We start from the raw sequence: 54,790 nt of genomic DNA, 5'->3' as shown, positions 1-54,790 counted from the left end.
GACATGGTTTTGGTGAACGTTCGATATAATTTTTTATTTTTTTTTGTGAAATCTCACATCGGCTGAAGAGGGAAACGAAACATTTATTATAATACAAAGGTATGGAAACCTTTCTCCAATATGTTTTTAAAATGCGAGACTGACGACAATACATAACGAGTTAAAATTGACCATATGTACAAGCGGTGGAGTTCGTATGTTATGAAATTACGAAGAAAAAAACAGAATTTTTTTTTAAAATTTTTTAATTTAAATGAATATAATTATTAATTTATAAAATTAAAAAATAGGTGTAGGGCAGGTGGGAGTGTAGGAGGGAGGGGGGTGTCCTTAGAAATGTACTGAACCAGGTACTTGCAGTAGTAGTTGGATTGAGACCAAAACCGCGTCGGGGGGGGGGGGGGGGGGGGGGGGNTGGGGGTGGGTCCCACGTGGCTACCGTGTGGACTTTTGGGGAGGAGAGAGATTGTTCCACGTCGGTCCTACTCACACGTGTCATCATCATCCTTTTATTTCATCACCCAAAGTCTGCGTACGATTCACGGACCCACATGTGGGACCCACTCCCGTTAACCCTTTCCCGCCCTCCGAACCGCCGAACCACTTAGCCTCGCATCGTAGTATTTTCGTATTATAAATTCATAATCATTCTCTAAATTAATTGACTTAAATTTTTATGATTTAATTAATTATTTATTATTTAAAAAAATTATAATTGGATCAAATCCTCTAAAATATTTATAAATTAATTAGACATAAAAATTAACAAAAAAAGAAAATTTTATTATTACTCTCTTTTTCTTCTTCTGTTCTATTTTCTCGGGTTGATTAGATAAAACGTCAAATCACTTAACAGTCTCTCTCATTTGTCAAACAAAACAGAATAAAGTCAACAATTTCTCTCTCTTCACTATATATATATATATATTTATTTATTTCTTTTTGTTGGGTTAAAAAATATATATATATTTTTTTTTTAATTTTATAATGATAACAATTCTTCGTTTCTATGATTAAATAAAATCAAATTATTACGCAATACAAATTTGCAAATTATTTATAATATCTATTTAATAAAATAGTTGTAAATGAATTATCCTATATTTTAAATCACGAGAGGCGCGAATGAGACTATGTTTACATAGAATAATCATACTCGAGTGTTTAACGTAATTTTGATTTTATTTAATAAATCTATTATTTTCGAGATATGAACAAATGAGGAGTTAGAAACATAAATGTTATGAAATAAAATTCAGTTATACCCCACATTATGGGAACTCGAACGACAAGGTAGTTCGAGAGAGACAATATATTATGATTGTCTCGTAAGTATGTTCGACACTTTATTGTTTTTATAAATATCAAATATTTAATTTATTTTTATTAAATACAATATTTTTATATTCAACAATTTTATGTAATATAAATGAACAATAACTTATAAAATTTTAAGACATAAAACATTAGTCTTATTTATTAAAAAATTGGACGTGACAAGAATTTTATTTTATTTATTTATAATAAAAATAAAATATGAATAGAGTATTTATTTATTAAATTTGAAATAAAATTTATAATTAAAATATTAAAAAAAAATTTGCGAGAATTTTTAGAGAATAAATAATTGAAATTATGGATTTAAATGAAATTATAAGAAATAAATGTATATTTTAAACTTAATAAATTAGAGTTAATGAGATTTAATGGAATTTACTTTTTAATATAAAATGAATAGAAAAAAGAAAAGAATTTCACCTTGGGTAAATTTTGATTTCTTTTGCCTTTTACTTCCACCGGCTGGATATTAGCTGTCAGTTACTAAAAATATTATAAAAAAGTAATATATTCAATTTTCAAAATATATTTATTTTTTTTTTCTTTCCTTTATTTAAACACTTTCAGAAAGCCTTCACTCCCCTCCTCCATTTCCCACTAGACTTTCGAACTCCTTTCTTTCTTCCCTCTCTGATAGCAACTCATCCATGGTGGATTTCTTCATCGCTGATTGCTCGATTTCAGCCAGTTTTTGCACTGTTATCGTCTTCTCAATCTTCGGGTTCCGTTCGTACAGAGATTAAATTGTTCCAACACGCGATTACCTCTTCACTCTCCGGAGATTAACGAGAAAAAACGCGCCTCTGTTCTTCGATTGGATTCTGCGCTGTGGAGCTCTCTCTTGTTGATCGAACATCTTCCGTAGTTCATTCCGTCTCCGGTGGACGGATTATTGGGATTTTTGGTTAATACTTCGTCGGGATGATTGCGAGCTCTCTTTGCAATGCTTCCGCTAAGTTCCCGGTGTGTGTTTCGTTGATTTCTCATTCTTTTTACTGTTATTGTTCTTCCTTTTTTTTCCGGCTGCTTCTTGAACTGTGATGGATTACTGTGTTTTGTCATCTCGTTCATGAGTAGTCAATACTTACACCAACTTTTGTTTTTATCTTCTTTTTATCGGTTTCCATGCTAAACTGTGTAAGATTGTACTATTGATTAGTGGATTTTTGTTAATTGTGTTATTAGTTACAGTGTTTATCTTAATCTGGTTATGGTATTTGGTTTTCTGCCTTTGATTGGTGTGTTCAAGATATTAAAAGGGGTAGGATAATTCTGTACGCAAATTACATATTCTCTTAGTTTAATCCCTGCGCGGTGTGGATTTGTTTATCTGTATTTGTTTTAAAATAGAAAAAAAAAAAATTGTTCATCTGGGCCCACCCTGTCTCATTTATAACATCTGTTTGGTTTAAAATACTCATTCTGGATTCCCATTACCCAACCCATTACTTCTACCTTTCTCAAAAAGTAAAAAACTTACAGGTGTTCTCCTGTTTCTTATTCCAGTGTCTCGTAGTTGCAACTTTGTGTGTGTGTGTTCATCTCCTGAGTTGCCTTTTGCGATGTTAGGTTCACTGTATTACCCTTTCTACTGACCGAAACAGCCAAATTTTGATATAAAGACACAGCTCTTAACTGTTTTTTGGTCAAGATGGTCAGTGTGAGAAGGAACATCCAGATCGTTTTAATTTGGGCATGAATTGATGAGAGATGTTTGTATTTGTTTATTTTGTGCATGTATATTGCTATCATCGTTATTAACCTATTAATCTCAATATAGTAGCCCTCTGACCCTACTCTTTTCATATTTTTATTCTTAATTGTGCTGATTGTTTTCGGTAATATATATTGGTGTTCGTCATTGGACTATGGAACTTCTGTCTACTTGTATTCCTTTTGTCCTCTAGTAGTTTGTATTATTATATAGTGGTTGTTAATATAGTAGATCAAATAGATCAATATTATATTATTAATAATTTAATCATCTAATGTGGTATGCTTATCTGCATGCTATCTGAAGTTCTGTACCAAAGTAATGATGTTTTGTCTGATCTATGAGGATGCTATTATTTCAAGGCATTTAATTAAAGATTATGAAGTTCGTGGGGTCGTTATTTCTTGGTCGTAGAATTCATTTGGTTTTAAAAGTCAAACAATTTGTGTTCATGTGTATTCACATGAACACAGGCATTTAAAAATATGCCTGTCTTGAACCCGTGGGAGATCTGTATACTTTCAGATTTTCTTAGTTGACTTTCGTTGTTGTATGAGTTTTTTTTATCGATCGAATTTCTTATTACTATATCTTTGCGAGTTCTTCCTCTAAATAAAGTTACTCTATTACATGAAATATAGGATTTTGACGCTTGCATTGGATGTTTGTTGCCTATCTGCTGTGCATCTTGATTGATTGAATTTGATCTCTGTCCAGGCAGAAGTGGTGGAGGTAGAAACAATGATGGAACAGAAAAGGAACCTATGCTCTGTTGATGAGAGCAGCCTCACTTCTCTTACATCCAAGCGTCGCAAGGCAGATTTTTCTATCTCCTCTAAGGTTTCTGTTATTGGTCCAACTTCACATTGCAGCATATTGAAGATTAAGATCTCTATCATATTAATAACTAATCATGCTTAGTAATATATAAAGTTTAAGTTTTGGGTCGTCCATTAGACAAGATTTGGTGGCCTTCTTATCTCATTTTGGGTGGTCCAATTGTATTTCTTTACTTTCCACTTGATTAATCCTCATTTCGTCCTGTTTTGTTCTTTACCAAGTACTAATATTCTCTTTCTATAGGAAAAGAAAGACAAACTGGGCGAACGAATTATGGCCTTGCAACAACTTGTTTCACCATTCGGAAAGGTCTGTTTGGAACAAATCAAATAACCATAAAAATTGACCTTTTATATTGAAACTTCAGGGTTCATATGACCTGGGCCAAATTTGATTTTGGCTCTTGAATTCCATAACCTATGTTTTGCGATTTTGCTATTAGTATTAAAATCATTGCCCTGTTTGAATTCAAGTTATAAAATTCCACTGCAGACAGATACGGCATCTGTTCTTCTTGAGGCCATGGAATATATTCAATTCCTTCACGAGCAAGTCAAGGTATGCTCTTCCCTAAAGATTGTGGTTCCTTTTGAATTCTGATTTCGGTACCGAATACGAGTGGCTATCATGCCATGCATATAGCTTTTCTGTGACCTGTATTATACTTCTTTCCCCCATGAATCCTTCTAATTGGTGGTTCAGGGAATATATTTCCTTTTCACATCCATATTTTTCCTGACCTTTAGTGCTCTGAGCATCAATTAGTGGTTATAAATTCATTTGATATTTATGGTGTAATTTGATTCCAGAATGGGCTATATCTCTCTCTCACTGATTTTGTTTTGGATTATTCTTCTATCCCTCTTTTAGTTTCTAGGTATTTAGTCATTGTGTTCCTTTCTTCCGTCATTTCCTCTCTCTCATCAGCGATGGAACATAATCTACAGGATCGAATTAGTTTTGGTTCTCTCGTCTTATAGCCTATGGTTGAGAACATAAGAGGATTCGTTGTATATTCCCTTATATTATTTTGGTGTGCTTTCAGGTATTGAGTGCTCCATATCTCCAAAGCACACCCACTGTTCAGTTGCAGGTGAGCCTATGCTGGACCTTTTGTTTCATGATCTGACAAAAGGCTTTCCATAAAAACACTCGTCTGAGACGGGGAAAAAAAAAAAAAAAAGACTAATGTTAACAAAGTGTGTTCCTTTAAACCTCGATATTTGTCTTGCAACTAGAAAATTTTAATCTTCAAACTTCTGGGGAGGATGAAATTTAGTGACTTTGAACGTTTTTACTGCTTCATCTATTTAATTCAATGCAAAACCTGTCTGAATATTATTGCAACGTTTATACTCGTTTTTGTTAGGAGATGGAGTTGCCATACAACCACGGGCTGAGGAACAAAGGTTTATGTCTTGTACCCATCTCTTGTACTGCAGGAGTTGCACGTAGCAACGGTGCAGATATTTGGGCTCCTGTGAAGACAACCTCCCCCAAATTTGAGAAGACCATCTCACCATTCAATTGACCACAAACCAATGCTCCGCATCCAAATGAATCTGGAGTTGCTACATACGGTTGGTAAAAAAGGTAACTACTTATCTTCATATCTAATTTATAACAATTTTCCCTCTGAAGTAGCTGAATTGTATCAAATAATTTAGCTGCTGCTTGGAAACTGTAATGAATTTGTTACGAACCAATAGCCGAATCTTCGGATTCCAAGCTCTGAATCGCCACACCATTCTAGTTATCACTGGTGAGGGGCATAGTTTATATCGCAGAAGTGTATTTGGTTGTATTAAATGGTGGAAATATGTATATTGTAAACGAGTTGTCTGATGATCCTAAATCAGAAATTCATGGTAGAGTAGCAATCTGTTACCTGCCTAGAACTAGATAGGCACCAATCATTGAAAGCCCGCTACCATGCTCACAAATTCTTGGTACTTCAGGAAAATGTTCTTCTTCACCTTGTGATGAATGTCTTGAATTTGTGAAAGTTGGAAGTCCTTGGGAACATATTCAAGGAGTCTCATGCCAATGACTTGAATTTGTGCGTTAAGGGAAGATTTGTTCTGATAATACTTTGATCAAAGGTTTAATGATATGTAACTCAAAATTTTGTGGATTGTGGAAAATTATGAATTTAATTGGTGGGTTTGATGAATTTGCTTAACAAGTCAAATTGTAAGGACTAATTAATTAAACATAGCATTAAATTTAGGTTGAAATGCACCTAACTTCGAACAATCATCCTTCTTCTTGCATCCACGAATTTCATTTACTTTCAATAATCTTCAATTCCGACTCTGATTCCGATGGCCAGCTTTGGAGATTTTGGGTAATTTTTCTTTTTGGGTTTTCTAGTTTCTTCTACACGTCATTTCTTCTCTTACACAATTTCGTCATCGTAAACTTTCTGCCAGTTCTTGGCAATCTGGAATGGCCCCCCATGCCATCCACATCCAGCCCACTGCCAACAAGCTCCAAGAGCTTTGCTTGCACGACTACACAATTCGATTCAGCTCCGATGAACCTATTGCCTGTCAGATGGCTACTTGTGAGATATAGTTTTTTTTTATGCAAAAGGAGTTATCTATCTATCGGCTAAGAGTTCCAGGAGTGGCTGCAATTGAACTCTCAAGGACTCCTGGAACCCACATTGCAGCCTTCAACAAGCCACATGCAATTATACCTTTTACAGATGTTTTCGAAACTCATTCATTCTCGATGACATGCTAAAATAAAAGTACTTCGACACAAGTTTTCTCTTCTAGAGGGACAATGACAGGACATTCAATCGATCGGGGAGGAAAAGAAGGGGCGCCCAATCAGCCTGGGAGGAGAGTCTCGTTTGTGCCAAAGGCGAGAATGAGTTCATCTTTTGTTGCTGAAAAGAATAATCAAAGAAAAATGCAAAATTGGGGTTTCTTAATTCTTCTAGTGTTTCATTTATCTTAGAATTTTTCACTGCAGAGAAGTTTTACATGGGGGTTTCTCTCATTTTGTTTGTGGGGGTTTTTTTAAGCTACTTGGAAGAGCATGCAACTGTAGGATGATAGGAAAGCAATTTTGAGGTTTTTGAGCTTTTTTTTCTTCTCATTTTCGATGGTTTTTTCCCGTTGTTGACAACCTAGAGTTGAGAAGGATTGTTGGGAGGGGGTCCCACGTTGGCTAATTAAAGGGATGATCATGTAGTCATTTGGCCGGCTATTAAAAGAAAAAGCTTGCATATGGTGTTTTTCTAGTTAGTAATAGAAGCAATCATCCCTACCGTCGTAAAATAAGAGTACCTGGCTCTGCCCATTCACAAAGACTCAATTCTACAGCCAAACATCTCATGCCAGCAAATGTAGTCACCATCATTGATACTCAAAGATATGTGTCTAACATTTGCTCAAAGTGTAGATAAAGCAGTCCCTGAAACTAAGAACACTATGCTATTAAAAGCAATCTATTTACCTAAGGTTAGTTGAGTCTAATTCTAGGCTAGGTGATTCCTCTTTATCAATGGCCGAACTTTAATCTCTCCATTGACATGAGACCCTTTGGGCAAACCAAAAGTAAAGTCATGAGAGTTTATGCTTAAAGTGGACAATATTATTGTGAAAGTTCGTGATTCCTAACAGGATCTTTTTTCTTTTATTGTTTGCTAGTTTTTTTTTCCTTCTTCTAGTAATTCTTTCCTTCACTTCTTTTCATCCAACTTCCCGTTTTCGCTCCATTTTGGTCGAACCTTTCATCGACATTTAAGACCGGAAAAAACCACATAACCAATCTAAAATGAAACAACTCTTGCATTCATTATTATAACATGGCAAAGAAAAGGACAATACCCCAACCAAGAATACCATACAAGGACTAGCTGCTGCATTTACTGATATGAACCAAGTTCATATCATTTACTCTTGGATCTCATTTAATTAACATCTCAACAACCTATAAATATGTTCACAAATAAATTCAGAATCCTGTTTTGCTTCATCAATTCAAGATAAGTTCGCAATTGTTGCATGTTTCATGGAAAGACTTTCTCCAGAGAGAGTATTCAGAGAATTGGAACAAAATAGCCTCAAAAGTTTACGTTGGACTACTACAAACTACAAACTCAAGCTACTCTAAAAAGAAGTTTTGTTTCAACAACGTCATATTAAGGAATCTCATAATCTTGATGGAAAAAGACAATCTCCAAAGAAAATCAGGCACTTTAGGAAGCATCCTCAAAATCTTACATCAGTTTTCCACGTACCTTGCACACTAGGATTTTTGGTCACATGTCTTGTCTTCAGTTTTATGACCTTTCGCCCCAGTGCATTCCTTAGCCTCGTTGCATGTAAATGTATTTCTTCCGCATCCAAATTCCTTACACATACCACCCGTTGATTATTGTTCTCTGTGAAGGCAATGAAATATGGGAAATTCCATGTTCAAACACTATTAAATTATAACTGCAAGAAGCTGAGAGAGGGAGAGAGAATTACTGTAGAAGGCCTTCAAGTGTGGATGCTGCCCACGAATGAGTTCACGAACTACTTTTAGCTGAGGGTTTTTCTTCTTAAAATCTGGCAATTGCGAGTCCATAAATGCCCTGAAAGTTCAATGATAAGATACAAATCATTCAGGACATGTGAAACAGTATTTGATTCACTGTAAAAGCTAGATAATAATTATAACAACAATAAAATAAAACTACAGAAGCATCGAGCTTATTCCTAGAAAACTAGGATGATCTGATATTCTAGGTTTAAGGTAGGTAAATGTAACGGCTCAAGCCCACCGCTAGCAAATATTGTTCTCTTTGGACTTTTACTTCAGGACTTCCCCTCAAGATTTTTAAATTGCGTCTACTAGGTTGATGTTTCCACACTATAAAGAATGTTTCGTTCCCCTCTCCAACCGACGTGGGATCTCACAATAATAAATAAAACTAATAAAGGAATTCAGCCTTAGGTAAAAGAAAAAATGGGTGGTGAAAGGAGTAAGGGTCTTATGCACTCTCCATGAACCCTAGTCCTAAAAAACCCACCTTTTCTTTGCACAGTCCATTTCAAAAAATCCAAGCAATTTCCTTAACTTTTTACCCAACTCAAACCAGTAAGCTAAAAGAAAGCAAGATGAGTATAAAATAATTATGCTTGAACATGGAAATATAAAGTATTTTGAGGTCAAAATTTAAACCTCCGTCAGTTAAGAACTGAAATCTGAGTAGTAATGAAATAATCAAGTAGATAATGGTTCAGCAATCCAACAAACCTGATACCCCTACTGCTTCCACCCCAATCACAATAGCTGACAATCAGCTTCTGAAGCTGCCATACACCTCGTAAAGCCATCTTTATATCTGCAAAAGGGATTAAAAAAATCAAGTCCCAAATAGCAATCAAAGAAATGAAAAAGAAATATACGAATACGAACTTAACTCACACAACCAAGAGCTCAAATCTAAACGAATAAATCAATAATCATCAAATGATTTACAGAATCCATGAATAAGGAAACATAAGGTTATCCAAAAAGAAAGATACTAGAAGCTTAAGAAGAAAAACGAATATCAAAATTTGACGATCTCTACTACCCTCCACCGAAAAGAGCAACAATGGAAGAATCAGCTCATGAGAATCTAAAAAGAAGCTGTAATATCCAAATTGTACATTGTACTGAAGCTCTCTAGCTTCAATAAGAACGAACGACATACCTGAGACGGAGGATCGGTGCGGCTACCAACGAAGAGACCCAAAGAGCGACAAAGAGCGGGAGAGCAAATGATGGAGGGAGGCTCGAGCGATTGAGGTTTGGTTCCTGTAGTTTTCTTTTTTTTAATTAAATTACAAATTTTATCGAAATAAAAATAAATTTTAAAAAAGGTTTTTTTTTTTTTTTTTTTTTTTAATTATTATGAATAATTTAATAAATTTATATGTTTAATAACCTTAATTCGAAAAGCTACCAAGTAAATTGCTGGCTGGAGTTGCAGGAAGTCCTCACGGCGGCCCAATTCTGCGAGAACTGAGAGAGAGAACCGAGGATTCACCGGCCGTATCTCTGAACTCTGAATCTTCTTCTCTTTTATGGTCGGCAGCTGCTGAACGAGAATCTGCTCTTTCAACTTCTTCTTCTTTCGCTATGGAGTTAGAATCATACTACGAAATTTCCCGCACCGCCGACTACATTCACACTCGGAACTTTACCAGAGTCGCATTGCAGGTATTACTACGAATCCACAAGTATTGCAGGTTTGAAATGATTTCAACTTTTTTATCTGCTCCTTATTAACCAACTACGGAGAGTTTCGGTCTTGTGTTCTTCGAAATATTGTGGTTTGAGTTTGATTCAAGTCGAGTTTTTGCTCCCGTTCGGATGCTGTGAATGTATAAATGTTATATGTGTCATGGATTTTCTCGTGTCTGGTTATTTTGATCTTCAAATGCTCATAACTCCATTTTTATATTATTATTTCCTACTTAATTGTTGATTTCTTTTATTTATGAAATTTTAGTTTCCTGATGAGCTCTTGAAGGATTCAACTAGAGTGGTCAGTGCTTTAAGGAAAAGACTCTGTGCGCTTAATGATACAAACCAAAGCGATGGCGAAAATAAGGTTAGGTTGTTCATAATGGCTGATACGACTTACGGTAGCTGTTGCGTTGATGAGGTTGGGGCAGCCCACGCTAATGCTGATTGTGTCATTCACTATGGACATACATGTCTGAGCCCGTGAGTACCGATCTACTATGGATATGTTATGCTTTCTTCGCAAGGTTTTTATTAACTTCTCACCTTGCAGTCCCCTTAGAAATCAGCATCCTAAGTTATTGACTTGTTTTTGCTAATTTGCGCAAGTGTTTGCGCTGTTGTTGATTTTGCACTTTAGAGTGAGAAACTAAATAACTAAAAAACTTGTTATCCTTGAGAAGTGGATTTTGGAGGTGTTTTCTGTCATATTAAATAATTCATAGGTGCATTTGAATTAATTCTTTGAACTATCAGTGTAATGTTTCAAATGTCTGAAATATCATTGACATGGTATAAAAATATTAGATATTCACTGCCATACTATAATCCTTGGAGGTTGTATTATGAAATAAAGTATTTTATATTATCAATCATCACATAAGAGGCATCTACATGGTTATGTTAATCTTTTGGATGATTGGTGTTCCCCGTTCCTCATGATTGAGCAAATAGGGTGGTGCTTATTTGTCTGATCATAAGTGCACCTTCAGTAAAAATGGAGAAGTGATTGGGTGCTGGTCGTGATTTTAAGCCATATGGTCTACTAAGGCGTTTGTATGCTTAGCTTTCCTTATGATAAGGAGTTGTGGATTACAGATTATTGCTTGCATTGTTTCTTATTTATTCCTCCGTGTTCGATGTTCTTGGTTGATTTCTTAGTTTAACTTTAATTTGAATATTAACATTTAGTTTCCTACTAAATGATTGGTAGATCAACAGATAGATAGTAAAGTTGTAGCCTACCGTGCGTGCTATTATTTGTATGATCCAATTTTTCAGACTGCATATAGCTTATGAGATCCATCACTTACAGTTATTGCTGGTTTACTATTAGCAGTGTTACAATACACTTTTGGTATCTTTCAGGACAACAACTCTTCCAGCATTTTTTGTTTTCGGAAAGGATCCAATTGATGTCTCCACTTGTGCCAAAACATTATCTCACTACAGTTCGTCCAATGGAAAGCCTGTTTTGGTGCGCATTTGTGTTCTTAAATCACTGTACTTATTTTTTATCTTTTTTCGGGATAACTATATGAAATCCATTAAGAAGAATGAGGGAACGATTTAAAAAAACCATACTATACAAAAACATAAGCTTTGGTTTCTTAGGCTTCCTTGTGGGTCTCAGTCACTAGGCATTTTTGGTCTTGTTCTTTTGGATTAGAGCCCCTTTTTGTAGTTAGTGTTCTACTCTAATTCTTTTGGGTTTTTTTTTTGTATATTTTTGTATTTTTTCATTTTTTTCAATGAAAGTTAGGTTTCTTACCAAAAAAAAAAAAAAAAAAAAAAAAAGAAACTAGCTTGAGAATCAAAGTAAAGGTTATAAAATGGGCTAAACTCCTCCACATCAATAAGAACACTCTCGTGTCTTTCTAACTAAAAATACCACAAAATAGCTAAGAACCTAACTTGCTGAAGAAATCTCCCTTTGTTGTGAAAAGAGGGTCGGGAGGGGCCGATGGAGACTACAATATCAAAAACTTCATCTTTTCGGAAACTCCTAATTTCAAAGAGGTTACAAACATGAAATCTAGTCCCATTAAAATGACATTTGGATGGCTGATGAGTCTTTGATTTGAATTTCATTGGAAAAGACACCATCAGTGTAATTTGAAACACCTTTTGTGTGCCTCAAAAAGAAAACCATGCCCTTTCTTTGCACTCCGCGCTTTAGCCCGAAAAGACTATTCTGTTAACTTTTTCTGTAACAATTAGGTTTGTTTTGGGTAATTCAAAGTTGCTTCCATGTGGTTCTTGGCTATAGGATTATCAATTAATGGCTTAATGCAAAGGGAAATAGAGTTTGAACTCTACATGCTTGCTTATTTGAGGTCTTCTTCTCGTTAGGACCATTCTTGTGACATCCGAGTAAAGGAGGGGTACATGAATGAACCAAGACCACATCTGAATGAGAGCGATCCTGAAGATAGGATGAGATAACTAAGAAATGCTTAAAGGAAATGAAAGTTATTACTTATACCAACAAGGCTAAAGTTATTACAGAAAAAAGATGAGCAAGAAAATTTACTATGTCAATCATTTGAATTTTGAAGAAGAAATATAGTGATTTTGAAAACGCCACTGTAAGAATTTACTAGATGGTCTATCTGCAAATTGTAGATAATTGAACCTGATATATATTCCATATTAGGTCCAGCACTGGCCTCAAACTTATGGAAATCAAACTACTAGATAGATCCTGTTCATCCACTGTTTGTGTGTGTATATTTCTGTCAGTAGATTTCTATATCAAATATCAGATGCACACATACAGGAATTTTTAAAATGTAGGAATCTCAGACATGAAAATATGTAGCTATTCACCCTTTCCCCCCAATAAATGTACTATTTTTTTTTTTTTCCGAGAAACAAAGCTATTTATTTCTTAATCAAATCATAATTCAGTCGGACTATTTACTTCGACTGAGATTGCATTTCTTTTTCTTTAGTGCTTTTTTTTTTTTTCTTTTTTTCTTTTCACTTTGAAGCTTATACTCTAAACTCTAATAACGCTGCACTGGAGTTTGACAGCTTATCTAACTCCTTGAACAGGTTCTTTTTGGGTTGGAATATGCGCATTCAATGGATGATATTAGACAAGCACTATTAGATTCATTTCAGACAAGCGGTCTGACGTCAGAATTGGAAGTACATTTTGCAGATGTTAAATGTTCAAGTTTGGATCCGTCCTCCCATAATGAAAATGTTGCCAGAGGTGGGGAACAAGTTACCAATGCTGAAAGTGAGAGTTCTGAGAACATTGCTGGAACCAGACATCACATTGGAAGCTTGTTTTGGGATTTACATAGAGAGCGAAGAATGGAGGACTGCTCAATTTTCTGGATTGGTTCTGAAAATTCAGCCTTCGCAAATGTGGTTCTGACATTCAATGGCTGTGAGATAGGTGCGTAAATTGTAATGTTCTACATTGAATTTATTTTATTAGCTACAACGTTAAATGTTCTTGTGTTTCCATTTCTTATGACAACATCTCAATTCGATTATCCATTTTGAGCAATTTCGATTGTTATAATAAGCTAACCCATAATTTTAAGCTCACATCTTGTCTTAACTTCATCGTTATTAATTTTAGTCAGATACGATGCAAAAGAAAGTTGCTTGGTTACTGATGTATCTCAGCAAAGAAGGATCCTCAAGCGCAGGTAATATTCGCCGTAAACTCATTCATTATCCACGTTTGTTCCCTTTAAACTGATTTTTGTCAATATATTTGTAAGATAGCATGCCTTCTTTTGTTGAGATTACATTCTCCAGTCATACAATGCGTTCGTTTTTTTTCTTTTTATTTTTGGGATAATGAAACTGGACACTGTCATCGTGTTTTGTTTTATTTACTTCATCTTATTATGTGACACTCAGATATTACTTGGTGGAGAAGGCAAAGGATGCTGGCATTGTTGGAATTTTGGTTGGTACTCTTGGTTTAGGTATGTATTGACAAAAACTGACGGAAATCATCTGCAAACAAAAACTGGACATGCTCATCTTCTTAATCTGTTTACAGCATATTGGATCTTTCTTTGTTGATACCCGAGGAGTATTGTTGTATCGTATTAATTTGTGAATTTTAAAAGGCGTTTTAATTTGGTGATGATTTATGTAGCTGGTTACCTCCATATCATTCATCAGATGAAAGAGCTGATCACTGGAGCAGGGAAGAAGGCTTATACTCTTGTTATGGGGAGGCCCAATCCTGCAAAACTTGCCAACTTCCCAGAGGTATTTTTGTCAGACTCATGCGACTTAATTTGCTTTACTGGTAGTCTGATTCCTTAGCATTTCTTTGCAGTGTGGTGTTTTCATATATGTTTCTTGTGCCCAAACTGCACTTATGGATAGCAAGGAGTATCTTGCTCCAGTCATTACTCCATTTGAAGCCACACTAGCTTTCACCAGGTATTTCTAATCTCTGTCTTCTTTCATCTTTAATTTCTCGAGATCATGTAACGTGAGCTGTCTTAGTTCTGTTAACTCCGTGCCAAAATCGATTCATGTCGTCATGAAGTCAAGTTGGAACCGTACTTCTTTTTATGATCTTATGGCAAGCTGTTCAATCATGCATAGAAATATTGTCAAGTTGTTGAAGAATTCGCCCCGGGCTACGTAAAGTAAAATGATGGCCACCCGCATTCTGAAATGGGTCACAATTACTATACCAATTGGTTTGAAAAACCTATGTCTTAGTTAGGAAATAGCCTTGCAGGGAAGTATCCTCGCTGACACTCCATTTAAAAACCACGACTCGAAAATCCTATTGTTGAATATGCCATTTCATTTTCCAATATGCTGGTGAATCTATGTGAACTTCTAAAATTGAACTGAGGGATGTCTATGATTATATCAATAGAACGATCAATTGGAGATACCATCATTTTCTTCAGATGGAGAATAAATAGTGAATATTTTAGATCTTTTCTTTAAATTTCATTGGGATCTTAATTGAAGGATGAATATTTGAATTGTTCAGAGGAAGTCAATGGACAGGCGCCTACATTATGGAATTTCAGGATTTGATTAATTTCCCAATACCTAACGAAGGAAACCGATCAGATGAAGCGAGATATTCATTCTTGCAAGGCAGATATGTGGAAGATTATGATTCCCAAGGTACTGACCCTTCACGTCCTTATGTTTTCATGCTGCAAGAGAATAGTTGTACAACGTTTCCTTTAAAATCTTCTCTCATTCTTACTTTCAAATTTGCTTTCAAAAATCTTTCTGCCAACATTTTCTAAAATTTTCTTTTTAAACGGGATCAGATGTTTGAGCATACGCGCCATAAGCCTTCCTCAGTTACAATGTCCATAACTTCACTGTATTAACTTCCAGCATGACAGTTTTGATTCTGAGATTGTTCTGAATCTGTTTTCTTAACAGAAAATGTTGAGGAAGAAAATGAAGCTTGCGCTCTAGTAAGTGCAACAGAGAAAGCTCTCCAGATACGCGATAACCGAAACTCGCTAATTGAAGGAACTGCAAGGTCTGGAGCGGAATTTTTTGCAGCTCGTTCCTTTCAAGGTTTAGATATTCAAAATGGTAGTTCCCAGCCGGAGCCATATCTAATCGGGAGGAGCGGCAGGGCATCCGGGTATCAAGACGAGAAAAATAGTCAAAATAGTTAAGAAGAGAAGGTTTGAAGATTGAAGCAAGTTTGTAAGGGTCAGTAGGAGAGATTCCAACAAGCTTGGGAAAAGAGGTTGGTTGTCAATCTTACAAAGAGATTTTGTTTGGAAGAGTTTCTATTTTTTGTTAGTGTTTCTGAAAGATTATGAGAAATGAATGTTACATTAATATTATTGTGCACAATGAAATTTCTATTTAGAAGGAAGAACATTCTTGTTTTTTTTTTTTTTTTTTTTTTTTTTTTTTTCTATTTCGGTTTAAAGTCTATTTTGATCCAAATAATATCATATTTATTCTATTTTAGTCTCAATTTAGGTTCGAATCTCATTTAACTCTTAAGTTTATTTCATTCTTGATCCTACAAAATACTTTCGGATAAGAATGTTGAACTTTTTCAACTAACAAGGTTTGAATAAGATTGGTCTTAGGGTCTCTTTAACTTTTATATCTAAACTCATTTCATTGAAGATGTTATCTCCGAGTCTTTTTTTTTTTTCAAGGGTTGGGTTATATAAAGTGGAAATAATCACAACATTATACTAAAATGATAATGGTACGTTATTATATTAACTAAGAAATAAAAAAATAAAAAAAACTTTATTTACTTCTACTTTTGTGTGATTGAAACAACATAAGTGTATGAGAAAACAAGAAAAGAAAAAACAATTCATTATTGATGATGAAGTTTGTTTTATATATAAGCTCTAGTGACCCGGGCCACTAGGACTCGGTCCAGAAGATAACATCCCAAGCCAACAAGAGACAGATTCCTTTGCTTTCTGATAAACCATCGAATATGGATCAACGTCATGAACATCGTAATTTGAAACTCTTGAGAGCAAACGTGCTGCATCAACCATACTAATTTGGCTCAAAACAAGGCCAAACACAACCGAAAGAACAAAAAGGGTGGCAACCTTTTGAAACATCAATGTAGGATGAATGTTGATTTGGGTTTGGGTAGGGATGTGTGATTTGATTTGCATTTATGTGATAAGATTTAGAGGGGTTTTTATAGTGAAAGAGAGGGGCTTTGATTTAGACCAAGGAATAGGAAACGTTGAAATTTTAAGAGTTTTGATACGAAATGGGATGGAGCATGGACTTCCATTAAAACCTAAACTTTGAATTGAATACTTACTAATTCCGGCCATCAAATTTGGAAATTGATCAACCTTTTTTAATTTCTTCCTTTTATTTTTTGCTTTTTTATTCCATTTTTAAAATGGGTTTTATAGTCCAATTAAAAAAATAATAATAATAATTCTTGATATCATTCTTTTATAATAAATTTTTTAGTTCAACCATATTTAGGGTGGAATTTTTAACTCTGAGTGAGATTATAATGTAACTAGTTGAATGGTAGATTTTTTTTTCAGTAAATTTTTAAATAGTGAGATATTAAAATAAAGAAATACATGATATTATAAGTTTAATTGAAAAAAATTAAAATGAATATCATTTGGAAAAGTTAAAATAATGGCTTACTTTTTGTGTTTGGTTGAAAAGAAAAATATATGTAGGAATGTTGAAAATAAGAGTGGAAAGTGGAAGAAAATGTAGTTCATATGGTCGTTTTATTTTTATGAACATGTTTTTTTTTCTTCTATAATTAAATTAATATTATTTGATTAAATAAAGTCAATCTCTTTGACTCCTCATTTGTTTTCCAACAAAGCATTTCTTTAATTATTTCATCTTTATATTTTTTTTTGAAAAAAAGTATGATGATGTCATATTTGAATGTTGAATTAGATAATAGAACAATGACATGATTTGTATGTGAACTTGTGTGAAAACGTCTTCTAAATTAATTGGAAATCAACCGCTCTCTATACTATATCTAATCAAGTATTTCATGAAAGAGCTAAAATTGAAGATAAATATTATTTTGTACGTGAGAAATTACAAAATTTGATGTTCGCAAGATATGTTAAGACTTGAGAACAATTAGGAGATATTTTCACGAACAAACTGGATATGATGATTTAAGATTTTGGAAAAAAAAAATGTTGTTGAAGTGAGGGTAATTAAATAAGAAGTTTAACCACATTCAAAAACTCATCCGAAAATGAAACACGTACAAGCCTGTCTCAGAAAAATGGATTTCCAAGAACTCTAAATTTATATTAAGCACATTTACTCCTTTTTGTTGTATTCTCCAAAAATGGGCTGAATGAGCTAGAAACCCCAAAAAAGACTTGTTTGCATCCACGAAAATTGAGGGTGCACATTCTATCAATTTCTTTTCCTTTTGGAGTGTGATTGATTCCGAGTTGAACTCAGAAACTATCTACCTTTGCATTCTGCCACTGATTTTTCTTTGAACAATTTTTTGCTAAGCGCATGAAGCATTGCTCTTGAATACTGCCGAGAAGCCATTTTCCAATCCATCCCTGTGGTTAACATTGCCTTGAACTCATTGTAACTGATTCGGCCATCCTATCAAGCAAGCAACACAATAATCCAATAAAATGAGTATCGAGTAAGTTTGAGATGAATTTTCGTATAAATCTTGTTACTCATTAGCAAAATGAAATAAAAAAAGAGTCATATTTAGAGATAGATACCTTATCTATGTCAGCATCAGAAATGATATCTTGGATCACCTTCTCATTGTCGTCCATCAAGGCTTCTTTGAGTTCATCATATTCAATGTATCCATTTTGGTCCTTGTCAAAGAATCTGAACGCTTGAGTCAGAAGCTCATCCGTGCTCATCTTTCTGAGGTGAATGGACATTGTTGCAAACTCCTCACAACTTAATGTTCCATTTCCATCCATATCCGCCTTGTTCACAGAAAAAGAAAGCTCGTTAGAGTGGTAGAATATTTTTGATATCAAACATTGGTTATATAATACATCATATTTTACTGACAGTTCACCGCTTTTCAAATATAAGAAAGGGTTAGAAGAAATGGTTCCATCTTAATTGAATTTCTCGAACCAAAAGATCCATGAATAAAGATACTCATTATTTAACAAATGGGATATTTATAGAGAAAATCTAAGTCATAACGCATGAAAATGACTTGTTCAAATGTTAACATACTCTGAAAATATCTTAGGCTTACAGAACAATTTTTGGACTTTTGAGGACATAGTTGCTTTCGATTTGGTTAGACTACGAAAAAAATCTAAGATATTTGGACAAGAAAAAGTCTAGAAAATTGTGTATGTGTGTGTGTGTGTGTTTTTTTGTTACTCTCCAACAATCTTTTGAGGTTTATATTGGGAAGAAACTTACAGCTTCCATCAACATCTGCACATCAGGGTCGGAAAGAGAATGTCCAATCATATGCAGACCATTCTTCAACTCCTCAAAAGTTAAATCTCCATTTTTATCTGTGTCCATCATATGGAACATTCGTCTGATCCCATCCATTTGCTCATCTGACAAGTGATCGGCCACAACCTGGATACAGTCAAGGATATTCATCAACTAACAAAGCTATTGAAGAGACAATTTAACTTAAATAATGTATGTTCGATACTTACTCTAAGTACTTTCTTCTTGAACTTATTCATCAAAGTGAATTGCTTAATCCCTATGCCGACATTTTCACCCAGGGGGATATTACGAGCCTGGTTTTTGTTTTGTATCCAAGGATGCTCTTCATGTAATAAAACAAGATGATCAGATAATTTGATTCATTATTTAAGCTATTAACTCTTTGTTTTTAAGTTCTGCATGAGTTCCATGTTTATGGAAAGAAACAGGAACACATTTATAGAAAGTAGATAACAAAACAAATAAACTTATAGGAGAAAATAGTGGTTAAACCCAAGCCACACCAGAAATATTTGGACATAATTTTAGTATTCGTTTGACAATATGTCTGTGCTATCACGTCCTGCATTTCATATACCTTCTACTGAAATTTCTTAAAACCTAGAGATACTTTGCTCGGGATTTGGGGAAAACAAAGCAAACAAAGATATTACTGAAATGAATTAGGAATAAGAGTCCATACCAAGAACTTCTTCAACAGTCATCCGACTGTAAGGATTTGGATCGAGCATCCCCATCACAAGTTCTTTTGCTTCCTGAGAAACCTTTGGCCAAGGGTCCCTCTCAAAATCTATATTACCCCGAACAATAGCATGAGCAATGCCTTCCTCAGATTCTGCACAAGTTATAATCCCCAATACAGCATTAGCATGCCTGAAATAATTTATTATCCAACTTTCAAAGATTTAGACAATAAACAACCTACAAGATGCCACTCAAGGAGAGACTCACCTGCCCAGAAAGGAGGAACTCCACAAAGCAAGATATAAAGAATCACCCCAGCGCTCCATACATCAATTTCCGGCCCATAGCTGCGTCTTAGGACCTCCGGTGCCATGTAATACGGACTTCCAACAATTTCACTGAATCTCTGATCTACCAAACGAGATCGAGGAAGTTGAGAAACAAGTTCTTCGTTAAATAAAGAGCATCAGGCCTTCAAGGTTAATAAAGATATGAGAAGAAACTTGGTTCCTGCAGTCAGAATTATGGCCAAGTTCTAGAGAAAACTGTAAGCATACCAGGTTCGAAAAATATGGAAAGACCAAAATCAATTGCCTTCAGTCGGGAGTTTTCACTTTCATCTGCGAACAAGAAATTCTCAGGTTTCAAGTCCCTGTGGATAACTCCATTTTCATGGCATACCTGAGACAGAAAAGGAAAATGCTCCAAGTAAATGATACCATCAATTCTTCGCGTATATGGTGTTCAAAAGAACATTGATCTTCAGTTACAACCACACGAAGAGCTACAATTACTCCATGAAATGGAGCTGTATAAAGCATGAAGAATAATATATACATTGCAAAATCCTATTTCCAAAGCCAGAGTTTCCCAACACCATTCCAGTAAATCCAATTAGGCCATCGTGTTGCTCTGCTACCAAATACAGAAGCTATTCTTAAATTAAATTGATAAATCGACGACAGACATGAGGCAGATATACGTTTTCACAAATGTAAATAGCACATAAACGTCACCATTTTAAAGAAATCAGCAACAATTGAATTTGAGTCTATTTCCCCAAAATATAATAATATTCGGAAATTTTCCGTAGAATCGAGGTAGAAGAATTTGGGAGAGAGTGAAGTTCATATACCTTGCAAATCTCGATAATGGTCTTGGTCACGTCCGCAGCCGCGCGCTCAGTGTAATGCCCTTTGGAGACGATCCTATCGAAGAGTTCACCGCCCTCGCAAAGCTCCATTACAAAATAAACCGCTTCGTTATCCTCAAAGGCCTCCTTAAAGGTAACAATATTGGGATGCTTGGGCAAACTTCGCATAATCGCGACCTCTCTCCGCACATCCTCGACATTGATCTCAGATCTCAACTTGCTCTTAGAAATGGTCTTACAGGCGAAAGTCTCGCCAGTCTCGATCTGAAAGCACTGGTGCGTGATCCCAAACTCCCCCCGCCCAAGCTCCTTCCCGAAGCGATATTTCTCAAAAATGTTGTCGCCGGTGGATTCATCGGAGAGAATGGAAGCCGCAAGTCGAACAGAGGACTTTCGAACAGATTCGATTACGGCATGATCGGGAAGAGGCCTGACGTCTCTGCTCCTCTTGGCGAAGGATCCGGCTCTGGACTGCACGGAAACGCAGCTTCCCATGGGAGGAGAAGAACTTTTAGTGGCCGGAAAAGCTCATGCACTTCCCATGGGAGGGAGGAAGGGAGGGAGGGAGATGGAAATGGAGGGGGGCTTATACGGAGAAATTTGGGAGCGGAAATCACAGAGGCAAGAGAGAGGAAGGAGGAGGCGGACAGCAAATTTCGTTAATGCCGATTCCTCGAGTTTGTTGAAGACCTCCCGCCATTTTCTTACGACTTCTTCAAAATTCCGTTAATCTTCTCCCCCTCTCTCTCCCATCACAATTTTTCTTTTTTTCTTTTTATTTTTTCTTTTCTCAAACTTTTTAATTATTTGATACATTAATATAAATATAAATATAAATTTTCCCTTCCACTAAAATTTTAAAAATTTAATTTTATATCTAACAAATATTTTTAGCTGTCTAGTCTCGAATTCAGAAGTAATCCTTGTAATAATCTAAACCGTTTTGTCCTATCGAATAACTTTAGAGCTGAATGCTTTTAAAGAATTTAGTCCAGGGTTATCGTTCTTCCTCCATTCAGTGTAACGTCCTAGATCCCCCGCTAGCCGATATTGTCTTCTTTGGGCTTTTCCTTTTCAGCTTCCGCTCAAGGCTTTAAAACGCTTCTACTAGGGGAAGGTTTCCACACCCTTATACAGGGTGATTTGTTCTCCTGCCCAAAGAGGACAATATTTGCTAGCGGTGGATCTGGAACGTTACAAATGGTATCAAAGCCAAACACCGGACGATGTGTTTGCCTTCTCGCTGTTCCCCGAAAGGGGGTAGACACAAGGCAGTGTGCCAGTAAGGACGCTGGCCCCAAAGAAGGGGGGGGGGGGGGGGNGGGGGGGGGGGGGGAGGGGATTTGGGGCGGTCCCACGTCGATTGGAGGAAGGAAAAAGTGCCAATGAGGACGCTGGGCCTCGAATGGGAGTGGATTGTGGTGTCCCACATTAGTTGGGGAGGAGAACAAACACCCTTTATAAGGGTATGGAAACTTTCTCGTAGTAGACGCATTTTAAAGCCTTGGGTGAAAGCTTGAAAATGAAAGCCCAAAGAGGACAATATCTGCTAACGGTGGATCTGAGTCATTACACTGAGATTGTTTCGTTCTCTTCTTTATTAGAGAGGGGCCCATTACGAACCTTACTACCTATAAAAAGTATCTATCTCTGCTCAACCCAAATAAGCACAATATCAATTTGTAGTAGAAGTTGGTCATTTTTTAAGATCTTCCATATTGAGTAATTGACTCCATTGTTAAGGTTGAGATATGCATCACGTATAATCATTACCTGTGCTAGCATGACTCGTGTTAAAATAAAAGCAAGTTGGTCATCGATCACGACCAGTTGAAAAGTTTGTATGAGAGCGATCGGCAATGGGCGAAACGAGATAGATGTGTTCGGCTGCAGGTGGTTTGCCCTAATTTTTCTGTAGGCAACAAAATATTTGGTTTCCTCATTAAAAGGGTTGACGTGACATTCACAATTTGACAGCCCACCACCCGCTGCCCTTTCTAAATTATACTAAAAAATTAACACCCTTTTTGTTCCTTGATTTACATGCATTATTTTTTCTTCCTCAATTTTCTTCTATTTTTTCCCATTATCCCTCAATTATTGGACTAATAATCACAACTACTATGTTATAAAAAAAAAAAAAAAAAAAAAAAGACTTTTTTCTAAAATTATTAAAAAAATATATTGGGAATGGAAATAATTTTTTTCAAACTTCAAAAAAAAATTTAAATAATAATTTATGATATCCGAGGTTGGTTGAGAAGGAGAAAAAAAAACACATGGTGTGGAAACCTTCTAGATGGGCGTTTTAAAGTCTTGAGGGGGAAGCCCAAAAGAGAAAGTCAAAGAGGACAATATCTACTAACAGTGGTACTGTGGCATTACAAATGGTGTTAGAGCGAGACACCGGACGATGTGTTAACCTTCTTGCTGTTCCCCGAAGGGGGATAAACATGAGACGGTGTGCCAGTAAGGACGCTGACCCCAAAGGAGATGGATTTGGTGGTGGTCACACGACGTTCAGAGAAAGGAACAAGTGTTAAGACTATTTTATTCCCAACTATTAATAATGGTATTTTTGAAAATTTATGAATTATTATTTTTAGACAAAAATATAAAATTTATGATTTTTTTTTTAATTTAAGGAATATAAAAATGAATAGTCGTATTATTTCTAAATATCTCAAAAAGAAAAAAAATGCTTGGGTGGAGGGGGGCATATTGGGTATCTTACAAAATTTAATTCAATATACTTAAAAATTAAATATCTTTTTGCAATCAAAAGGTGACCTTTTTGCCCCCTGGCCCACCACTAGCACACACAAAATCCGCCCAAAATGTACGAATTTAGCATTTTAATATAAGCCGGTGAGATTTTTATATATTTATATTATATATTTTAACAAGTTGGGCCCCACCACCTATGCCAACTCATCATATCCACGTTCCCGTTATTTTTTTTATTTCCCAATAATCATGATTTAAAGTACTAATCACTTGAGTTAGAAATAAAATAGTAATTATTTAAAATTAAATTAGGAGTTAAAGAGCACATTAAATGTAAAAATAAATAATTTTAAAATTTTTTATTAGTAATTTAATGAAAAGAAAAAGAAAATAGAAAGTGGGACCAAGCGGTAATTTTAAAGTTATAAAGGGCGTGTTTGTAATTTTACTAAAACTCAAATAATTTTGATTAAAATGAAAATTAATAATTTGTCATTGTCAATAAGATTTGTCAGAAGATATATTTCCATGGAAGCCTATGAAATGACGAGAAAGGGCCTGAGAGAAATGGGCAAGCTCATCATCCCCCACATTTTTCGATTGGGATCAGGATATTCTTCCGGTACCGCCCAAAGGGCCAATTGAGCTGAAGAAACGAATAAAAAACAAGCTTTAATTCCACTTCACTGTGTAGCTGCCGGTTGTTTTGGATTAGGGTTTTTCTTTTCTGGGATCTTCACCGGCGACGACGAATGGTCTGTTCTAAGTTCAGAACGGGGGAGAGTGTCCCCTGTGATTTCTGTAACCAGCAGGTTGCGATTCTGTACTGTAGAGCTGATTCTGCGAAGCTCTGTTTGTTCTGTGACAACCATGTTCACTCCGCTAATTTGCTCTCTCGGAAGCACGTTCGGTCTCAGATCTGTGATAACTGTAGGTGTGAGCCGGTTTCTATTCGGTGTTCGACGGATAATCTCGTGCTCTGTCAGGAGTGCGATTGGGATGCCCATGGGAGTTGTTCCGTCTCCGCAGCTCACGATCGAACTCCGATTGAAGGGTTCTCTGGCTGCCCTTCGGCGCTCGAGCTTGTTTCGTTATGGGGCTTCGATCTTGGTGATAAGAAGCTGGAGGAATCCGAGATTTTGGTGCAAAATTGGGGGTCTTCTCAGGATTTGGTTATGCAGATTGATTCTTGGGCTTGTAGGGCGAGTGCGACTGCTTTTAATGACCTCATTGTTCCGAATGAAAACCCCTTTCTCTTCGCGAATATCAACTGTACGGATGCTGCTTCGACGCTGAAGAAGCAGAGTCCGAGCTGTGGGAAGCACAAGCAAGTGATATACAAGCAGTTGGTTGAGCTACTTAAGAGGGATTTTCAAGGCGGTGATGATGGTGGTAACACTGCCGATGGTGATGCAGGTGGGGAAGATAATGGATTAGAGAATCTTGTTCCTGAAACAACGAATGGGGATTGTTATTGGCAAGGGGATTTGGAAGCTCGTCGAATTGAAAAAGGGGATGATGGGGTTTTTGCTGATGTTACTGCTGCTCCTCAGCCATCACTGCAGCAACAAACTTCTTTTACATCTCTGCTAACGATGCCGCCGCATATGGGCTTGAAAGATAGCGAGCGCATTGTTGATGACACTAGTGGATGGGATAGTAACCCAAATCGTCAAAGCATTCAAGTAATTTTTCAATTTGCTTTTGTCGCTTTTCTCTGTTCTGGCAACTGTTTCGTTTTTCAGCTTTTCTAGCATGCGCTTGTTTTGTAGTTTGATAGCTATAGCATAGCATTCTGTACGAAGGATGTTCTTCTTTGAGCTGTCCTTGACATACCCTCTAATTTTTTTCCTCCATTTCTTTGTCTGAAGCCTAAAGGAATGAATAAAGTTTTTTCCCAATTCCTAGGAATTGAGTTCGTACATTCTTAGGACGCTGCTTTGGCAGTCAACTGGTTTAACCTTTCAAAAGTAGTACAGTCTTTTTCTAAGGATATGAATGGCTATTAAGCTGAGATCTCACAGTGGTTGTAGAGGTGAACAAACTATTCTGGAAACCTTTCACCAGTAGACACATTTTAGAACATTGAGTAGAAGGCTAGGAGGGAAAGACCAAAGATGATATCAGAGTCAGGCATCGAACGGTGTGCCAGAGAGAACGTTGAGCCCCCAGGGGGGTGGATTGTGAGATCTCACATTGGTTGGAGAGGGAAACGAAGAATTCCTTATAAGAGTGCGGAAACCTCTCCCTAGTAGACGAGTTTTAAAACTTTGAAGGGAAAGCCTAAAGAGAACAATATTTACATGTGGTGTGGTGGACTTGAGGGGTGGACTTGAGGGATTACAATTAGATAGGCAAACTGTGTTCTTTCTTCTAGAGCCTCTATTTGATTTTTGCTGTAAATTGAATTGTTGCAATCATTCTCGGTTGCCAATGCTGGTTGTTCTCAATCGATTCCCCCTCCCTTTTTTCCTTCACACAAATTTTGGTGTATTATACCTGTTCTTTATCTGGGACTGTACTTGCTTGAAGTTAATTGAAATGATTCCTAGTGATCCTGCTTTCTTTTCGTTTGGAACCCGGTTTCTATACTCGTTCGTCGTAGCTATTGCTTTATGTCTCTGGCTTATCATTTGGGGAAAAACCGTAGCTATTGCTTTATGTCTTTGGCTTATCATTTCGTGAAGTTTTTCCTTATTATCTTCTGCTTGGCAGGTGCCTTGATATTATCAATGTCAAAACATGTAATGCCTGTCGTTGTTTCTGGTATCAACCCTTCGGTACCTTTCTTATTTTCCTTCTTTTCTATGCGTACTTTTTCCAGATTTGGGACTTTCATTTAGGACAATTACGGGGACACAAAGATTCGAACTCATTTGATGACGCCTACGGCACGAGCAACATCGGATTTACAATTAAAAATTTTGGTGATTTTTTGAAAGAAACATCCCCAACAAGCACGAAGTTGTTAGGAGAAACCTATCAGATCAATGGCTCTGGCATGCACGATGACTTGCCATCATTGAATGTAAGTCCTGCTCTGTATTTCACTTTTAGTGTGTTTCGAGTTACTCGTTGCCCTGAAGAAAATGTTGTTTCTTGATTACTGCGTCCATCTAAATGATTTTCTACTTAACCAGGAGGTTTGTTATATCCCATTCTTTCTCGTCTCTTAGAAGACTCACAATTATATTTCAGAGGTTTCATGAACAACGAGATCCATCTATGTGAAATTAAATATACTTGTCAAAGCGTGCAGAGTATGTGGAATCATCTAAACCAAACCATTTGTTGTAAATGCATTTGCTCTGGTTGTAGATGTATGATCGTATCCGATGTTTTGAGTTCTTGTCAGCTTGTTTGTCTAGTTTAGTAATCTTTGTTTGAGCGATGGTTGTGTACATGTAACTGTCCAAACCCACCGCTAGCAGATATTGTCCTCTTTAGGCTTTCCCCTTTTGGGCTTCCTTAAGGTTTTTATAACGTATCTGCTAAGGAGAGGTTTCCACACCCTTATAAAGAATGCTTCGTTCTCCTCCCCAACCGAACCGATGTGGGATCTCACAATCTACCCCCTTCGAGGCCCAGCATCCTCGCTGGCACTTGTTCCTTTCTCCAACCAATGTGGGATCCTCTGAAACACTCCTTCGAGGCCCAGCGTCCTTGCTGGCACATCGTCTTGTGTCCACCCTCCTTTGGGGCTTAACCTTCTCACTGGCACATCGCCTGATGTTTGAGGGAAAGTCCGAAAGGAAAAGTTCAAAGAAGACAATATTTGTTAACGATGAGCTTGAGTTGTTAGAAGATCCGTTCGGGAAATAGCTTGTATTTTATTTAATTTATAGGTTTTCCCAAAGCCCATGACAATCGGTCTAGACGTTGGCATGGATCAAATCTAACCCAGATACCCTCTGCCTACTTAATTGCTACATTTTCATGTGCTTCTTTCTTGTGTAGTCCTCTGCTCTTTTCCATTGGGAATTGACATATTTTCTCAAAATTGCAGAGTCATGTCAATAACTCAACGCTAAGCCATCGTGCAGCGACATGTGAGAGCAACAATCTGCCTAATGGTACTACCTGCAGCAAGCTGAAAGGCAGTTCAAAAAATGCGCAGCCAATCGAACAACAACCTATTATCGTAAGAGATGGTATATTGTCGACATCGACAACCAAGGCTGACTTGGAGCTTCTTGCACAGAATAGAGGCAACGCAATGCAGCGTTACAAGGAGAAACGGAAAACTCGAAGGTGCATACTTCATTCTCTCTTGTAAACTGTAGTTTTCTTTTGCATTTCTATCCCGGACCCTTGAGTGTAGCTTGGAACAGGTACGATAAATACATTCGTTATGAGTCAAGGAAGGCAAGAGCCGATACGAGAAAGCGAGTCAAGGGCCGGTTTGTGAAGGCTACCGGAGGCCATGCTTGTTGAAGATCAGCTCAACTCAGCTTCCATGGTTGAAAGTAGCTGTGTGTAAATACTTCGCCATAACCTTCCACTTATATTTGTACTAGGTGCAAACGCACGTGATTTCATCAGCTTTTCTTTTTTAGAAATAGTTAAAGAACTAATGTTATGCATTATATGAATAACGTCGATATCGTGGCGACTCTGATATCAGCCTAGCGCTCGGTACATCTATTATATCGAGTTGAAGAACCAATTCAAAATATAGAAAGTTGAGGGACTAAACTTGTAATTTAATTGTAAAAGTAGATATTTTTTTATCTTATGTTTCTAACTTTCTATACTCGGGTCAGGTTTGGCTTTGGCTTGCAGAGTAGTATAGTCTCGAGGCGTTTAACCTAGAGTTATTGAATCTATGTTTTCGAATTTTTAATAAAGACGTGTTTACGTAAATTTTATATAATTAAGCTCGTTTTAGGCTTAATTTCAACTTACCTCAATTGTTTACTCTACTTTTCAAATATAAAAAAAGTTGTTCATACTAATTGGTCCTACAAAGATTCCTTACGGGACTTGATAAATAGCAAATTAGCAAAGGGAAATTATGGCTTCTTTTAAGAAGTTTACCTAATGGACGAAATTTCCATTAAATTTGAAAATTCCAACATTATTTTTCCCTATTAAATCACAATTTTGTTTCTTAATTTCAAATTTATTATGACTAAAAAATTTATTAAAAAATAAAGTTTAACCGCAATACATAGTGGGTTAAAGCCTACAATATCTACTAGGGGTGGACTTGGGCGGATACAAATGGTAACAAAGTTAGAGCAATATGCCACTGAGGACGTTGGGTCTCTAAAGGGGTGGAACACAAATGGTATCAAAGTCAGAGCGATGTGCCACTGAGGACGTTAGGTCTCTAAAGGGGTGGATTGTGAGATTTCAAATCGGTTAGGAAGGGGAACAAAAGCACGATGGGACTGAGGGAATCTTAAACTTCTAAACTTAAAAAATATTAAATTGACCCGTAAACTTTCCATTATTTTATGTCTAATAAAACTCTAAAAGTTTCGATTTTTCACGTAGCATATTCATAAATTTAAATGAATGTGAGAACTAAATGAAGGGGCTGTCTCTTAAAAGTAGTTTCTTTGAACACTCTACTGGCTCTAAAAAGCACCATAAAACGAGCTATCTTCATCAATGGCGATGGGTACCATTTTAAGAGACTTAGAGGGAAAAAACATAGAAATTAAAGAGACGTATTTGAGCTTCCAAGAAGTAAGGGTCCCCCACTTCTTTATTCCCCATATTACAATTTTCTTTTCCTTTCCTTTCTTTTCCTTCATTTTCCAACTTTGTTTCCTTTCACCATACCAAAAATCTCTTGCTTCTTCATAGGGGTACGCAACCAAGTTCCCTTTCCCGTCCTCTTCGTCTCTCGACAAAATCCGCTCTACCCAACTCATAAAACATTCCAAAACGCTCGACCGTTTCGTACCGTTTGACCGTTTTGTACCGTTTGAGTCTACTATAGTAGATTACTCTTCATTACACCAAATTCATCATCTTTCCTTTTCTTTTCCCCTCGTGTCTTTATTCGATATCGACACAATTACATCAATAAAAGATTCGAGAAAACCGTTCTATGAATCTCCCACAATATAACCAACCGTTATATACCGTTTGAGTCTACTATAGTATGTGACGACCGTTACCGATTCATTAATCTAATCCCAAAATCTTTCGTTTTGTTTTCTTTCGACGTCTTCATTTCGATATCGTCACAATTACGTCAGTCAGTCAATAAAACAGTCGAATCGGGTCGAAAAAGAACAGGCGGAAGGGGGGGATCATATATTTCACTGTGGGGGAAATATGATTACACTGTATGTTTTTTTTTGTTTTTTCTGTTTTAATTATACTGTGTATGGGAAGGGGGAAGAACAGGGGATTGAGTAGAGGTTGCCCAGAAGCCTATAGAGCTTCATGGGAAAAGGACAGCAGCTACTTCAAGCTATACGCTTGTTTTTAAGTGTTCTTGTAAAAGCTGCTGGTTTCTTCATCGTCTTCTTCTTCATAATCATCATCGTCGTCATCATCATCAGAATTGCCCAGAGTAATATCAGTAACTCCACTTGATCCAGATGAAGAAGAAGAGGTAGGAGAGGGATTCAATTCAGTGTTGTTGGTTGCTCTCAGAAAGTTACGAAGCACAGGCCTGCTACCAACGTTGTTGTTCTCATCATTCTCCCTTGTTATGTCTCTTTTCTTGAAGAAAATTCGACATAACACCAGGTTGGGGTTCTGCAGCGACAAACCAGACAAACAGACAAGAATCAGCTCAGCTGAGCTCAATTGAACAGTCCAACATAAAAGAAGAGTTAAAAGAAGAAGTAGGAGATGCTCACGAAGGGGGGAAGTTGGGCATTCATGGCGGATGGAGGAAAATCAACCAGGCGATACTCATGCATAATCCAATCAGTCTTCATGCCATATGGAAACTTCCCAACGTAGAACACCAGGGATTTCTTCCACCCCACGAGCTGATCCTGCTTGGAAGAGACAACAGCACGGTCGTTTCCAACGGGCTTCCAGTACCCAGAGGCAGTGATTCTGATGAAGCTTCCCCCATTGGGGAATTTGGGGAATTTGGTGCTGAAAAAGTACCTCTCCCGCTGCCAATTTCCTGACCCAGAAAAAAACACAGAAACCCCATCAGTAAAAAATCAACCCCAAATGAAAAGAGCAGAAACAAAAGGAGATGGAATTAGGGGGAATGGTGGAAGTGAAATGGAACCTGGGAGGACCCATGGGTCGAATCGGCCGCCATCGATGTCGGAGATGACGGGGGCAGGAAGGGGGAGTGAGAAGGCTCTTCTCATGAGGTATTGGAGGAGGAGTTCCTCGTCGGTGGGGTGGAAGCGGAAGCCAGGGGGGAAGCGGAGGACGCCATTCTTGAGGTAGGCGATTCTGTTGGCGGCCATTGTTGGGAATTGAATTGGAGATTGGATGGGTGGAGTGAGTTGAATAGGAGCGGCGAGGGTGAGGTTTTATAGTGATGGCTTTGTAGGCGGAGGGGAGGAGTGGTGGGCTAATACGTTTTTAGCGTGAATTAGACTCAATCTCTCTCTCTCTCTCCCTCCCTCAATTTCATCCCCCTTCATGTTTAACACACAGCCCCTCAACGGAACTCAATGTGCTGGTTTTACGGTGGATTGTAATTTTAAACAATGCCTTTTCTTTTTCTTTTCCTTTTTTTTTTTTTTATTTTTTTTTTAAATATTTTTAAATACGGATGATTATCTACCTCTAATTAACACGAGTTTGGTAGAAAAATTCACGAGAGAGGTCACCTAATAAAGAATTGCTCCAAACAAAGCAGGTTCAATTTTAAAGCTCGAAAAAAAAAAATGTACCTAGACTATATTTGAACTCGAGTAGTTTTGAGGATAAGATGACTGAGAAAAAGTTTAGTTTGGCCGGGATAGTTTTTACTCTTAAAGCAGTGCAAGAGGAACATGTACTTGTTTTGTGGAGGATAGTTTTCACTCTAAGAAACCTCAGTGTAGTGGTTTTCTTGCAGGAGAATGTCGGAGAACGCCCAAGTCATTAGATTTCCGAATTTTGATATGAATCTTATACAACGATTTTATTGGTATAATTAATAACGTCAACTTCTGTTAAGTTTTTCTTAGTCATTGTATTTTTAAGATCGCTCTCATTAGATGGGGTCGGATTCAATACCCATTATTTATTTTTTTAAAAATAAATAAATAATACGAGTATATCCAAAAAAGGCAAAGTAAAAAGTTTTTTTCTATAGATGGAAGGTAATCTCCCCTCATATACGTCATCTAATAAAATAAAATAAAAATAATAAAAAGTGTAATATATATATTAATTATAATTTTTATTTATGATGTCATGCTAACATAATGAAAATTAATTTATTTGTCATTTCTAATTAAAATTTAACCGTCTTATAACGTTTCTTCTTAATTAAAAAACAACTTTATTTATGAAAAAGGGTTTCATAAAAGGAAATTGTTAGATAAAGTATTCGCTTTTCATTTTTTTTTCCCCTTAAAAAAATGAATTGCTGTCAATTTGGCGTGTGAAAATGGAGAAAAGGGTAATTTGGTAATTGACGGAGATAAGGACGGGTCGGGTAAGGGAGAAACCAAGTATCCAAGAGGGATTTTCAAATGGGAAAGTACGAAAGTACCCACGTCATTACTGCTACCTTTGTTTGAGTGTGGGAGACAAGGGAGATCGCTACAAGTGCCCTAACTATTAAAATAATGGATTTTTATTTCATATAATAAATTAATTTAGATTATATGATATTATCCAAATTTCATCCTGGATTGATTTTTAAAAAATTATTACCATTATTAATTTTTTTTTAATTATTTCAAAAAATACCTTTTCCGCTCGATGATTGGTTGAAAACGAGCATAAATGGTTTGAACCTTCGAATCTTGAAGCTGTATTGAACGTCCCAAATAAAAGGATAAACACGTGGTCCGTTAGCTATAAAAAATAGAAGTTTACGTGAAGATAAGTGGACGTTGAAGGATTTCTGTGGCATTCATAATTGTACTGATTAGAAAGAAAATTTATAACGGCTCATGACGTAATTGGAATGCTTCCACATGGACGCTCGTCGAAAGATTTTGGTGACGTTCATAATGTATTGATTAGAAAGAAAATTTGTAACGGCCTCAGCATCTAGAACATGACGTAGTTGGATAGCTACCACATGCACGCTCGTTGAAAGATTTTGGTGACATTTATAATTGTACTTAATAGAAAGAAAATTTGTAACGGCCTTAACGTCTAGAACATGACGTAATTGGACAGCTACCACATGCACGCTCGTTGAAAGATTTTAGTGACATTCATAATTGTCCTGATTAGGGAGAAAATTTATAACGGCCCCAACTTCTAAAATGTGACATAATTGAACAGTTACCACGTGCATGCTCGTTGAAAGATTTCATAATACTCATTAGGGAGAAAATTTGTAACGGCCCCAACTTCTATGACGTAATCGAACAGCTACCACGTGCACCGCTAAATAATACAAAGCCAACATTTAAAGTTGAAAATTTATCAAAAGGGTTTCCTATTTAGTTTGGAATCCCTAGAAATCTTAAAAGCATAAAGGTTAACGGCAAATACGTGCAGTTCTAAGATTTGTATGATCTTTCCAAAAAACCTCATCATTCGTTCGTAACGCTTTTGTCCTGTATCGACAAGATCTTGTAATGATTAAATAAAAGCCTTAACGTCATGAAAAAAGTGACGACATCCTAAATAAATGGAATCGTGTATTTAATCAGCTATACCTACATCGACATATGTCACAGTAAACTAAATTATAAAAATAGAAAAACTCCGACATTAGAATATATGTTACCTCGTACCTTAATATATAAATAGAGAGGTCAAAATACATTTTCCGTTAGATGAGTGGTCGAAAATGAGCATAAATTGATGAACCTTCAAATCTTAAAGTTGTATTGAACATCCAAAATAAAAGGATAAAAAATGATACTAGATCCGTTAGTTGCAAAAAAGTAGAGGTTTACATGTAGATAAGTGGGCGTTGACGGATTTCAGTAACATTCATAACTGTATTGATTAGAGAGAAAATTTGAAACGGCCTCAACGTCTAGAATGTGACGTAATTGGACAGCCACCGCATGCACGCTCATTGAAGGATTTTAGTGACATTCATAATTATACTGATCAGGGAGAAAATTTGTAATGGCCACAACTTCTAAAAATGTGACGTAAGACAGCTACCACGTGCACCGCTAAAAAATTCAAAGTCAACATTTAAAGTTGAAAATTTACCAAAAGCGTTTTCGTTTAAAATAGGAAACTTTAGTTTGAGATCCCTAGAAAACGTGCATTCTTAAGATTTTTATGGTCTTTCCAATAAACGTCATCATCCGTTCATAACGCTTTTGTCCTATATCGACAAGATCTTGTAATGATTAAATAAAAGACTTAACGTCATGAAAAAAGTGACGACATCCTAAATTAATGGAACCGTGTATTTAATCAACTATATCTACATCGACACGTTACATTAAACTAAATTATAAAAATAGAAAAACTTAGACATTAAAATGTACGTTAACTCGTACCTTAATATATAATTAGGAAGGTCAAAATATCCAAAATTATTTCTCATATAGGTTATTATTATTATTATTGTTATTGAAATTATTTTTATTCATTTTGTTTTTCTTTTTTTTTTTTCTAAAACTTGCTTAAAAACATTAAAAAGATTAAAATGAAAATGAAAAAGAGGAAAAATGGGGAGGTGAGTCCATATGTCCTATCTTTCTTATCTCCATTTCTATTTCAATATTTATCCCTACGAAAAGAAATTACATTTATTTTTGGGAAGATCAAAGTGAAAAATATATATAAAATGAAGCAAGATCGAGGGTGGAAACGGGGAATATGATTTTCCTTTCCACTCACTCTACTATTTTCTCCGTTATCTGTTTAAACGAAAAGTTTACTGTCTCACTCGGAGCATTATTCTATGGGGGAGGACGTTAGGAATTTTTATTAAAATAATGAGCTTGGTCAGCGACAAAGGGAATAATATTGGAGGGGAAGGGACAAAAGGGTCATTATATATGACAATCAATTTCAAGATTTCCACTTATCTTATGGTCTCCATATTTTGGATCAAGGAGTAGAATTTTGGATATGTACGTCTTTTGGGAATCTTTACCCTCCCAAGTTACCATTTTGCCCTTAAAAGCCTGCCCGTGTTATCATTATAATTATAAATATGATGGGAATGAAATGGACTATTTTTGAAAAGGATTGGGCTTTGGAAAAATATACCACAAAATTGACACTCTTAAAGTAAAATAATTAAAATATATATGTATTATCCTTTTTTGTAGCCTCACAAATTGACATACAAATACGTCAAATCCTCTTCGTATTATCAAAACGTTGACTTTTGTTTTTTCAATATATTTAGGTTGAAGGTATAAGTGACCTTTCCTACGAGTCAAAGATTTTGAACCAACAGTGCTATGTTTTTTTTTTATATAAAAAAAAAACAAATATTGGGAGAAAGAAAATCATTTTTACCTTCAAGTTTATCCATTTTTACCCTAAACTTAGTGTTGCAATTTACACCTTAAACTTGATAAAGTATTGCAAGTTCATGGGTGGCTAGGTCTTGATTGAAGAACGATAATGTTCGAGGTCATGATGAAGATTTGTAAAAAAGACCAGACTTGATTTTGTTTTCGAATTTTCCCTCCTCTTAATCAAACTTTTTTTTTCTTTCCAAAACCACACAGAGGGAATTCAAACCTCGAACCTTTTGATCAGTATGAGCTACGCAATTGTGAAAATAATGCAAACATGATTCATAAATAATAATGAATAATTAGCATGAGAGAGAGAGAGAGAGAGAGAGAGAGAAGTGAACGAATATTATAAATCCACACCCACTTGATCACTTTGAACATATTCATATTGAGACGTAAAAGAAAAGTTGTGGTCTCCTAAGAATCTGTCTCTCTTCGCTATATTTTGTTCTCAAAAAGGTTCAAAGGTCAAAGGAGATTGCGTGTTACGTTGAAGATAGCAAATAATTGTTTCAAGTTATGCATACAATCTCCCACTCTCTCTCTCTCACTCTCTCTCATCGTCTCACAGCCACCATTATGTTTCTACCTCTTTTGCTTCATTACCATTTAATCTATTGTTTTCACTTCATTAATTGGAGGACTTTTCGTCTAATTTTTGATGATTTGATCAAACAAGTAATCACTTTTAATGGATTGGTGAGATATGGTCGAAAGTCGTGGATTAGCTCAAATGGGAACTTGGGTTCAACGACTGCTAATCCACGCATCTAATGGGGCCGGAGACGACTCCAGCCACCACTAATATGCTGCTCTTGAGTATTATGGGCGGCGGAAGCAATGGTGGCTTACTGAGAACAAGAGACCTAAGATCTAAGGCAAGGGATTTTGGATTAGAATATGTAGTTGTTCTTGATTTTGTCTGATGGGTCATGAAGAAGATCCAACGGATGTTGAGAGAGAAAAGGATGAAAATAAAATTGAATGGAAAAAAGGATATGGTACAATGGCTAAATATAGATCATGCTTTATTTACATACATTGATAAACTTGGATTATATTATCAATGCTGAATGCCATAGCTATCAACTTCATGCTTACTGACATTGATAAACTTGGATTATATTATCAATGTGAGAACTCAGATTTATCTTTTGCGAGCGTACCTGCTTTAGCTGTTCATCAGAAGGCAAGCCCTCATCTTCAATTGCTGTTGGGAGAAGTCGGGTGTCGCTCGGACCTTCATGTTTGTTCACTGCTCTTTCTTCCTGGACGGAAGAAGAGACGATACCATAAACGGCCTCTGTGATTTCTTGTACTAAGTCAACGATTACTCCCTCCACCCTCAGCAAACGTTGCACGTACACAACTTCTGCTATATTACTGAACAGCAGGAGTGTGCTAAATACTTCGATGGAACAACATTTATATGAGATTGGAAAACATGAAAGAAAAGAATATGGAACTTACTTTAATTGGCCGTAGGTTATTAGTGAGAGTCCTGAATTTCTGATTCTATTGACTGCTGCAGGATTTCTCAAAATCGACGAAACTTCTGCAACGATACCGTGCAAACAACCTGTCATACACACGTTAATGGCTTCCTCCAACGAGTTCCTCCTAACATCAGGGTAAATTTTGGATCCTCCGTTGGTCAGGAAGAATACCTGGTCAGGTTACATAGATATAAAGAGATATCTAAGCACCGGCTACTTGACGTTAAGGCAAAGATCTTCTTAGAAGCTACTTGGGTGAACCAGCATTTTGTTATTATTGGTAAAAAACACATTTGAAGTATATTTACCATTGCAATTAAAAGGAGCCCAGTTGCTAAACATCAATTCAGGAGAATTTGAAGGAATAAATGCAAATGAAACATATGGTGAGGAATGATCTTACAGAGTAGGTGCTCTGAAGTTTCTTAACTAACTGAGCAGCATCTGGTATAAAACTTGAAAATATAATAGGTCTATCCTTGGCATTCTCTTTCACCACCTGTTCAAGATTTTCTTTTGATAAGCATAATCACTCACACAATCTCAGTTCGCATGTTTGGCAGAAACAAGTACCTTTAAGATTTGTTGGAGAACATGAGCAAGTTGCTCCTCTTTGTAAACCACCAGATCATCGAACTTCAATTCTATATTGAAACCAATCGAATGATCAATTTTCGCAAAAGCTTCTCGCAGTGTGCATAACGGCGCATCACTTTCAACTTTCCACTCAAATATTCCCCCATCTATGGTCCTTCTAAATAGAGGCTTGCCCATCTGAATGCCCATCAACACAACAAAATTGCATGATTTAGCTATTCATCTTTTTCATTCCCCAAATACCCTAACGGTTTAGGAAGAAGAGATGGAATCTCTTACCTTCCCAGGATCAGCTTGTGGCCCATATGAAAGAAATTCTTCCAACGTGAGCTCTGTAACTCTTTTCTCCACAATAGCACCCTGAAACCAATAGTCATTTACAGTTCAATAAATTACGGAGAGAAGCCAAAAAAGAAAACATACCAAAATCCATAGCGAAGGTACAAGTTCCAATGATTTGGGTCAAAAAGGAAGGGCCTAACCTTTTCCTCAGTAAGAATCAAACAGTCATGGAAAACGACTGGGCAGCCATCTTTGGTTACCTACAAAAACATGCTCTTAAAAAGTTCTTCCTTATAAAGGCAAGGATGGAAAAGGAAAAAGAAAAAAAGAACAAAAGAAACATTCACAAGAACCATCTCCATCCATTAGACGACAAATCGGTAAAGCAAATTAAGAGAAGTGATCGATGAAAAATTCACAAGAACCATCTCCATCCATTAGACGACAAGCAACAATTTGAAGTTTCAATTATCATATTAGAAGACAGTGGGAACAGAACACGTAAAATACAATATAACCAGTTTCTATTTAGAAAATTTGTGAAGTAAATCGACATGCATAAGAAGTCGCACAAAGCAACGAGGTCCGAGAGATCGAACGTGCGAAACAATGGAAATTTCTCTCACCTGAACGTCGAATTCGACGAAATCGACTGGAAACCTAGTAGCCGCCATGAAGGACGGAATGGAATTCTCCTTCATTAATTTAAAACGCGAATCAGAGGATTGCAAGATGTTCATACCGAATCCTCTATGACCAATCACAAGGAATTTCGACGATCGACATGCGCGATCATTTCCATCTTCCAAAATGTTAGCCTCTAAATTAAAACAGAGAACAAAATGTAAACAAACAAAATGCATGAAATCAAACGATTCCAAAAGAAATCGATCAAAAGATTGAAGCACAGACCTTGGCCTTGGGACAAAGGCGAATGCGGTGACATTGAGGACATGATCGGTGGAGGAGACATCGGAGATTCTGACGGCAGATTCAAGTGCCAGCATCATACAATTCACCGCAGAAAAAGGGAAAGAATTGCTAGAACCGACAAGAAGGAGATTTCCAGGTTCTTCGTACTGCGACTCCTGAGCGACGACGAAAATTGACGTGTGTACTAACGAACATGATGCAAGAATAATTGAAAAAAATGGGGGAAATGGTGGAAAAGAAAAAGGGAAGAAAATGGAAGAAATCCTGAAGCTTCGGGCATAGGCTGCTAAGATTATAGGTTCGGCTTTCGTTGCATTTGGTTCTCAAATTCAATTAATTTTTTTCTAACAAAAAAAAAATATATATATATATATATATATACCTTTTTTTAACGATTTTCTATTTTTAATTAAAACAAAAAAATTTTAATTTCTTTTTCCATTATCGTCTAATGCTCGTTATCTTGTCATGAAAACGGAAACTGAAAGTAAAAATAAAACCGAAGGAAAAAGGAAAAAAAAAAAAAAAAGGTCCTACCGGGAGTCGAACCCAGGTCGCTGGATTCAAAGTCCAGAGTGCTAACCACTACACCATAGAACCAATGTTTGAAATAAAACACTTATTTTAATTATTTAATCTAATCAATCTCTAAAGAAATGGTCTAAAATTAAAATTAAAATACAATAAATATAAAATAAATTGAATTAAAAAAATAATCACGTTGACCAATTTTATTTTGGACAAAAGTGGACACAAAACAAATCAGATCCTCCAAAATTAATTGGATCAAGAAAATTGACTTTTGGATAGAGTTGACATTTTTATGATGTGGGCCACACTACAAGCATTATCAAAGGCTATAAAATTCAAAATCTTCATTAAATATTTGCTTGTAAGCAAACTCAAACCAAACAATATGAAAGCATTCATCTTCACCACCCCTTGGAAATGCTGCAAATCGATCGACAATCGATCGATAACCTCCTTGGTCGAAGACGAAGAAGCTATCGTCGACAAACACCGCCCACGAAAGCTGAGGGTGGCACCGGAGGGTTATTTCTCGGTCTACGTCGGAGTTGAAATGCAAAGGTTTGTGATCAAAGTTGAGCGAGCAAGCCATCCGCTGTTCAAGATGCTGCTCGACGAAGCGAAGCTTGAATATGGATGTAACAGCCAAGCTCCTCTTTGGCTTCCATGCAAAGTTGGTAGGTTTTACAGAGTGTTGAGGAAGATGGACGATGGCTTTGATGTTCTCCATGGCCATGGAAGTCAAAAGCTTTACGGCTCTCGTCATCTTTTTATCCCATCTCGTTGGATGGAATAATTCTTTTCGAGAAGAATTCATTTAATTAGAGTTTTAAGATTTTTTTTTTTTGTTAGTCGATAACAATGGAATGAATTTGATTTTCGATTGTATCCTTGAGTTTGTAAATTATCAATACGTTTTTACAATAAAATTTCCGCAATTTTCATATTGTCTTATTTTCTCTCTAAGCTTACATATTAGGGAACGAGCTCATTAATGTTTTCAAATTAAAAATTTGAATCCTAATTGTTTGCGATTAAATATAAAAAAAATGAAGAAGCTGATGAATGATATAACTAAAAATATTTTTGAACTCCAAATTAAAAATAAAAAAGATTAATTAAAAAAAGATGCAAAGTTAAAATTCAACTAAGATTTTCAAAAAGTATTTTTTTTTTAAATATATACAAAGATTATATCTTGTAATAGAACAAAAAAAAAAATCGAAAACTTATAATTCCATAAAATTCAATAATTCCAAAAGAGAGAAAAAAGAAGAAAAAAAAAAAAGAAAAAGAAAGAGAAAAAGAAAAGAAGTTAATGGGCTGAATTTTGGGCTTCGGCTACGTTCTCCTTCTCGACATAGAGGCAGTATTGCCATCAAACAGGTCCTCGATCAAGCCTTCAATATCTTCCGGCTGATACTTTATGTACTTCTCCGATTGTCTTCCCGGATCGAAATACTGCTTGAATCTCCCCACGAACGAACGGTATGCCGGAATCATCACCGCCGACACTGAAATCCGAAGCTCCGATTGAAGCTGGTCGTCGCTCACCACCCAACTGCTCTGCGTTTTGTGTATTTCGTCGAACATCGCGTTGAAGCTTTTGAATCTCTCCTTCAATATCGGCTTCGATACCTTCCCGTTCACCTGCAATCCTTCGTGGTTCAGGCATTGCAGCACCTTACTCCATGTTTCTCGCTGGTAATTTTTGTGGTACCGTCGCAGATTCGTCGATCGTTTCCGGCACCAGCGGTCTCCCATCAATTCCGTTATTCCACTTGAGCTTTTGATTTTCTGAAATATGTACCTTCCGTTGTTCATCAGGAAGATGTACCGAAGAGATGCGTCGCGGTACAGTTTCGATCTCATCGCGAGGTTCGCGTCCAGCAGATCCATCACCATCGTCACCTGATACGCGAGCTGAGACTTTCTCGGGGATTCATCGTCGTTTTCGTCGATTATTGCCGGTCGATTTTCTTCGGCTTTAGGGTCGAGGAATTCAAGGACCTGTTCTAGGGTTTCTTTGTACTCGCAAGCGTATTTTAGGTAATTCATTATGTAGCGCGTCAATGGATGAACTGCTCCTCCTGGAACAGGAATTTTCGCGTTGTCGCTTTTGATTGAGCTTTCTAGGTCGTAGAAAATCCCGACTATTGCTTCGCCTATTCCGCGTTTTGCCCCTTCCGCTTCTGAAATTAGCTCTGTTCTGCAATTTTCAGGGAAGCCATTGAATGCCGGAATCAAATCGCGGAGGGTCTCGTACATGTCGAGTAATTTGAACATCTTCTCCGCCGATCGCTTTGTTAGAACCACCGCATTTGCGAAGTTGAGAAGCTTGATGACTATTCCTCTTGTTAAACCGCTGAAGAGCGTATGAGCAATGAAGGGATGATCGGCGAAAACAGCGTCGCAGAGCTTCCACTCGCCTGGGAACAAGGAACTTGAGCATTTATTGACGACGGCCATCCATTTGTCGATTTCCGATTGAAGAATCTCCCATTGCATTTTCTGTATGTCGTCTATGCTAATATTTTCGTAGCCGTACTTGTTCAGTATTCCTTTGAACGAGCTCTGCCGGAGTAAGCTGTAGCTGAAACAACATTCCTTCTCGTAGCCGGCGCAGATCATCGTTTCGGCGATTCTTTTCATTTTCGATATAGTTTCCAGCGAGAAAGAGGGAAATTCTTCCTCCTTGGTAGAATCTGGCTCGGATGATTCAGGAACGGCGCTGTGGTGTTGATCTGTTGATTCGTTGCTTGATTTGAACGAGGATTGCTTCAACGCTCTCTTATCAAATTTCGAATCGGACTCTCGATGTTTGCATTCTTTCAGAAGCGCGTTGAATTCTTCGTCCAATAACGACATGGCTCGCTGTAGAGACGTGGTGGTTCGATTGAGCGAAGGAATGGAGGCAGTGGTGGAAGGGAATTCGCTTAATTTAATCGCAACCTTCGAAATGCGATTAAGAGCTTCGAAAAACGAAGAATCTAGGTCATGATCGCTACCGAGCTTCGCCGGAATTTTGGTAGAATAGAACCTGGAGGTCATCGAGTCCACCATTTTGCACAAGGAAAGAACGGAGCTCGGAATTTCAACCATGAGATTCGATCCGTCATCTCTAGCATGGGACGAATTCGCAAGGAATCGATCAACCTCTTCGAGAATAAAAGCGGTTTCTGATTCAGAAAGAGGCTCTTCAATGAACGCTTCATCTTCACGATCGGCATGCTTTTCAGCTTCTGATTTAGCATCAGCGGTGGCATCGGTAGTCCGGCGTGGTGAGCCCAAATTCGCAATCCTTCTATTGAAATTTCTTGAAAAACTTTCAGACTTTTCTGGGGGTGGGGTTTTCTCCATGAATATTGTGAAAAAATTAAGAAATCGAGAGACAGAGGAACTGAAGAACAGGGATTTTCGGTGATGAAGAAGGGGGGGAAATGGGATTAGAGAGTCTCTCCGGCTTCGCCTCTGTTCTGTGTCTCTGTTTCTCTCTCTAGGATTCAGTTGGTGAGTTTTGGTGAAGATTAATGGTGGAGAAGAAAAGATGGGGGTGGCAAAAACAGAGGGATTAATAGCTTATTGGCCACTAATTTTCAGTTTGTTCGTTAACCGTTGACCCTTTTTTGTAGAAAAACGAAGGTTGTGACCCTCACGTACCTCTGTTTTCTTTCATTCTCTCTCTACTTAATCCACATTTTATCTCTCTAAGGCCGACTCCCCAAGTTTATTATTATTATTATTATTATTTTGGGTTTGATTCTGTTTCATAGTTATCAACTTTGAGCATAATTGTATTAATTTAGATCTAAATTTAAATTATTTTGTCAAAATTCATAAATTTCAATAATAAAAAAAATTTAACGATATTAAGAGCTAAGCGAGGGAGTTGAGGACCGTTGAATATCCGACGTTGGTTGGGTGGAGGCGGCACTTGAGCTGGCTGAAAATTTTAAATTATTATTATTATTTTATTTTTTTACAATTTTTTTAGAAAAATGAGCCAAATTTTATTAGATAATTGCATTTAAAAATTAGATAAAAGAATAATTTTATAATTTTTGGGTAAAATATAAATTTGATATCTCTATATGTTTTATCATAAATTTGAATTTGATAGTTTTTTTCTATTTTTTTGTAGTTTAATAATTATAAAAATAATGATGGAACTATTTATATTTTATTATGTAAATTATTAATTAAAATATTTAATCGATTCTAGCCTAGAATTAGACACATAATCCCTTTATAAAAACTACTTTCACCAAAAAGAAATAAATAATTCTGATTCTTTTAAATTTATTTGAAGACTATTTATTACAAAAGAAAGCGATAAATGCATATTAATCCAGAAAAACAAATAAATAAAAAGAGGAAGGTGCAATAAGTATAAATAAAAGAAATTATTTATGGTGGATATTACGTTATTGACGGTGCATATTAGCAAATGAATCCGTTGGAGCATTACGGTGAGAATCTGTGCTAAAATGCTCCTTTAAATAGTCGAGATTGGTCCACGTGTGTTCATTCTTTTGCTTCGTACATCTATCCGTTAACCCTAAACCCACTTCTAGTCTTTCTCTCTCTTCTCTCTCCTCTGCAACTCTATTCGTCGACATCGGAAGGAGAGAAAGAAAGAAAGAAAGAAAGACAAATAAAGGACTCTCTAACGGTTCAATATCCTTCCATTTTACCGCCATTTCTGCTGCAACAATGGGGAAGGTACTCTGTGATTCCACCACTGCTGTAGCCAAGTCGTTTCCGACCACCTCACCGACCGTTAATTGGAGGGACCAGAACTCTTCCGCCGTGATTGATGCTAATGGAGCTCTGGATCTTCTGGACCAGACGGCGGCCGTCGTGGCCACTGCCTGGGATGATGTTCTTGGTCTTGAGGACCAGCAGAGGCGGCAGCTTCAGAGACTTCATGCCAAGGGCGTTCTCTGGAAGCAACCGGAGCTGGATGGTGGAGATTCCTCTTCGGCGCGGTTGAGATCTGTTGTGTTTCGGCTCTCGCATGGCGGTGAGGTGTCTTCTGATGGAAATTGCTTGTTTACGGCTTCTCATAAGGCTATGAGTATGGCGCGTGAGGTCGACGCTCGCGAGCTCCGGCGCCGGACGGTGAGGCGATTCTTGGAGGATTTTGAATCTGCAAGATTGGAGGAGAAGGAGGTGATTAATGACGCGATTAGGCATCTGTATTCGCCCGATCTGAAGAATGGATGGGGAATCCATGTGGTTCAAGAGGTTAAATTGTTGACCAAGAAAGAGGATCGGCCGGCATTGGACGGAGCTATCGACGAGCTCGTTCAACTTGGAATGCAGAGGTATAAACAATTCTCGGTAGATTGGATCTGAAATGTCTCTTCTATAACAATTTTTTAACTTCTGGACGATGAAAACCTGAGATCTAAATTGTTTTTCCTAAAATTCCTCTACGGCGATTGCGCCTTTTCAATTTTCCATGTATTTGCATCTGATTTTGTTTGCTCCGATTGAAGAGAAACGGCGGCGGAGTCGATTTACAAAGAAAGATGTATTCCGATTAACGACGGTGCTAGTTGGGCGAAATACATGTCAATTTCCGGTTCCCATGGCGATGAGTACGATATTATTACTCTGCAATACGCAGAGGACGGATTGTTACATGTGGATGAGAACAGAGAGGGCCACGCCGCAGCTTTTGGGGATGACATAGCGATTGAATGTCTTGCAACAGAGTTCAAGCGTGAGATATACGTTGTAAGAATTTTTTTTCCCATTCTTTGTTGAACCAATCCTTTTCTTGTTTTCGTCCTCTGTGACTCGATTTGATTTTTGGCAAGTTTGTTTGATATGTTAGATCATTGACTTTTTTTCTAGTCTTTTTTTGATAATCCTGTTGCTCTGGGAAATACCATGACCTTTGATGTTTGACAAATTTGTCAAGATGGTTTCCGTCTTAACAAAGAAATAGGCGATTCTGAAACTGCTCTGTTCATGGAAAGGCTTAAGACTAAATTTGGACTATGAAATTTCATTCACAGTCGAAGAGTTGTGAATTGGTTCCAAGTTTTTGTTGTTGGTTTACAATTTCATGTTGATTAGTGACTAGCTGCTTCGTGAATTGAAAGATTTCTTCTAGTAGGAGTTCTAGCCTTTTACTTTCGTGAATTGAAACTTTCTTCCATATTTAAAAGAATCGAACGCTATCCAAAAAGTTAGTATTTAGACTCTGAATCGGTGCTTTTGCAGCCCTCAAATTAGCTCCTCTCGATGTAACATTTACTTCTTTCATTAAAATTTGTTTCGAAAAGCTTCTGACCACAGTCCGGAATTATGAACTTCTTTAAGGTGCAAGCACATGGATCCGATGCAATGGTTGATGAAGAAAATTGTGTTTTCTTTCTTCCACATCGTCCCAGGAGCGAAATTTGCGAAGTTCCTTTCTTTCTTTTCATGAAAGGAACAGGTAATGGAACAACCCCATCTCCTATTTTAGTTTCACATCTGAGTTTTCCTTGAACAACATACCCAATCTCCAAAGTTGCAGCTAGCATTATCTTTATTATCGCCTATTGCTAACATAGTAACTATATACAGGTTGGTGCGGCGCCGGAGCTGACCATTACGAGCCTCTCATCGCCCACTGTTCTTCATTTGTTTCACAGGAGAAAGTGGCAATGGTACTTTGAGGTCTCAGTGCTGCAATTTTGTGGCTTAGATTTCGAGTAGAGAATTAATTTAGTAAGTCAATTTATTCTTGAGGGTATTATTTGACGCCTTGCAATCAGAATGGGAGGAATCAAAATCTAGGTTGCATTGCTTTACATTCTTTTTGTATGGGTTGGGTGGGTGGGGGGTAGAGAATGAAATTGTTGTTTAGAAATCAGTGTTTGGTCTGACTGATATTTTGCAGGTTTTGCGCCTGCAATTGAGCAGCTACTGTGAGTTCTTCGGCCTTTTTCCCTTCAAGTTTTGAATGTTAATGTTGTTTTTGTTGTTGTTATATTTTATTATTGAAGAGAAAGTGCCCGTATAGTCAGTGCAGTAGGTTGGTCATTTTTGTTTGCTGTTGAATCCTTCTTTTTGTTGGTATTTTAATTGCTAGAACAGTGTTGGATTGGGTGGGTGGGTGGGTAGGCATAGGGGAGGGGCATGGACATAGCCACTGCTTTGAATCAATTAGGCTTTATTTGGTTGAAGCTATTATCAATGGATATCTTCTTTTTAGCTTTTTCTTCCCTTCTTTCAATCTACAAGTGAGATTGAGAGAAATAGGATACGGGTTCTTCTTCATCTACAAGTGCGATCGAAAGGATTAGGATAAAAGATTATATTCTTCAGCTATATTAAATAAAGATTTAATCCATTTGTGGACTAGTAAATGAGTTTGTTTGAAAGTTTATATTCTGGATTTGTGGACTAGTATTATATTCTTCTACAATGAATTTGTTTGAAAGTTTTTAGGATCCTTTGAACGATGGAAAGATGGAGTACTCTGGTTAGCAATAACAGAATGCTTACTTCTATTTATAGTCCAGTCCAAGCTCACCTTGCCTTTTTTTAAGCTTTCTCTTTGAAATCTTGGATGGATTGTGAGATCTCACATCAGTTTGGAGAGGAAGATTGTGTGAGATCTCACATCAGTTTGGAGTGAGATCTCACATCGGTTGGAGAGGAAAGAAGCATTACTTGTAAGGGCGTGAAAACCTCGAAGCCATTAAAGAAAAGCCTAAAGAGAATAATATCTGATAGTGGTGGATTTGGAGGTTCCTCTCTTTTGGAGGGAAGGGGAACTCCAGCCTACATAATCTGCCACGTCCTCCATCCAACCCTCTGCATTGGCTTCCTTCCTAAGAAAGCCTGGACCAACAATGGCAGAAATTCTGCATTGGCTTCCTTCCTAAGAAAGCCTGGGCCAACAATGGCAGAAATGTTAGTCATAGACTGTTGGTGGTTGCTAATTCAAATTTCCTTTCAATTTTTTGGTGCGCCAGGAATTGGTAATATATTTTAACTTTATTTGTTTTTATATTTTTCTTGTAAATATTGGAAAGCCTATATGGTGGGTCATTAAATCTAATAACTTCTAAAATTATTGTTTTATTTTTTACAGATATTTTATCAAGTTTTTGACAATTAACACATAATAATTACAACTTATAAATTTAATTTTTGAAAATTGAACTAATAAATAACAATTCCATCTTATATATGTCTTTGTTTTGTAATACTATGTTTTACATATATTTTCCAAAGTTACGCAAATTGTGAAAACTAAAAAAAATTCTCAATTTTATTTTTCAAAATTAGGCTAAGAATACAAAAATTTTACTAGAAAAATGCTTAAAAAAAAAACTTAGACAAAGCTATTATTTAGAGAACTAATATTTGAGCTGGTTGTTTGATTCAAGAAAAGCTAAGATAAAGTTCCAAATCTATGAATAAAATCCAAGAGATTTGAGGAGAGGATTTGAAGTTTGTTCCAAAAACCAAAACAAAAATGAGAAATAAGGAGAGAGCTCTAAATAGAAAGAAATGAAACGATTGGTGGGTCACTCTCTTGAGATCGATCTAGAAATGAAATGATTTGTGTTCCCTTGAGATCGATCTAATGTGTTCCCTTCATAGACAGCTAAATGAATTCCAATTCTCAATCTGTAGAAGCCATACATGGAATTGCCAAAACTTTTACTGCTCGAGCCACTTAACGTCGCCCTTGCGAAGAAACAAATCGTATTGACAGACAGTCTTGTTACATGGAAAAGAGCTTTTCCTTAGCCTTCCTTCCTATACAACAACAGCCAAAAAAACGTCTAGTGGACTGTTGTTTGGCGCTCATCAGCATCTTCGTTCTCAACCTAACAACATAGCACAAGAAACCGAATTTCATAACCAAAAATTACGACAACAATGGAAGAAGTAGCGCACACACAAACCAAGTATCATAGCTCTATTTTTAAAAACGTGCCCAACAAAGCAAATGCAGAATGGAAGTGGCACACAAAAGACTAAAAGACATTAAGGGACATTCAAATCTCCACCTAGTTGTAATACTAAAAAAATGAGGCTTCAAAAACTATGGAGAATGATGGTAGGAAATCATCTATTACCTCAACTATAACCTTTGCTTTCTTCTTCAGTTTGGCACGAGCATCTTTCTCGACCTTCCTCAAAGAATAAGTGGACTCCTTTCTTCCTCTCTTGCGAGGAACGTCTACGTCTTCAAGGTCTTCATCTATTCCATCTGAATCATCAGAACATTTACACTCAATTCTAATAACATCGAACAAAACCCACTTTTTATGCACCTATTATAGCCAGGACAAAGACCACCTTTTGGTATTGCAAGATCTAGGTATATATTATCCAAATGAATAGAGATCATACATCTCTAATAGTGTAATAGCACAAATCCATATTATTCGTTTTGGCCGTTTTAGTCTATTATGTATTGTTGTCAGCATCATGATTTTAAAACGTGTCTACTAGGGAAAGGTTTCCACACCCTTAGAAGGGGATGCTTAGTTCCCCTCTCCAACCAATGTGGGATCTCACAATCCACCCCCTTTGAGGACCCAGCGTCCTCGCTGCCACACCACCATCTGGTGTCTAACTTTGATACTATTTGTAACAGTCCAAGCCCACCGCTAGTAAATATTGTCTGTTTTGGCCCGTTACGTATTGCTGTTAGCCTCACAGTTTTAAAACGCGTCTACTAGGGAGAGGCTTCCATGCCCTATGAGGAATGCATCACTCCCCTCTCCAGTTGACGTAGGATCTCACAAATAGAAACGAGAACAAAGATTTATTGAGAGTTCAAAACCATTTGTTATTATAAATTCTAAACTGTATTACCACTATCTTCATCTGCTTCTGGATTATGGATTGCAAGGCCACCAAAATCTTCCATATCTTCTTCTTCTTCTAATTCTTCATACCCTTCAACATATTCAATTTCAGGTTCCTGCATATTCCAAGGAAAAATACGAGTTATCAAATGATGGAATATAAAAATCATTCATCTAAGTCCCAGAATCATCCCTCAAGGAATGAGAAGGGCAAGTGTACCAATAAATTTTGCAACACTACCTCCTCCTCTTCACTGGCAGCCTGCAATTCTTCCATTTCAAGAACTTCATTATATGCTTCGACAGGGTAGTTATATATATCACCATACACTCCTTTCTTAAGCCGTTCCAGTAGTTCCTTTTCAATGCTCTGCAAAAAAAGTACATATTAGATTCATTTTCCCCACACTAACTACTCAGTCAAGGAAAATATTTCTAGCAGAAACAAAAAAGAGTTCATTAGTTTCAATATAAAGATATATCAAATTTTCAACATAAATATTTGAGGTACAACCTTATCCAACAATGCTGCTTTTTCAGCCTTTTGCTCCCTCCTGGCTTCTCTTTTAATCTCTTTTCTGGGTGTTGTCATTATTTTCTCCCTGTTTGGTAATTGAAGTGATATATGGTCAAAAATATAAACAAAATATAACCTTGTAAATATTTATAATACACTGCTTCTCATTAATGCATCTGATTAGATGCACAATACATGATTAAGGAAATGAAAGACTACAATTCTTCAATATGCACAATTCTCAAAGTGACAATATAGAACATGAGGAATGGATGAAGAGACTCGATGAAAACACGTATATTCTCTATCAAGTTATCAATCGGAATGACAAAAGCAAAAGAGATGAACAAAATGAAGGTTATCAAATACCCATGTATGAATATAGATAGAACAACAGCTTCCATTTCCGAAAGAAATAAATGCGCAGACAAAAGCAAACCTTGTTTTCAGAGCAAGCTTTCTCATTCGTATCCGCATTTGGGTCATCTTAGTCAATCGTTGTTTTGTTTTGTGTACAAGTATCTTAGGCCAATACATCTGTTGAAGGACATAAAAGATAGGGGACATAAAAGATAGGTTAAGGAATTTATAAAAGAGAATCAAATAGATAAACTAAAATGTTGACCATAAGTAACTAAGATGATTACTTACCAGATGTTTATCTATAATTTCCAGTGCCTTCTCATAATTTCTGGGTAACTTAACTCTTTCCCACAACTCATTTGGCTTATGTGCTCTTTCAATTGTTTTCATATAAAGATAGAAAACTCCTGGAGGAACAATAGAATTATATTTAGCGTATAAGTAGGATAGTCAATGAAACCATTTCCTTTTCTTTTATTCTTCAAAAATGTGAAGCGACTCTGGATCACTCTTCAATTTACTTCTGCAGGCAATAATATTAATAACAACTAGAGCTACAAAGATTCACTTTTATCAATCCATGAGTGCAAAAGAGAGTTTTTTAACAATACAAGTAAGACTGCGCTAAAATAGAGAGAATAAAAGCAGAGCAGCAACAATTCACGAGGAGACCAAAATGGAAATAATGAGCTATAGGTAGTACCGTCATGATCGCGAATAGTAGCATAGCGACTGTTAGCCAATGGACATGAACTCCGATTACATATCCCAGTTACATTATAAGGGTTTCTGCAGAAATTCCCCGTTGAAATCCTACAGAACACCAAAACCAGTCAAAATTTCAAAAGAGAAAATGAAATAACACATTTGAAACAAGAAGCGTACGAAAAAGAAAAAAAGTTCAAACGCTGAAAGAAAAGAAGCAAAACCGACTTGGCCATGAAGCTGCAGTGATTGTGGCGGATGACCTGCCATATCACCTCGTCGTGCTGCATCCTTTACCCAGAACTTCACGAAACAGAGGTTGTGGTCAGTGTAATAGTTAGGGTTTAAGGCAATTCTAAGATTTTCAGAGAAGAAACAGGCAAATTTGAGAAGAGGCCGAAGGAGAACTTCGAACGATCGGAGCCGGAGGGCTTCGAACAAGAGTTAAATTGGGGTTTATCGGTTTTAGAAATCGACCGAACCAGTATTATAGAACCGAACCGATCTCAAATATTGAGAAAACACCGGTTTTGAGTTGGGCAAGGGAGGGCAGGCGGCTAGGGCAAAACACCGATGATATCTTTTCTTTTAAAATTAAGGTGGGCTGGGCCGGAATGAGTGGTTTGGGTAAAATTGTATTCGGCTGGGCCAGTGAGAGGTTTGGGTAGAATATTATTGGGCTGGGCTGGAGTGAGTGGTTTGGGTAGAATTGGGCTGGGCTGGGTCGGGGTGATTGGTTCGAGTAGAATTATATTGGGCTCGGGTGGGCCGGGGAGAGTGGTTTGGTAGAATTGTATTGGGCTGGACTTGGGTACAATGGTTTTGGGCTGGACCGGTGTGAGTGGTTTAGTAGACTTGTATTGGGCTGGGCCGAAGTGAGTGATTCGGTATAATTTTATTGGGCTGGGGCCGGGGTGAGTGGTTTTGGGTAGAATTGTATTGGGCTGGGCCGGGGTGAGTAGTTTGGGCAGAATTGTATATACTCTTCCAACCTTGGGTAGGCTTGAATATGAAGGTTAATCTTTTCTTCTTCCCCTCGAGACTCTAAGTCACTTACGGTACGTTGATTACGTCATGTGATATCATACTTTTGACAACTTTTGAAGAACTACTTTCTCTCGACATGACGCACACTAAGGACATATGACATTCTCATTACACGACTAAACAAACATTGGGAGAAAGAAATAGATCTGATACCTTTTCATGACGAGACCCACGATAGATTAACGCCACTCCCAATAAAAATACTATAATACTTCATGCTGAGGATTTAGACCAAGATTTGGAATCCAAACATCGTTCGAATTTAGAAAGTGATTTTTCAATTACAATGTAACACATAGAAAATGTCTAAACGTCTAAAGGCATCTAACCCCACATGGGTCTAGAAGATTTGATCCCAATGAAATGGATAAGAAGATACCAACAACCATCAAATTCCTTTACCAAAAAAAGACCCTAAAAAGATGAGCATATCATGTTAGGGTGAAAATAAAGACAATTGGAGTCTGCCAACGAAGCATGAAGAGGGTAATACACATCATTAGTCACTTCAATATCATCCAACTATTCATCTTCTCCTATCCTCTACTCTTCATGATATTGGACGAGTAAAGCTTGCTTAGTCATGCTTAATCGAGCTTCATCGTTAGGCGTACCTCAAACTAATGAACTATCGAGATTAGTTAGCTAAATTCTTTTCGGAATCAATCCACCCTATGTTCCACTCTTGAGAGCTTACACTCAAAAGTGGAGAATATGATATCATTATTAGAGATATGTCGAGGGTGAAACCAAAAAGCAAAATCCGATAGCTTATACTCGAACCTAGAGAATATATTATCGTTATAGAGGCACTTATACCAAAAGTAGAGAATATGATATCATTATAAACATACGTTGTAGCTAAAGTGAAAAGAAAAATCACAAGAACGTATATTCAAAATTGGAGAACATGATATCAATATAGAGATATGATGAGAGTTGGTAATCCCTAACATTTCTTTTCCAAAAAAATCAATACCCATTTGTCAATGTCCTTATGTTCCTAGGTTCATGTCTTAGTTACGAGACTATGCCGATGTCGTGTTGTGCAATGTCTAGGTACAGACGACCATTGGGGACATTGAGTACCAAACCCTTATTTGAATATGCTCTTTTGTCAACATCTTTCGAGCCTTTAATTTTGTTGTGGCTCGTTGTTTATGTCCTTAGTCCTTGGTTTTCTTGTGAAAAAACTAAGGCTAGAAATGATGAGCTGAAAGAACCTGAAAAGTGAGGACAAGCTTCCTCACATGATTTGGTCTGGTATGATATGTAACGTGTTATGTTCAAGATTCTAATCAGGATTTAGTATATAAGATTCAATATCTGATGGTCTCGGCATTCCCCTGTATCCCTTTCGAGATGACCATGTTACCCAAAATTGATATTAAGAATGAAGATTATCCATCACGAGTCTTTTCAACATGTTTTGTCCACACTTACCCACATGATTCATAACATGTAGCGATGTCTCATGACTTAGATGGTGGTAGCCAACTCAAAGAAAGAAGAAACCCATGACATGAACATGTAGCGATAGGGGAGAGGTTTATCGAGAACATGAAAGTGGATCAATTTGGACCATTCCAATCGCTCATTCGACACGTCTTAATCAGTTCATAAATAATGATTCAAAGAAGATAAGACTCGAAATAGAACAAACTAAAGAGCACATTTTCGGGACCCAGAATCGAGGCCCCTAATGTCTAATTAACACGTAATTCCAAGAGCAACGAAAATCGTAAATATGGTACTATCTATATGTTTCCATCCTTCCACAAATCTTCTCATTCTATTAAAGAAAGTGTTCCTCAAGCTCTCCTTTCAAGAAATCTTCTCCACACAAACACAAGATGAAGGTAAGAGTTCATTCTTTGATGAATCTTTGTAAGAACTATCCTAATTTTGAGCCTAAACTTCTCTTGTAAATTGATCAGTTATTAGGATGGATGCATCGCAAGTTCAGGCAAAACAGCGGCGATCCCCACAAAGATTTTGTCATTGGTAATAGCTCTAATCTATATCATGGCATCGTGAACTCATGAACTTTATAAGTTTAAACGTGAGATCTCATGTCAGTTGGTGAGGAGAACGAAGCATTCCATATAAGGGTGTAGAAACCTCTATTTAACAAACGCGTTTTAAAAACCTTGAGTGAAAGCTCAACGGGGTAAATATCTGCAAGTGGTGGGCTTGGCCTGTTACAAATGGTATCAGAGTCAATCACCGGACGGTGCAAGACACTGGTCGGAGTAGGGCTAGACCCTCTCTGTAGTAGATGCGTTTTAAAACTTTGAGGGGAAGCGTAGAATGAAAAGCCCAAAAAAGACAATATTTGCTAGCGTTGGGCTTGGACGGTTACAAATGGTATCAGAGTCAGGCTACTGAACGGTGCGAGACACTGGTTGGAGTAGGGCTAGACCCTCTCTATAGCATACACATTTTAAAACTTTGAGGGGAAGTCTAGAACGGAAAGCCCAAAAAAGAGAAAATCTGCTAGCGTTGGGCTTAGACTGTTACAAATGGTATCAGAGTCAGGCTACTAAACGGTGCGAGACACTGGTAGTAGGGCTAGACCCCTCTCCATAGTAGACGCATTCTAAAACCTTGAGGGAAAGTTAAGAAAGGAAAGTACAGGATAATATCTACTAGCGATGGGCTTGGACTTTTACAAATGGTATCAGAGCCAAGTTACTAGACGGTGCGAGACTCCAAGAATAGGACTAGACCCTCTTCTATAGTAGATGCATTTTAAAACCTTGAGGGAAAGTCCAGGAGTGAAAACTCAAATAGGACAATATCTACTCGCGGTGGGCTGGGGTTGTTACAAATGGTATCAAAGCCAGATTATCGGAGGGTGCGAGACACCGGTAGTAGGACTAGACTCTCTCTATAATAGACACGTTTTAAAACCTTGAGAGAAAGTCCGGATTGGAAAGTCTAAAGAGGACAATATTTGTTAGCAGTGGGCTTAAGCTATTACAAATGGTATCAGAGCCCGACACCGGGGGTGTGCCAGCGAGAACGCTGGCCCCCAAAAGGTGACGGATTGTGAGATCCCACATTGGTTGAAAAGGGAAACGAAACATTCCTTAGAAGGGTGTGGAAAATTCTCCTTAGTAGACGCGTTTAAAAACCTTGAGCCGAAACCCATAAACGAAAGCCTGGGCTCAGACTCGGGCTCGGCTGTTACAATAAATCTTTCAAATCGTCAAATTTTCAGGCCAACCACTCATTGATGACCAACAATATTTCCCAAGAACAAGCATCAATAAACCATTCAAACAAGCCCAAAAGGACCTGA

General features: G+C 37.0%; 11 protein-coding genes and 1 non-coding gene across 14 annotated transcripts in view; 5 read left to right on the top strand and 7 right to left on the bottom strand.

The window, feature by feature from the left end:
* The first annotated feature begins 1,897 nt into the window (after positions 1 to 1,897).
* On the top strand, positions 1,898 to 5,867 carry LOC111439126 (transcription factor bHLH153-like). Of its 3 annotated transcripts, none has more exons than XM_023076857.1 (6): positions 1,898 to 2,301; positions 3,774 to 3,892; positions 4,136 to 4,201; positions 4,385 to 4,450; positions 4,938 to 4,985; positions 5,262 to 5,867. In XM_023076857.1, exons 2-6 carry the CDS (start codon positions 3,794 to 3,796, stop codon positions 5,421 to 5,423), a joined length of 441 nt encoding a protein of 146 aa, XP_022932625.1. In that variant the 5' UTR covers positions 1,898 to 2,301; positions 3,774 to 3,793; the 3' UTR covers positions 5,424 to 5,867. The 3 variants fall into 3 exon arrangements, with proteins under 3 accessions (XP_022932625.1, XP_022932624.1, XP_022932623.1); XM_023076856.1 differs by having other exon boundaries at positions 3,694 to 3,892; XM_023076855.1 differs by having other exon boundaries at positions 1,899 to 2,301; positions 3,770 to 3,892.
* Positions 5,868 to 7,856: 1,989 nt separating this feature from the next.
* On the bottom strand, positions 7,857 to 9,718 carry LOC111439127 (54S ribosomal protein L51, mitochondrial). Its single transcript, XM_023076858.1, has 4 exons — positions 9,594 to 9,718; positions 9,152 to 9,239; positions 8,380 to 8,486; positions 7,857 to 8,291 (listed from the first exon to the last, which is right to left on the bottom strand). The coding sequence occupies exons 2-4, from the start codon at positions 9,229 to 9,231 to the stop codon at positions 8,119 to 8,121; spliced, it is 360 nt and encodes a 119-aa protein (XP_022932626.1). The 5' UTR covers positions 9,232 to 9,239; positions 9,594 to 9,718; the 3' UTR covers positions 7,857 to 8,118.
* Positions 9,719 to 9,836: 118 nt separating this feature from the next.
* On the top strand, positions 9,837 to 15,983 carry LOC111439125 (2-(3-amino-3-carboxypropyl)histidine synthase subunit 2). The gene is made up of 10 exons (XM_023076854.1): positions 9,837 to 10,102; positions 10,395 to 10,612; positions 11,498 to 11,606; positions 13,187 to 13,538; positions 13,728 to 13,797; positions 14,015 to 14,082; positions 14,259 to 14,374; positions 14,445 to 14,551; positions 15,123 to 15,262; positions 15,533 to 15,983. Exons 1-10 carry the CDS (start codon positions 10,022 to 10,024, stop codon positions 15,775 to 15,777), a joined length of 1,506 nt encoding a protein of 501 aa, XP_022932622.1. The 5' UTR covers positions 9,837 to 10,021; the 3' UTR covers positions 15,778 to 15,983.
* A 1,790-nt stretch (positions 15,984 to 17,773) lies between these two features.
* LOC111439123 (calcium-dependent protein kinase 24) lies at positions 17,774 to 21,635 on the bottom strand. Its single transcript, XM_023076851.1, has 8 exons — positions 20,889 to 21,635; positions 20,311 to 20,434; positions 20,021 to 20,164; positions 19,752 to 19,904; positions 19,276 to 19,391; positions 19,025 to 19,192; positions 18,349 to 18,567; positions 17,774 to 18,220 (listed from the first exon to the last, which is right to left on the bottom strand). Exons 1-8 carry the CDS (start codon positions 21,399 to 21,401, stop codon positions 18,068 to 18,070), a joined length of 1,590 nt encoding a protein of 529 aa, XP_022932619.1. The 5' UTR covers positions 21,402 to 21,635; the 3' UTR covers positions 17,774 to 18,067.
* A 2,552-nt stretch (positions 21,636 to 24,187) lies between these two features.
* On the top strand, positions 24,188 to 28,368 carry LOC111439124 (zinc finger protein CONSTANS-LIKE 14-like). The gene is made up of 4 exons (XM_023076853.1): positions 24,188 to 25,318; positions 26,458 to 26,661; positions 27,640 to 27,884; positions 27,965 to 28,368. The coding sequence occupies exons 1-4, from the start codon at positions 24,386 to 24,388 to the stop codon at positions 28,065 to 28,067; spliced, it is 1,485 nt and encodes a 494-aa protein (XP_022932621.1). The 5' UTR covers positions 24,188 to 24,385; the 3' UTR covers positions 28,068 to 28,368.
* A 1,589-nt stretch (positions 28,369 to 29,957) lies between these two features.
* On the bottom strand, positions 29,958 to 31,107 carry LOC111439109 (NAC domain-containing protein 83-like). The gene is made up of 3 exons (XM_023076829.1): positions 30,847 to 31,107; positions 30,458 to 30,735; positions 29,958 to 30,353 (listed from the first exon to the last, which is right to left on the bottom strand). Exons 1-3 carry the CDS (start codon positions 31,031 to 31,033, stop codon positions 30,078 to 30,080), a joined length of 741 nt encoding a protein of 246 aa, XP_022932597.1. The 5' UTR covers positions 31,034 to 31,107; the 3' UTR covers positions 29,958 to 30,077.
* A 5,036-nt stretch (positions 31,108 to 36,143) lies between these two features.
* Positions 36,144 to 38,808, bottom strand: LOC111439169 (glycerophosphodiester phosphodiesterase GDPD3-like). Its single transcript, XM_023076933.1, has 8 exons — positions 38,473 to 38,808; positions 38,187 to 38,380; positions 37,761 to 37,820; positions 37,558 to 37,638; positions 37,255 to 37,455; positions 37,085 to 37,180; positions 36,656 to 36,852; positions 36,144 to 36,568 (listed from the first exon to the last, which is right to left on the bottom strand). The coding sequence occupies exons 1-8, from the start codon at positions 38,531 to 38,533 to the stop codon at positions 36,283 to 36,285; spliced, it is 1,176 nt and encodes a 391-aa protein (XP_022932701.1). The 5' UTR covers positions 38,534 to 38,808; the 3' UTR covers positions 36,144 to 36,282.
* A 213-nt stretch (positions 38,809 to 39,021) lies between these two features.
* TRNAQ-UUG lies at positions 39,022 to 39,093 on the bottom strand. The gene has a single exon. It is a non-coding gene; the product is annotated as a tRNA-Gln (tRNA).
* Positions 39,094 to 40,320: 1,227 nt separating this feature from the next.
* On the bottom strand, positions 40,321 to 42,603 carry LOC111439114 (exocyst complex component EXO70B1-like). The gene has a single exon (XM_023076837.1). It carries the CDS (start codon positions 42,379 to 42,381, stop codon positions 40,363 to 40,365), a length of 2,019 nt encoding a protein of 672 aa, XP_022932605.1. The 5' UTR covers positions 42,382 to 42,603; the 3' UTR covers positions 40,321 to 40,362.
* A 1,131-nt stretch (positions 42,604 to 43,734) lies between these two features.
* LOC111439101 lies at positions 43,735 to 46,039 on the top strand. Its single transcript, XM_023076822.1, has 4 exons — positions 43,735 to 44,348; positions 44,523 to 44,763; positions 45,355 to 45,472; positions 45,604 to 46,039. Exons 1-4 carry the CDS (start codon positions 43,735 to 43,737, stop codon positions 45,693 to 45,695), a joined length of 1,065 nt encoding a protein of 354 aa, XP_022932590.1. The 3' UTR covers positions 45,696 to 46,039.
* A 1,352-nt stretch (positions 46,040 to 47,391) lies between these two features.
* Positions 47,392 to 50,877, bottom strand: LOC111439081 (protein MAK16 homolog). The gene is made up of 10 exons (XM_023076792.1): positions 50,668 to 50,877; positions 50,438 to 50,547; positions 50,023 to 50,141; positions 49,811 to 49,908; positions 49,369 to 49,456; positions 49,096 to 49,224; positions 48,862 to 48,970; positions 48,117 to 48,250; positions 47,595 to 47,864; positions 47,392 to 47,546 (listed from the first exon to the last, which is right to left on the bottom strand). The coding sequence occupies exons 1-9, from the start codon at positions 50,727 to 50,729 to the stop codon at positions 47,820 to 47,822; spliced, it is 894 nt and encodes a 297-aa protein (XP_022932560.1). The 5' UTR covers positions 50,730 to 50,877; the 3' UTR covers positions 47,392 to 47,546; positions 47,595 to 47,819.
* A 2,421-nt stretch (positions 50,878 to 53,298) lies between these two features.
* LOC111439112 (protein LAZY 1-like) overlaps positions 53,299 to 54,790 on the top strand; it is a 2,632-nt gene continuing 1,140 nt past the window's right edge. The window contains exons 1-3 of the mRNA XM_023076834.1: positions 53,299 to 53,345; positions 53,424 to 53,490; positions 54,710 to 54,790. The exon at positions 54,710 to 54,790 is cut by the window's right edge and continues 599 nt beyond it. Coding sequence (XP_022932602.1) covers positions 53,340 to 53,345; positions 53,424 to 53,490; positions 54,710 to 54,790 — 154 coding nt within the window. The 5' untranslated portion in view covers positions 53,299 to 53,339. The remainder of the gene's footprint in view (positions 53,346 to 53,423; positions 53,491 to 54,709) is intronic.

The sequence above is a fragment of the Cucurbita moschata genome, unplaced genomic scaffold, assembly GCF_002738365.1.
Source record: "Cucurbita moschata cultivar Rifu unplaced genomic scaffold, Cmos_1.0 Cmo_Scf00086, whole genome shotgun sequence".
NCBI classification, from domain to species: Eukaryota; Viridiplantae; Streptophyta; class Magnoliopsida; order Cucurbitales; family Cucurbitaceae; genus Cucurbita; species Cucurbita moschata.
The sequence above is the reverse complement of the archived record's forward strand: the minus strand, read 5'-3'. Positions and strand labels throughout refer to the sequence as shown.

What these genes read in the sequence shown, in the direction of transcription:
- LOC111439126 (XM_023076855.1), top strand. Translation starts at nt 2,260, where the DNA reads ATGATTGCGAGCTCTCTTTGCAATGCTTCCGCTAAGTTCCCG. An exon ending in ATTTTTCTATCTCCTCTAAG is followed by an intron (nt 3,893 to 4,135) that starts GTTTCTGTTATT and finishes CTCTTTCTATAG; the next exon opens with GAAAAGAAAGACAAACTGGG. An exon ending in TCCTTCACGAGCAAGTCAAG is followed by an intron (nt 4,451 to 4,937) that starts GTATGCTCTTCC and finishes GTGTGCTTTCAG; the next exon opens with GTATTGAGTGCTCCATATCT.
- LOC111439127 (XM_023076858.1), bottom strand. Translation starts at nt 9,231, where the DNA reads ATGGCTTTACGAGGTGTATGGCAGCTTCAGAAGCTGATTGTCAGCTAT. An exon ending in GGAAGCAGTAGGGGTATCAG is followed by an intron (nt 8,487 to 9,151) that starts GTTTGTTGGATT and finishes TTGAACTTTCAG; the next exon opens with GGCATTTATGGACTCGCAAT. An exon ending in ACACTTGAAGGCCTTCTACA is followed by an intron (nt 8,292 to 8,379) that starts GTAATTCTCTCT and finishes TTGCCTTCACAG; the next exon opens with AGAACAATAATCAACGGGTG.
- LOC111439125 (XM_023076854.1), top strand. Translation starts at nt 10,022, where the DNA reads ATGGAGTTAGAATCATACTACGAAATTTCCCGCACCGCCGACTACATT. An exon ending in TTACCAGAGTCGCATTGCAG is followed by an intron (nt 10,103 to 10,394) that starts GTATTACTACGA and finishes ATGAAATTTTAG; the next exon opens with TTTCCTGATGAGCTCTTGAA. An exon ending in GGACATACATGTCTGAGCCC is followed by an intron (nt 10,613 to 11,497) that starts GTGAGTACCGAT and finishes GGTATCTTTCAG; the next exon opens with GACAACAACTCTTCCAGCAT.
- LOC111439123 (XM_023076851.1), bottom strand. Translation starts at nt 21,401, where the DNA reads ATGGGAAGCTGCGTTTCCGTGCAGTCCAGAGCCGGATCCTTCGCCAAG. An exon ending in CCATTATCGAGATTTGCAAG is followed by an intron (nt 20,435 to 20,888) that starts GTATATGAACTT and finishes TTTCTGTCTCAG; the next exon opens with GTATGCCATGAAAATGGAGT. An exon ending in AGTTCCTCCTTTCTGGGCAG is followed by an intron (nt 19,905 to 20,020) that starts GTGAGTCTCTCC and finishes TAACTTGTGCAG; the next exon opens with AATCTGAGGAAGGCATTGCT.
- LOC111439124 (XM_023076853.1), top strand. Translation starts at nt 24,386, where the DNA reads ATGGTCTGTTCTAAGTTCAGAACGGGGGAGAGTGTCCCCTGTGATTTC. An exon ending in ATGACTTGCCATCATTGAAT is followed by an intron (nt 26,662 to 27,639) that starts GTAAGTCCTGCT and finishes TCAAAATTGCAG; the next exon opens with AGTCATGTCAATAACTCAAC. An exon ending in GAGAAACGGAAAACTCGAAG is followed by an intron (nt 27,885 to 27,964) that starts GTGCATACTTCA and finishes AGCTTGGAACAG; the next exon opens with GTACGATAAATACATTCGTT.
- LOC111439109 (XM_023076829.1), bottom strand. Translation starts at nt 31,033, where the DNA reads ATGGCCGCCAACAGAATCGCCTACCTCAAGAATGGCGTCCTCCGCTTC. An exon ending in CGACCCATGGGTCCTCCCAG is followed by an intron (nt 30,736 to 30,846) that starts GTTCCATTTCAC and finishes TTTCTGGGTCAG; the next exon opens with GAAATTGGCAGCGGGAGAGG. An exon ending in ATGCCCAACTTCCCCCCTTC is followed by an intron (nt 30,354 to 30,457) that starts GTGAGCATCTCC and finishes TTGTCGCTGCAG; the next exon opens with AACCCCAACCTGGTGTTATG.
- LOC111439169 (XM_023076933.1), bottom strand. Translation starts at nt 38,533, where the DNA reads ATGTCTCCTCCACCGATCATGTCCTCAATGTCACCGCATTCGCCTTTG. An exon ending in GCCTTTGTCCCAAGGCCAAG is followed by an intron (nt 38,381 to 38,472) that starts GTCTGTGCTTCA and finishes GTTTTAATTTAG; the next exon opens with AGGCTAACATTTTGGAAGAT. An exon ending in TTCTCCAACAAATCTTAAAG is followed by an intron (nt 37,181 to 37,254) that starts GTACTTGTTTCT and finishes AATCTTGAACAG; the next exon opens with GTGGTGAAAGAGAATGCCAA.
- LOC111439114 (XM_023076837.1), bottom strand. Translation starts at nt 42,381, where the DNA reads ATGGAGAAAACCCCACCCCCAGAAAAGTCTGAAAGTTTTTCAAGAAAT.
- LOC111439101 (XM_023076822.1), top strand. Translation starts at nt 43,735, where the DNA reads ATGGGGAAGGTACTCTGTGATTCCACCACTGCTGTAGCCAAGTCGTTT. An exon ending in TCAAGCGTGAGATATACGTT is followed by an intron (nt 44,764 to 45,354) that starts GTAAGAATTTTT and finishes AACTTCTTTAAG; the next exon opens with GTGCAAGCACATGGATCCGA. An exon ending in TCTTTTCATGAAAGGAACAG is followed by an intron (nt 45,473 to 45,603) that starts GTAATGGAACAA and finishes AACTATATACAG; the next exon opens with GTTGGTGCGGCGCCGGAGCT.
- LOC111439081 (XM_023076792.1), bottom strand. Translation starts at nt 50,729, where the DNA reads ATGCAGCACGACGAGGTGATATGGCAGGTCATCCGCCACAATCACTGC. An exon ending in AAGCAGCATTGTTGGATAAG is followed by an intron (nt 49,225 to 49,368) that starts GTTGTACCTCAA and finishes CTTTTTTTGCAG; the next exon opens with AGCATTGAAAAGGAACTACT. An exon ending in AGAAGCAGATGAAGATAGTG is followed by an intron (nt 48,251 to 48,861) that starts GTAATACAGTTT and finishes CTGATGATTCAG; the next exon opens with ATGGAATAGATGAAGACCTT.